Source organism: Salarias fasciatus, unplaced genomic scaffold (genome assembly GCF_902148845.1).
Source record: "Salarias fasciatus unplaced genomic scaffold, fSalaFa1.1, whole genome shotgun sequence".
In the NCBI taxonomy this organism is placed as follows: domain Eukaryota; kingdom Metazoa; phylum Chordata; class Actinopteri; order Blenniiformes; family Blenniidae; genus Salarias; species Salarias fasciatus.
In genome coordinates this window covers 36,123-107,766 of record NW_021941256.1, presented here as the reverse complement: position 1 = coordinate 107,766, position 71,644 = coordinate 36,123, and the positions used below count along the sequence as shown (strand labels likewise).

The 71,644-nt window shown below is 48.9% G+C and overlaps 1 protein-coding gene and 1 long non-coding RNA gene across 2 annotated transcripts; both read left to right on the top strand.

Annotated features, from left to right (window-relative positions):
- The first annotated feature begins 16,946 nt into the window (after window positions 1–16,946).
- On the top strand, window positions 16,947–45,376 carry LOC115384583 (uncharacterized). Its single transcript, XR_003930904.1, has 3 exons — window positions 16,947–16,960; window positions 18,871–18,879; window positions 45,253–45,376. It is a non-coding gene; the product is annotated as an uncharacterized LOC115384583 (long non-coding RNA).
- Window positions 45,377–59,990: 14,614 nt separating this feature from the next.
- LOC115384579 (forkhead box protein I1c-like) lies at window positions 59,991–62,144 on the top strand. Its single transcript, XM_030086833.1, has 3 exons — window positions 59,991–60,022; window positions 60,062–60,633; window positions 61,570–62,144. The coding sequence occupies exons 1-3, from the start codon at window positions 59,991–59,993 to the stop codon at window positions 62,142–62,144; spliced, it is 1,179 nt and encodes a 392-aa protein (XP_029942693.1).
- The last annotated feature ends 9,500 nt before the right edge of the window (window positions 62,145–71,644 follow it).

The window sequence follows — 71,644 nt, the reverse complement described above, 5'->3', positions numbered from 1 at the left end:
GATTCTCCTCATGCTGGCTGCTTGTTGGACAGATCTGCTCCCCTCAGTGACGGAGGAGGAGGAGGAGGAGGAGGAGGAGGAAGAGGAGGAGGAGGAGGAAGAGGAGGAGGAGGAGGAGGAAGAGGAGGAGGAGGAGGAGGAGGAGGAGGAGGAGGAGGAAGAGGAGGAGGAGGAAGAGAAAGAGGAAGAGGAGGAGGAGGAGGAGGAAGGAGGAGGAGGAGGAGGAGGAAGAGGAGGAGGAGGAGGAGGAGGAAGAGGAGGAGGAGGAGGAGGAGGAGGAGGAAGAGGAGGAGGAGGAAGAGGAGGAGGAGGAGGAAGAGGAGGAGGAGGAGGATGGAGGAGGAGGAAGAGGAGGAGGAGGAGGAGGATGGAGGAGGAGGAGGAGGAAGAGGAGGAGGAGGAGGAGGAGGAGCGGCATCTGGACGCCACATGGCTGGACGCGTTCTGTCGCCCTTTGTGTCTCCGGCTCGCGGAGGTTTGCGTTGGACGGAGCCGCTCTGATGACGAGCCAAAACAATCTTCCTCTCCGCTCTGGACATTAGTTATGAGGATCAGTTCCTTCCTGCCGCAGCGCCGCTCCATCAGACGCGCAGCAGAGCGGTGGCAGGGCTAATTTTAGCGCCGAGGCTCCCGGTCTGTCCTCCGGCTGGACGGATGCTCGGCAGCAACCCCAGAAATCCTCAATGTGGTTCTCATACAAATTGCGGGACGATAAAACAGACAGATGAAAGACGTGGCAGAGGAAACGCTGATGCTCAGACTTACAGGGATCGATGTGGAGGCAGTGGCAGTAACTGATGGTTGGGGAGCGAGTGTGACATTTGACGTGGTCGCTCACCGCTTCGGCCCAGAGGTCGCCATGGATCTGACCCAGAGCGGCTCAGAGAGGAGAATCCCATCGGTTCCGACTGTCCTGAAGAGACGCGAAGACTCTGAGCTGCTGGGGAAATGAAGTGGAGGGAAGCTGGTGGAGCACATTCAACTCCTGAAGTGTGAACATTAAAAAAAAAGAAGTGTAAACTCTTCTGGTCTCACAATCGCAGATAAAATAAGACTCGGGAATCTTTACACAGCAGTGTTTGTGAAAACGCAGCTTTTATGTGTTTTTGTCACATAAAAGTTTCCTGTTGATGCAGCAAGACTTTGATATGTAGCTAACATGATGAGCCACCAGTCGGATCTGTCGCTTGTTCCTGTCGTGAAAGTAAAAGACGATAAAGTGATAAGAATCTAGAAACTACCTTCACTCAAGTTTGACTGGAATGATTTATGTCTTGTGAGTCGTTAACTTTGCGTCAAACACTTGACAATATTTTCAAGTGATGAGCTTTAAGCCCATTTTACACTGGCTGCGTTCCGGATCTGGAACGTCACACAGCAGGAGCTACAAACATAGATATGTGACCACAGATGTGTATATGGCTACTAGCATTAGCTTCCATGGTATAAACGGCTGTATTTCCACTGGATACATTGTAATTGCGGCTTGACGCACTGCAGCTGCGACAGAGTCACAAATGATCCGACAGCGGCTCTATTTTTTCTGCATACGGCGGCCAACACACCAGGGATCGAAGCCAAAGATGGCAGACTTGTAATGCCATGGACGACCAGATGCCTGCCCGCCAAAATAAAAGTTCCCTTTTGCACTCAGCTGTGGGTCGGGTGGCAAACCTCCATTGTGGAGCTCGGGATCTGCTCTGGATCTGGTGGAAATACAGCTGTTAATTACAACGTGAGCTGATTCTAGTAGCCATAAGTCTATAGGGGTATCCCAGTTCATAGTGCTGCAAGGATAGCCCTAGCCCTCAGCCCTATTGTAAAAGGGGTAGGAGAATGATAGTGGTAGGGCTGAGGGGTAGGGGTAAGGGGTAGAATTGGGATTGGCCCTAAGTCTGTGGCTCCTGCTGCGTGGGGTAAAGTTCCGCCGGCCACATGTTCCACATCCGTAACGCAACCAGTGTAAAATGGGCCTAAAGCCTCGTTTCCATGATCAGGAGGCTCTGAAAACAGCAGCGAGGTGACACTTTTTGAAAATGCTCTGATTCTGTTGCCATGGAAACGAGCAACAAATGCAACTTTTCTGAAAGGAAAACTCAAAAAATGCTAAATTTTCATTTGAAACAGTGTTGTGTGAGGAAAGCCTTTGTTTCTGTTCTGGTTTTTTATGCATTTTCTGATTTGAGACTTTCTCGGGGAAAGGAACAGGTTTACAATTTTTGTCTTCAGGCTTCTTTCGCAAACATTTGTCCTTCGGTGGGATTGAAGATGTCCACGTCTGTCCGCTGCTTCAGCAGGATGGTTCCAGACGTGTCGGATGTTTCAGTCTTCCCTTCCCTCCTCCGACTCGCTGCTCCTGCTCTGAGTCTCCGCTATAAACTGCAATTACTCCACATTCCAGGTCACTCTGTGGTCGTCCAACACATTTATATTGCTTCAATTAGCTTCCCGGGCTTGAGACGACCGGGATAAACTGGTCCAAGCGGGCCTGTGAGCTGCGAGCGGTCGCACAGCTATTTCATTTATTTATCGTCTCAGCATTGTTTGTGGCTCTGTGGCCTGAACATTCCTGGACGTCTCGCTCGGACGGCCGGTAAAACGCTCTGCTGAGACGCTCTCGGCGGACCGGGAAGCTCCAGTCAGGCTTTTTCCAAGAAACATGAGTGCTATACTTAAGCTAATTGCCGTGTACTTTCTCTAATTACTGTCAACTCTTCCTTCATGTCCTCTTTGCAGGCTGAAGCTGTAGTTTCTCCATAATTTGTTGTAAGTTGTGTTTTGAAGACCTGATTATTCGAATGTTTGAGTAAATGATTAGCACAACAAATTAAACACACATACTGTGTTTTATTGATTAAACTCATCATTACTAGATGCAGTTCGTCTTTGGTATTTACGAGAGATGCATGAATTCCACTGTTCAGTATTGATACTGGTATCCCATATCAGAGCTTCCCCAGTATTTACAAATGTCTTTCGACACATTCAGAGGTTTCATAATGCCGGAGTGGAAAAGTTCATTCCTATGAAGAAAACTTGATCTGCTCTCAGTTAAACCACAGCTGGCGGTCTTTGATTTGCTTGATAGAATCACTCTGCTGTGGTTCTACTCAGTGGATCGTCCTCGTCAACAGACTGACCAGAGGAACAGAGACAGAGCCGGTCCGCCGTCAGGCTGCTGTGTGAATGTGGCTTGAAGGTGTGGAGCAGAACAGCAGAGTTAAATCGATAGAAGGAGCCGAAGTGATGCAGGCCAGCTGGATCCCATCGAGTTTACGAGGTGTCATTAATGTGACTGGACTCCACCTGACTTATATCACTCAGGGCCGCGCTTCACTGCTGCAGAGGAGGTTTCACGACTCAGGCTGCCTGTCAGGACCGACGTCTGAGGAACTCGCTTCAGACCTCAGCAATAAAACTGTGGTTAGAGCGCAGATCAGGAAACTGTGTCAAAGCGCCGGTGAAGCCCTGAGTGTTCCCAGGAGCGCCGTACGCTCCGGAGCTGTGAACCGTAGAACTACCAGGACTCAGGCAAGGCCAAGATAGATTAAAACACTCAGATTTACTGTTTTGAAGACAAGCCAAGCAAAGGCTTGTACTTTTATTCAGGCAAAGCTTGATGGCGACAGATCTTTACATGTCAGGACTTTTACGAATAAGAAGCATGGATCAGGGAAACTCTATAAGAATATTTGTAAAGTGTTCTTGGAAGCACAGCAGCCTCAGGAGTGCTATCTGACCAACACTGAAATGATAAGTGGTTCACGTGAGGCAGAATGGCTCTTTAAAAGACAACTTTTAACTTTCAAATGTGAGTCCAGCGAAGGCTAAATACTGTTCATGTGGTGGCGGCAGCATCACGCAGCGGCTGCTCAGCACGGTGGCGGCAGCATCATGCAGCGGCTGCTCAGCACGGTGGCGGCAGCATCATGCAGCGGCTGCTCAGCACGGTGGCGGCAGCATCATGCAGCGGCTGCTCAGCACGGTGGCGGCAGCATCATGCAGCGGCTGCTCAGCAGCAGGGAAGAACAGACTGAAGAAAGAAGAAGAGCTAAAATAGAAAAGATTCCTGAAATAAATGTTGCTCAGGGACTACAGATATAAATTAGATTAAATAAATAAATAAATAAATAAATAAATGTGAATATTTGTGATCCTGGAGTTACAGTAGAGCTTTCAGCTGGAGCCAAGGTTCCAGAGGATTTGGCGCAGTGAGAGGATGGCAGGACAGAAATATCTGTCCGATCTGACTGACTGGACAATGTTTTATTTTAAACAGGTTTTTTAAATCTGTTCCTGGTGAAATGTTTGAGTTCTTGAAATATTCTCGTGTCCAGATGACTCGACTCGTCACCCGAATCGGTGAGATGTCTCTTTTCACTGACGATTGTTTCCTTTTACAAAGTTCAACATTTCCAATATATTTCACCAGGAAGTAAAACCCAGTAAATCTGCTGAAGTTCTTCTTGCCGGGTTCCTTGATCCTCGTGCACGTGACCACCCGGCTGCTCATCAAAGGTGTCCTCTCTGTAATGGCCGGGCCTCTCCAGCCAGCCTAACAGCCTTTAAAATATGGTCCTTGATCCACTTGTTCTGGGGCTGGTTTACCTTGAAGGCCGGGCTTTCCTGGGCTCAGCCTCTCTGGACGGATCCTCCTCCTCTGAAGCTTCAGGAATGCCAGGCGTTCCGAGGGCGGGGATCAGCGACCTCGCACCCTCATATCTACGGATCGTCCTGATTTACTGGGGCAGCCTCAGCTCCTTCACCTTGGAGCTTTGGAAAAGTTCTGGACAGAGTTATCTGGAAGACCCCGGTTATCAGTCCCGCAGAGATAAAGTGCAGGATGATGAAGCTCCTGATTCGATCCATGCGCTGCTCAAAGCAATGATTCCTTTTCCAAAAGAAAAGAAAGTATCATGAGTCAATCAGAGGTCATTTCATTTTCCTAAGGCGGGAATATCAGAGACTCGTGGGTTTTCCACAATGAAACATTTTCTTTGTGAAAATACCAGTAATGCATTTTATCATTTCCATTTTTAGAATTTTTTTTAAAATGAATTTTATTGCTTTCATTGAAAATTCAAGGAGAAATCAAGCTACTTTGTTTATTACATGAAATGGAGAATTTTGACCACCAACCAAAACCATGGTTTGAATCCCTCCAAAAATTGGCCTGTTTGCCCAATAATTTATCTCCTCTATCCTTGAACCCTCAACCAGGACAGCAGAATGTCTCCTCTGAGTCTGGTTCTGCAGGTTTCTTCCTGTTTACGTCAGTTTTTCTGTTAAACCGTCTCGTCTGCTCGTGCTATGAAGTTGTCGGTGTTTCTCTGTAGAGTCTGTTGTTTTTGGCGCTATAGAAATAAAATTGAATGGAGGCATCATGACATGATCAAACCATCGCATCCCATTTTTCAACATATACTGTACATTTCACAGATTGCCTGCGGCTTTTCATGCATGTGCAAGTGCTATGTGTTCTTTATAAGCAAAAAGTATCAAATGACAAATTTAGCCTTCTTCCACCATCACTGCCCACTGGAAAGATGGAGCGGGTGCTTTGGATGCCTTGCCCGTGGGTGCTTTGGCCACAGCTGCTGGCATGGGGAGACTTTCTTTAATTTCCTAATCCTTATTTTCCCGTGCTCACACTCAACGAGGTATCATGTTAGTCCAGGGACAGGCTGCATCTGTGAAATTGCTACGCTGTCTCTCTCCATTTGCCCCACAATCACTGAGGACAGAACAATATCCAATTATCCGCAGAACAGCGCCGGTTCTCTGCCAGCTGTACATTAGGTCTCTGTTTCTGGGAACGAGTCCTGATATCTCGCTGGCAGCAGAGGGACTGATCCACAGCTGCTCGGCTCATCTGAGATGAAAACAGGAAGCGCGAGCGAGACTCTGACACATTATATCATGTATCAACCTGTACGTCCGACTATCTCCTGTCCTCAACGTTCACATGCTAAATGTATCATCACTCGGATACCTACTGGCAAAAACTACAAATACTTCATGTTGATATCAGAGAGGAAAGGAAAACTCCAAAGCAGTTTCCGTCTTGGAAATTCTTTCTTCACAGTTACAAGAAAATAGTAAAAGTGTGTCTAATCATGTATTAATGTGTGATGCTGGAGAAAATAGTTTTTTCTGTCTACATGGTCAGTTATTTCAGCTTTTCTGCAATTGCTGGTTTAAAATACACACAAACACTTTCATAACTATAAACAATTTAGAGTCTGTGGCCAGTCTCAAACACACAAATGTGTTTGCACAGCTGGAGGAACCTGTAGAACCAGATGGAACAACCCAGACTTACACAAGGAGAACATGCAAACTCCACACACACAGCTGGGACTCAAATCAGGCGTTTTCTTGAAGCGAGATGAGAGTGCAAACCACCACCCCACCAAATTCTTCAGAGTTCTATTATTGAAGTCTTCAAGTGGATTTGACTGAAATTAATAAACTGAGAACAACACAAACATCTGGACAAATATCTGAAGAACTAAAATAACATCATCAGCTAATCATAAATCTATGTCTGAATAACTGGACGGTCACAGAATCGGGTTCAGAACCGTATTTCTGGATTGTTTACATTTAAACAACCGACTGGTTTTTATAGAAGAAATACTTTACATCCAGACGGTAATGGTTTGATGTTAAAAAGGATGTAGTGTGCTTGCCGGGCCATGAGTTCTGTTTGTTTTCTTTCTTTACATGTGTGATCGGGCGCTTGGGAAAGGGCTTTGTTTCATTTGTGTGCTGTGTGTTGCTGTGTTTGCCTTTGTTTTTCTTTTTTCCTTGAATAAGCCCTTCCCATTCACCTTGATTGGAACCCCTGGTCACGTGAGCCTCTAGCCAAACCTGTATTCAATTAGCGCACCTGGGCTGTGGCAAATTGACAGGTGCATAAAAGGCAGTGTGGCTGTTGGCAGCGGCAGAGCAGACACAGGGCAGCAGACACGGAGGAGCAGACACAGGGGAAGCAGCGCACCGGGGAAGCAGCGCACCGGGAGGACGGCAGCCACACCGCCAAGGGAGCACACTCTGGGGCCGTGACGGAACCAGGACGGGACCAGCGGAGCGATCCAGTTCGAGCACCACACATTGTTGACACGCAGCGGCAGGGAGGAAACCCTGCCACGCCCGTGAGTATTATACTCGTCCAGTGTGGTGCTCACTACATGGACTAGAGCGTGGAGTCGCTTGGTCCCGCTTTGTGCTGGCCCGGTTTTGTACGTGGCAGGTGCCGTCCGGACGTCCCTCTGGTGACCGGAGCAACGCAGAAGGAGGAACTGCACCCCACCCCAGACGACGTTGGGATTGTCTTGGGGATCCAGCCTCCGTCCACGCAGGGTGGAGGAGCCCTGCCCCCAGAGCGGCACCCGGGAGCTGATATTGAAGTGCTTGGACCCCCCCGCAGTATTTAAGACCCGTTTAGAATAGTTTTGTATTGTTTTAACCCTTTTATTCTTCTTTTAACACTATTTATAATATTTTAGACCAAATAAACTGCATCTTGTATTTCATTACGTGGATTGCTCTTTGTTGGTCACACCCTGCTCTCACTCACCCAATTTCAATACTTTGCCGGCCACTAATATCCATTTACATCCCCCAGCGATAACTCTTTTGAATATCCCCCCTGTTACATTTGGCGTTGTCGGCAGGACCCATTTTGAGAGCTGGTGTCGCCAAATAAGAGCAAACATGATGATGCCTGTGTACCCTGGTGCACCTTGGCTACCAAAATTTATGGGGCCAGGTGGCGATTTAAAATACTCTGAATGGAAAGAGCAAATTAAAGGGCTTTTGAGTTCCCAGGATATAGCAGAGGCAAGGAAGGTTAGCATTGTATTGGGAGCATTAAGTGGTGAAGCCAAACGACAAATAACGGTTTTGAACGCAGCTGAAAAAGATACAACGGCTAAAATATTTGAGTACTTGGATTCTCTGTACGGTGACCAGACCCCCATACCAGTTGTGAGATCAAAATTTTTTAGCTGCTTACAGGGAGTGGATGAGCCTGTCCAATCATTTATTTTGAGGCTGCGTGAGTTGTACTGCAAATTGGACAGTCAGGATCCAGATAATGCTCCTTCTGAAACTGCTTTGCGGGATCAACTACTGCTTGGACTGTGTGATGGGCCTTTGGCTCAAGCCTTAAAGGTTTATGCTCGCCGCAACCCGGGCCTAGGGTTTGCTGATTTGCGGGAGGAAGCCTTGAAGTTGGACTCAGAATATAGCCACCAAAGGCCCGAGGTAACCTGCTCTATGATTACTAAACAGTCTGTTCCTTCCAGACCCCCACAGGATGCCGACTGGAAGGAACAGCTCAAGCGTGAAATTATGGATGACGTGAAGACCCATGTGAAGGGGCTGACACAGGATATCGTGGCAGAACTCAAACCACTCCTGCAGCCAGCCTCACCTCGGCCCCGCTCTTCTAACCCAACGTGGAACAAGCGCTACTCACCCAGACCCCACAACGACAGAGATGAACAGGGCAGGCCTATTTGCCACCGCTGCAGGGAGGCAGGCCACATAGCTCGCTATTGTAGAGGACCTGCTACACCTGAACCAGCTTTAAACTAGCTACCCCTGCTGCTGAGGTCCGAGTAGCAGGGCTTGTTGACACTCCACCACCACCACCCAGGGCCTCTGAAGCAGTTGTCGGCCAATGCCCTATAATTAAACTAACCATTGAGGGGGTTCAGCTCAGTGGGCTTTTAGACACAGGGTCTCAGGTCACATTAATGGCAGAAAGTGTGTTTAATGCACATTTCACACAAGCTAAGCTTGGAAAGACCCCTACCTTGTTCCAATTAAGGGCTGCTAATGGCTTAGAAATACCCTACGTCGGTTATGCCGTCTTAGACCTGGAGGTGGAGGGTATTCAAGTCCCGGGACGGGGGGTGGTAATTGTCGAAGACGAGAGGTGTACCCACCCTTTAATTGTGGGAATGAATGTCATTGTGGCTTGTTGGGATACCTTGTTCAGAAGCCCTCGGGAGTCAGCCGTCCCACAGGTCTTCAAAAAGCAGAAAGTTTGGAGGGATGCGTTTGCCACCTGTTGTCAAATTAACCTTTCCCCCAGCGAAGATGGACATTTGGGTTATGTGAGGTTAGCTTCCAAACGTAGTGTCACAGTACCCGCACAGAGTGAGATGCTAGTCTGGGGGCGGGCAAGGATGGGACCAGGTGGGACAAATTACTGCGCTCTTATAGAGGCCGTGCCGCGTGCTGGTGATGTGGGTGTCGCAAAGGCTCTGGTTGAGGTGAGGAGGGGTAAAGTTCCTGTACGTATTTGTAATCCACACCCATACAGTGTTTCCATTGGTCGATTTGAAAAATTAGGACAGCTCTATCACATTGAAGACGCGGATGTGCACGGTTCCAGTGACCTGGCCCTGTCTCTGGAGGAGGATGGCATTGTCCAGGTGGCCCTGACGAACGCTGCAGCCGCTGTCGAAATCCCAGAATGGCCGACTGAGGTGAGCCTGATGACGGAGCGATCCGATCTGTCCGAGCAACAGCAGGAGGAGCTGTGTGCTCTGTTGCAGAAGTGGGAGAAAGTCTTCGCACAGCACAAGGAGGATTTTGGGCGGACAAATCTAGTGCAGCACAGGATCCCTACAGGAGACGCGGCCCCTATCCGGGAGAGGTACCGGCCTATTCCACCTATGCTGTATAAAGAAATGAAAACCCTCCTCTCCAGTATGCTTGAAAAAGGGGTGATCAAAGAAAGTTGTAGTCCTTGGGCTGCCCCTATCGTCCTTGTGCGCAAAAAAGATGGCAGCTGGCGTTTTTGTGTGGATTACCGGAAGTTAAACGCTGTCACTCATAAAGACTCTTTCCCATTACCACGCATTGAAGAGACCTTAACCAACTTAAGTAAATCGGAGTGGTTTTCGACCCTGGACCTCGCCAGTGGTTACTGGCAGGTCGAGATGCATCCTGATGATCAAGAAAAGACTGCATTTGCGACCCCGCTTGGCCTATACGAATTTGAGCGTATGCCATTTGGACTATGTAATGCGCCAGCAACGTTCCAACGTTTAATGCAACAGTGTCTCAATGGACAAATAGCCGAGTCGTTATTGGTATACTTGGATGACATCATAGTATACTCTGCTGACTTCTCTTCCCATCTCCAGCATCTGGACCAGGTGTTTGAGCGGCTGTGGGGACATGGTCTGAAGCTACGCCCGGACAAGTGTAGGCTACTGCAGCGGGAGGTGACGTTCCTGGGACATGTAGTGGACCAGCATGGTGTGAGGCCAGACCCGGGGAAAGTTCAAGCGGTCCAAGGTTGGCCAGTCCCAACGACGATAAAGCAGGTTAGGGCATTCCTTGGCCTGGCTGGGTACTACAGACGCTTTGTAGCAGGTTTTGCTAAGATTGCACGTCCTTTGAATAGACTCTTAACTGGTATTCCAGCGGACAAGCGTTCCCAATCAAAGAGAGTAACTTGGACCCCTGAATGTCAGGCTTCTTTTGATCATTTAAAAACGGCACTGACTCAAGCTCCTGTACTCGCATACGCCCATTACGACAAACCATTTATTGTGTATACGGATGCTAGCCATCAAGGTCTTGGAGCCGTTCTGTCACAGGTTCAGGACGGTCATGAAAGTGTAATCGCGTATGCCAGTAGAAGCCTTCACCCAACTGAACAAAATGATGCCAATTACAGCTCCTTTAAGCTTGAACTGTTAGCCCTCAAATGGGCTGTGACGGAAAAATTTAAGGATTTTCTTACAGGAGCAGAGTTCACCATCTACACAGACAATAACCCTCTGGCCCACCTGCAAACAGCGCAACTCGGAGCAGTGGAACAACGCTGGGTGGCACAGCTTGCTTCCTTCAACTATACAGTGAAATACCGCTCAGGTAAAAGTAACGTCAATGCTGATGCGCTCTCCAGGTTTCCTGTCCATGTAGAACAGGTTGCAGTACAACCGAAGGAGCCCGCCGATGTATCAGCTGTCAACATCATGCCCGACGTTGGATGGAGGGAGGCACAGGATTCTGATCCGGACATCAGGATTGTCAAGGAATATGTCGCAAAGAACAGCTTCCCATCACGCGCTGTACGTTTGGCACTTCCAAATCGAGCTCAGAAGCTGCTTCAACAGTGGAAAAGGCTGACGGTGAGGGGTGACCTACTGTACCGGACGTTTGTTGATGGGGTGACCCATGAGGAGCACCATCAGGTTGTGTGTCCAAGTTGTAGGTGTGAAGAAGTCTGGAGGAGGACACACGAAGCTGGGGCCCACTGTGGTGTGGAAAAGACTCTTGCTCGGTTACGGCAGCAGTTCTATTGGCCGAATATGGAGGGAGAGGTACGAGCATTACATGAAAAATGTGATAGGTGCTGCCTTCAAAAAAGTCGCATTGAGCCTAGGGCTCCACTCCACCCTATCGAATCCACCTACCCACTTGAAATCATTGAGCTGGACTACCTAACTCTAGGCCGACCTACAGATACCTATCAAAATATCCTTGTCGCTACAGATAAATTCACTCGTTTCGCATGGGCTATGCCCACTACTGACCAAACAGCCCAAACCACCGTAAAAATGCTTTGGAATCACATCATACAACCGTTTGGCTGCCCGGCGCGTTTCCATTCTGATCGTGGCCCAAATTTTGAGTCGGCCCTAATGCAACAACTTTGTGATTTGTATGGCATAACGAAGAGTAGGACCACATCCTACCATCCCGCTGGGAATGGTGGTGTTGAGCGTTTTAACCAAACCTTGTTAAACATGCTCCGCTCCTTAGATGAGGAGAAGAAACGCTGTTGGCAAAGTTACTTACCTGAACTAGTCCACGCCTACAACAACACAGTCCACAGTGCCACGGGGTATGCCCCCTCCTTTTTGATGTTCGGTAGGCACCTGCGACTTCCTGTAGATGTACGTTTAGGTCTAAGCTCCCAGCAGCAGTCCTTTGATTTACCTGGATGGGTTCGAGATCATCAAAATAGACTCGCTTTCGCTTATGGCATTGCTCGAAAGAAAGCCGCTGACGCAGCCTCCCAAAACAAACAGCAATTTGATAAAAAAGCCAAAGCCTTGCCTCTGGTACCTGGTGAACGTGTGTGGTTGCGAAACAGACGCAGGGAGGGGAAGGGTAAGCTGAGCACATGGTGGGACCCTGAACCCTTTGTGATATTGGACTGTGTGGGGGACACTGGGGTTGTTTATAGGGTGCGCCGTGAGAAAGATGGCCATGAACAGACTGTGCATCGGAATGCTTTAAAATTATGTACTGTACCCCCAACTGTGACGGAGCCACCTACTGGAGAAGCATCCTCCCTGACACAGCAGGCTGGCCTCCCTGTTTTCTATGGGTTCATCCCAGCTGCATCAGAGCAAGATGAGCCTCAAGACTTGCCCCGTCGCTCAACCCGTGTGAACTTTGGCCAACAGCCAGCCCGCTATGGGGACTAGTTTGAGTGCAGGGACTGGCAACTAAAAAAGGTGGGGGGGTGTGATCGGGCGCTTGGGAAAGGGCTTTGTTTCATTTGTGTGCTGTGTGTTGCTGTGTTTGCCTTTGTTTTTCTTTTTTCCTTGAATAAGCCCTTCCCATTCACCTTGATTGGAACCCCTGGTCACGTGAGCCTCTAGCCAAACCTGTATTCAATTAGCGCACCTGGGCTGTGGCAAATTGACAGGTGCATAAAAGGCAGTGTGGCTGTTGGCAGCGGCAGAGCAGACACAGGGCAGCAGACACGGAGGAGCAGACACAGGGGAAGCAGCGCACCGGGGAAGCAGCGCACCGGGAGGACGGCAGCCACACCGCCAAGGGAGCACACTCTGGGGCCGTGACGGAACCAGGACGGGACCAGCGGAGCGATCCAGTTCGAGCACCACACATTGTTGACACGCAGCGGCAGGGAGGAAACCCTGCCACGCCCGTGAGTATTATACTCGTCCAGTGTGGTGCTCACTACATGGACTAGAGCGTGGAGTCGCTTGGTCCCGCTTTGTGCTGGCCCGGTTTTGTACGTGGCAGGTGCCGTCCGGACGTCCCTCTGGTGACCGGAGCAACGCAGAAGGAGGAACTGCACCCCACCCCAGACGACGTTGGGATTGTCTTGGGGATCCAGCCTCCGTCCACGCAGGGTGGAGGAGCCCTGCCCCCAGAGCGGCACCCGGGAGCTGATATTGAAGTGCTTGGACCCCCCCGCAGTATTTAAGACCCGTTTAGAATAGTTTTGTATTGTTTTAACCCTTTTATTCTTCTTTTAACACTATTTATAATATTTTAGACCAAATAAACTGCATCTTGTATTTCATTACGTGGATTGCTCTTTGTTGGTCACACCCTGCTCTCACTCACCCAATTTCAATACTTTGCCGGCCACTAATATCCATTTACATCCCCCAGCGATAACTCTTTTGAATATCCCCCCTGTTACACATGATTTTGCAGACATGTGCAGAGAGCAGCAAACATCTGAGCACCTTAAAGCTGTTTTTCTTCATGCTAGTGACCCTCAGTCTGTATGTGATATAAGAAATGTTCTCCTCGTATGCAGATGATGGTGTGGTCAACGTCAGTGGATGTTCATCTTGGTGGAGACGTGCTGCTGAATTCCAGAGAGTGAGCAGTTTAATAATTCTGCATCCTCCACTGTGTGCAGAACCACAACCATTTCGTAGTTTTGGAAAAGATGCATTTTCCCCGTTTACACAGAAAATGGTGATTTGAAGAAGAGCCAGTATTCTGTAAAGGAACAACTAAAACAGCTGAAGTATTCCGTTTAATTTGGAAGCCACAGTGGACTCAGCAGAGCCTCAGACTCCTCGTTCCAGTCTCCTCATTCTGAATCCAGGATCATGTGACAAGGCTCCAGAGTCACTTTAAATGAACTGCAGGTTCTTTGTACTTCATGTAATTTCCTTGACAAATGCTCTTAGGTAAATCTGCACCGCAGTAACACAGACGGAGTGAAACGTCTCGGCGCTCATTTCCAGCCGTGGAAGGAGAAGGAGGAGAAGAGAAATGGAAAGAGAATGAGGAAGAGATTAGAGTGTGGGCTTTTCTCCTGGAGATCACAGCGTCAGACAGAAGGAAGCCTGGGAGCATATATAATCTTGGTCTATAGTCTATCTGCTCCTATCATACATAATGTAACACTTTTTTATATTATTATTCTGCAGATGCAGAGTGACAAAAACACTGTAGCTGCTGTGATGTTAGAACAGTACAGAGAAATCCAGTTCCTCCTCTGGTTACTGCTTGAGATGTTTGCCATGGATGTGAGGAAGTGAGACCATCATTCATATTAAAACGCTGCATAGGGTTAAGCTTCTGACTGTCAAAAATCATCTAATGCTTACTGGGCAGAACATTTTTATGGGATTTTGAGATTTGGATGCACTGTGGACGGTTCAGCTCAGTGGATGAATCCGATCCAAAACATCAGCTTCAGCTGCTGCATGCAGTCAGTCAAGGGAGTCAAAGTCATCTTCGTTCAGGGCTGACAGCTCGATTTTATCTGGCTAATGGATGCTAGTGTGCTAAGAGAGGCTAGCATGCTAACGGTGCTGAAGCAGGAGTTGTAGCCTTAGACCTGAGGCTGGTCGCTCCTCAGCCTGGAGAACGATCGGGTTCTTAACCAGGAGCTTCCAGGTGAGAAGTTTTCTCACCGCAGTGAGCAGAATCTGCACCGTGTTTTGAAAAGAGGAGCTGTGATTTAAAGCGATACTTCAACATTTTGGCAAATTGGCCCATCTAGGGCAATTCGGTAGTCATTTAGAACAGCATACTTACTTTTTTTGTGAGGGCGAGCTGTTGTTTATTCAGCGGTGCGTCTGAGGAGAGCTTCACGGCGGACATAATGGAAGTGGATGGTACAGTTGCTTCCCTCGTCAAACTCATCAAATACACAATCCAACAACCCCAAAACACACTTTGGTGGACACGTTATAATCCGCACATTCACTACGCTGTGAAACACCAACAAATAATATTGTAGCATTACGACATTGAAGCAAATACTGGGAACTACTTTTTCTTTTGAGATCACTACGCCCAGACGCCATGTTTAGTAAGTAGTTCCGTCTTAGCAATCTTCGCGAAAAAACGCTCAGTCTCGTAATTTTGCATTAATATTTCACAGCGTAGTGAATGTGGGGATTATAACGTGTCCACCAAAGTGTGTTTTGGGGTTGTTGGATTGTGTTGGATTGATGAGTTTGACGAGGGAAGCAACTGTACCATCCACTTCCATTATGTCCGCCGTGAAGCTCTCCTCAGACTCACCGCTGAATAAACAACAGCTCGCCCTCACAAAAAAAGTAAGTACGCTGTTCTAAATGACTACCGAATTGCCCTGGATGGGCCAATTTGCCAAAATGTTGAAGTATCGCTTTAGAAAGTGTTCTAGTCACACTTGCTTTGTTGACTCGCTAGCTACTGACGTCATGATACTCTTGTGCGTGCAATGCTGCATTCGGGTCCTGCAGGGAGAATTTAGTCAGTACCAATACGAGTACTGGACCCATCCCTGGAGGTGTAGCAGAGTAAACGTAAGGAAATTGTTAAAATGACCACAAAAGCAATTACTACAGAAATAACTCCAAAGCTCAACATAAAGACAATTATATTGATTCAAAGCACCCCCCCCGCCCCGCTCTCGGCTAGCTTGATAGCAGCCAGGCAGCTAGCGTTCGTGTTATCCCGTATCTCAGCTCGCCTCTCAGTGACGTTTTGTCCACTACTCTTAAGAAAGTAGTTTTGAAAAACCCTGATTGATATGATCAGTAATGTACTGTGATATATGGATGCCAATTCCCAGACACTCCAAAAGCCGTTCGAGAAGAACAGAAGCTGTTATAGCAGCCAAAGATCAGTGGCCTCCAGATTAAATTGTACCTATTCAAATGCAACGTTGATTCATTGATATAATCATGAAGCATATGGATATATTTTTGGTCCATTTAGAAAATATTTGAATTTGAATTTGATATTATTTCACGTGAGCTTGTTCACAGTTAATCAGATGATTTTCTCTCTGACTTCGAGCGGAGTGACAGCTCTGCTGTACTTTCGAGATCTGAAAGCTCATGACACACATTTGATGAGCTGCAGCTCTTCATGTTTTTTGGTCACTCTGATGGTGAAGTCGCTTCAAGCACTGTGCAATCGGGGAAACACTTTTCTCCCCTCTGCTGTAGAAATAATTCGGCATGAGAAAGGAAGCATCCCCCAGCGTCGGGGGCCGGTCCTCCCCACCCCCACGCCCCAGCAAATCAATCGCAGCCAGTACAACAGCAGAGCAGCAGAATGCGTGAGAACGGAGCAAAACGCATTTTTAAATGAAGACACAGGGAGAATACCGCCTTCAATCAGGGCTGAATTTATTTTGGGTAAACTGAGCGGGTACAATATTTCATTGGGAGATATTTCATCATGCATCTTCCAGGCTGAGGCGCACACGAAGCCAGGGAACATTTTTTTTTTCCTCCGTGGCATCTCCATATAAAACTAATTCCAAGAAGGATTGTCTTTGTGCTCTCTTTCTCGCCTCTCCGCTGTCTCACATCCCACTTTTTTTTTCTATCTCTGCAGCTCACAGTCTCTCTCCTGAAGTGGAAAATCTGAAGTAATTGGTTTCTGAATTAAAGAAAGCAAGCAGGGATGAAAACAGGCTCTAATTCATTTTTCTCTCTCTGGGAGAAACGGGTGGCAGCAGACTTTGGGGAATTCTCGTAAAGGAGCATTCGCCCTCAATTTCCCAGCCAACAATCAGCGGCATCACTTAAACTGTAGGTGCTTCTTTTAATAGAGCTTTGGGTCAGCGTTGGCATGCAGAGGCTTATTTTGATTAACCTCACACCTCTGCAGCCGTGGCATGCTCTGTGGCTTAATGCACTCTCAGAGAAGGAGGGTTTCAGACGGGCTTGCCGAAAAGGGTTTAAAAAACTCGTAATTGGTCGGCTGTCAAGGGAACAGAGCAGCAGAGAAATCGTAATTGGGAGTAGACAGAAAGAGAGATTCCACTCAAACTAGAAGAATTAAAGGGGGTTCTAACTGGGAGTATTACCTGGAAATGAGGCATCAGAGCCGCTCTGACAGCTCAGCGTTACATCCACCCAGCATGACACTCCCACAGGGTTCAGGTAGCGGCGTCCTCTGCATGTTGAGGACTAATCCTCATCTGTAAGATGTTCAGAGGACTCACTGAGGCCACCGAACTTTAGAGTCAAGCCTGCATCAGGCACTCTCTGAATCCAAGGAGCACATTTTTAGTTGCTAACCGACGATGACTGTTGAGAAGCGACTTATGAATAGAATTATACGAACACAAACATGTGTTTACTAACCAACCAACCAACCAGTTCACCAACTAAACAACTAACCAGCCAACCAAACAACCAACCAAGTAACCAACCAATTCACCAAGCCAGCCAGCCAGCCAGCCACCGAGCTGCCTACCAGCCAACCTCCCAACCTAAAGACCAACTAACCAACTAACCAGTGGTGGGCACAGCTAACCAAAAAGTTAGCTTCGGTAACCGTTCTGCTGCTAACTGAAGTCGGAAACAGGAAAGGCAAGAGAATCCGGTCAATTTTCAGAATAAAATAAATTAAATGACGATTAGTTACGGTGTTGCTCGTCCGTCTATAATTTGTCACTTGGGTCTAATCACAAGAGAGATGGACACACACACACACACACACGCACACACACACAGACATATGCACGTACGCACCCAATCAAACACACACACACACACACACACACACACACACACACACACACACACACACACAGCGACAGAGATTCACGTGATGCAGAAATAAAGAGGACAGGAGGAGAAAACGGCGGAATCTTGAGTTCCGGGACTTTCTAACAGTTTTTGAATCGTTTCAATCGGACAAACGGATCGGGAGTTATATGCTTTACAAATTCCATGTTTTTTCGAAACAATTTTCGGCGTTTTTTTAACCGCAGAGAAGCGACTTTTCATTACTTTGCACAGTAACGGAAGCACGTATGAGGCGTTCAAGTACCCTCGGAAACCAGAATCAGCCTGCATTGGCTCCCAGAGCTACCACTACGCTAATGTGTAAATTTAGCGGAAGCTAATTAGTCCGCTAACGTTTTTCAAAGTTAGCTGAACAGCTAATCCGCTAATGACAATGTTAGCTTCGCTAATTAGCGATTAGCTGATTAGCGGACTGCGCCCACCACTGCAACTAACCAACAGTTAAATCACATTGTTACGCACCCTGCCCAGTCAGAGTGCTTCTAGGAAATGAGTTTGTCTACATTACACAATGATTTTGCACTAGATAATAATATCCCAGTTGAATCTGCCACAAAGTTTTGGATTTGAGGATTTGGGATTAAGTCCTCGCTCTGATGAAGGAGAAAAGGTTGATCAAGCCAAGAACAAAAGTGTAATTTCACATAACATCAGGTCCAAAACCAGAAGCGTTCACTGTCCATACGGCCCCGGTTCTCCTGGGTATGGCCGCGGCGAGTCGGGGCGGCGGGGGCTCTCGGGCTCCAGATGCCCTGGGCCCTCTGCTCTGCCCGCCCCGGGCGTCTGGTGCCCGGCGGGCTCGGTCTTGGTCCCCTGGGGCCCGGTTGGGGCCTTCCTCTTCCAGATCTGGGCTCTGGAATCGAAGCTGATTGTCTGGGCCTTTCTGGCCTGCTTGTGGTCTTCTCAGAGGTCAGAGGTCATTTTTGCATGATCACAGTCACATCTGATATTTAATCACCCTTCATAGTCTGCAAGTGGACTCAGTCCCCTTGCTGTCTTGTGGGCTGTTAGGCTGATGGCTGTCTGGATCAGGTCTCTCCTGACCTGCAGGTCAGCATGGAGCGCTGCAGAGATCCTGGTGGTCACAGTGAATCCTCACATTGTCTTGTAATTTGCTGCTTTCATAATGTTGTGTGACCCAAAGCAGAATTGTTGTCGGTCCACAAACGTCCCTCTTTTCTCTTGTTGCTCGTTCTTTCTCACCGCTCAGCCGCAGAGTGACGTCCTTCCTCATTCCTCATTTGTCCAGAGCTCCAGACTCTCTTCATGTCTCGCGTCCTTGATGTTCACATGAGAGTCTGCAGCAGCTTTTCTCTGTTGAAGCCAAATTGAAAGCTGGAAGTCACGACCGGAGCGCCCGCCGTCCCCCCACCGGTCCGTGCACAGGTAATGCGAGGCATTGTGTGGAGCGATCGGCGCCGGATCTCACGCTTCAGCCCGAGCTGTCAGACCAAACAGCTTCATCCCAGCTCAGCGGCGTCCAGAAAGCGTCTTGCTCCGGCGTGGAGGGCAGTTTCATGTCCCGCCTGTGGCTTTACGCTTGCATTTCTTCATACGGGATTACATTCTGTGTTGAGCAGAAGCCGACGGCCGAATCTTTTCAAATTCGTTTTCCCGGGTGACCGGCTCTGTCTGCCGACTTCTGTTAGTTGGTTTATTTATGGCAGCAGAGGTGACTCGCCCAGCATCAAAGCTTTAATGTAAATAGACGCTGATGCAACGGCCTGCAGCAACGCTGAACATCAAAACACAAACCGAGCTCTGACCTGCTGCTTTTCGCACATTTTACAGTAGAATTAAAACAAAGAGAAAAACAGCAGAAACCAGAACTCAGCCCGAAGCTCTTCAGCTGAAACGTCACCGTTCGGTCACAGAACGTTCATGTGACCAGTTTGTGCAACAGAAAATAACTTTTGGCAATTAATGGTTACAAGTATGAGGGCCACGATTTACACGATGGTTCAAGTGATCGCTTTGCATTTTCGTTCCAGAAATCCGTTGCATTCACGCGGCGTCATTTTGAACATGGGTCCATTTTGACGGAAACGGCGGAAACACTGAATATGATTTAGTTTTCATGTTGGTCCACTAGTTGGTGTTGTTGTTTGTTTTGTAATGAAACCACGGAGAACAACACACTCTAAACATTGACAGTGGAGAACACAGACATCCGTAAAGACAGACGAAGTGAGAATGAAGTAAGTGGCCGGTTTCATTCTGATTTTGAAGCTGTATTGAATAATTCCTCCTTCATGTTTACGTTCATTCTGCTTTACATTAATTCCGGCCGTTCTGCTCGTCCTCTTGTTCTGCCGCTGTGACTCACATAATCCAAGATGGCCGCCTGGAGCCAGCGTTGGACACAAGCTTCATTTAGAAGAAATGGATGTGAATAAAAGAGGGGATGGATGGAAGCATAAAACTGCAGAATTTAAAGCTGTAGCGTCAACGTTAATCGAGACAGCATGAAAGAAAAGAGGCACAATGTGAAGTTTGAGCAGAATGAAATAATGGTGATTTTTCCACGTAAACATGAAGAAAATGCTTGAATTGTGAATGAAAAACCATCATGTGAGCGTGCTCATTGAGACCTTCTTGAATCTCGGACCACCACAGGTCCTGTACTCGCCTGGTAAACAGATTCATTGTTCCTTACGTTGACTTTCTCTCTGTTTTCCCGCCTGTTTGTCTTCGCTGCGGTGACGGAGCGTCGGTTTGCAGATTCAGACGAGATGAAGCGTCTGATAAGGCATAAAAAATGGAACCAACTTATCTTTTATTGTTTGTTTCTTTAATCCATCTCGGGCCAAACAGATGCTGCGTGGCTGCACACACAAACAGGTTTCTGCTGGGGAGGTGGAGGGGAGCAACCCCCGCCCCCCCCCCCCCCCCCCCCCCGCCCCCGCCCCCGCCCGGTGTTTGATCTTGTGCAGAGTTCAGATCAATCAGAGTTATCAGTGGCATGGCGGCGCTCCGAGCAGCCGCTGATGGATGTGCTGCTGCGAGTTCACACACTGTAGGCCGGGAAACGTGCGCACCCGGGGTCGTTGGAGGAGTGTGTGTGTGTGTGTGTGTGTGTGTGTGTGTGTGTGTGTGTGTGTCTGGTATCATCATCCCGGCTCTTTGCTCTCAGCAGATAACCTCTGATTTGTATGCGGGGGTTAATCCCGGGATGACGGGGGGACGATCCTGGACGTGCCGCATCTGCAGCCCCTCGGCCTGCTGGGATTTATCTGCCCAACAGTTACAAACACAACGAGACAACTGTCCCTTTCGCGCCTGACCCCTGAAGCCCCCCAGCCCCACCCAGAGCACAGCGATCAGCCGACCCCATTCACTCCACCGCCGGATCACTGCACAACGGGATCAATGCTTTTGAAGAGCGAATCCCTTTCAGGGGATTGGACCGAGATCTGCTCATCAAGACTCCTTTCTCTCGCTGAAAGAAGGAACCTTCTCCCTGCAGCTATGCAGAACTCAAACACGTATGCAGAAAATACTTTTTTATGATTAATTGTGCCCTACAGAACAACGTGTAGGGAGGATATCAGACTTCGCCTTGAAGGGCTGCCTTGGTGTTAGCTCCATCTAATGAACCCCGCCCGGGTGTTTCTCATCATTAGGTTACTGTCATCACCCAAAACTGCACTCCTGGGGGTTTCTGGGTGTTCATCTACAGAGATTTAGAAAAAAGTAACGACACTGTTAAAAAAAAAAAAAGGCAGAAAACTTATTTATTCGACCAAAAGCATCAGAAACTGGTTTAAGACAAAAACATGCGGACGGATCTCCTGCAGCAAAAACAACAAAAAACTATTGCCACAACGTGTTAAAAAACCAAATAGCAACAAATCAAGCAACTTTTTTTTGTTGTTATTGGGCAAACCGGGACGTTTGGTAGAGAATCTACAAGCTGCAGCGACCTGTGACGGCAGCATCTGCGAACACAAGCAGCTTTTGCAGATTTTAAAAGACGCAGCATGTCTCGGTCGTCTCTGGCTCCATGCTTCACACTTCATTTACCCCCTGAGGAGACGGTTCAGAGTTCCACTGCAGTCCAAAATAGCACCAAACATTAAAAACTCCACCAGCCTGGAAATTGAGTTTACAAAGAACCAACATGGCCGCCTGCTGCAGTGAGACTTTACTGCTGCTGTCAGAGTCCAGAAAACAGACAAGCCAGCTGATCGTCATCAACATCACAGGACAAAGCGAAATAATGGATGCATGGATGGATGGATGGATGCATGGATGGATGGATGGACATTTGCTTGACAGTGAATTCTGCGCTGTCTGAAAAAGCAAATCGTTGTCGTCAAGGTGGTGGAAGGAATGGTGAGATGTCACGCCTCTGGATTTCAGCTGAGATGGAAATGATTTACAGTAATTCTGCACATGAAGTGATGTCAGTTTGTCTTCTTGAGGCTCTCTGAAACCTTTCTACTTTCCCAGTAGGAAGTTTCCCGTTTCCCAGCATTCATATGCTTTTCCCACTGCCGCTACCTACTGATAGATGTCCCATAATACCTTCTGTTTGGTCTCCTGGGTGACTGCAGCTTCGGGTTTGTGTCTGTGTGTGGTTCCCTAAGGCATGAGGCTTCTTTATAAAGACGGACTGCTGGAACCACCTTATTCTGTACACACACACACACACACACACACACACACACACACACACACACACACACACACACACACACACACACTTTCAAAACAATCGTTTCCTCTCTGACTTTTCCTTCAGACGATCATGATGATGGATGGAATTTAATTCTTGTGTCTCCTTTAAATAACAGCCGGGATGCTTTTACAAGCAGCTATGAGTTTATAAAAGAGGCATTTTTCATTCAAGCTAAAAAAAAAAAAAAAACAGCTCCAAGGTTATAAATGAAAGCACCTTTGTTCGGTATAAAAAAAACTGGAGAGGAAGTGACCTTGATGGACCCCCACGAATAAACATCCACACACCGAATCATCACCCAGAGTCTCCCAGAGTTTGTCTGGATCTAAACTCATATCTTACAGCGACGCACAAAACGATCTGAGGCTCGTTTCACAGCTGAGACTGACAGACGCTCTGTGACCGGAGGCGCCGTGCCGGTGTGGGCGGAGTCGTGGGTTCGGGCTCATGATTGATGGGACATGCTCTGTTTGGATACAGTGCTCCTGATAAAGCTCGCTCACAAGGCTCCACTTGTGTTTTCCTACACGTCTGCTGACATGTCGGGGATCGCCGGCCGGCCAAGGCTGGCTGGTGCCGCGCCGCGGACGTGTTATCACAGACAACATCGCCAGGCTGAAGGAGAACGCTGATTTATTTCACTGAGATCCAAACAGACGGTCTCCATGTGCTTCTACACTCTGTTTGTCGGTTCACTTCTGCTACAAGCGTTCTTATTTTGGAGTTTTTCCACAGTGAACGTTGTAATTTAACATCCTGGAATGTTTTTTTTTTTAAGATGTAATTTTATTCATCCATCTTTAACAGTGCTTTATAAAGAGTGAGCCTCATTTACACAGCAGTGACTCAAATACCCCTTTAATAATCGGCTCCTCATGGCAGTGGGAAAGGGTTTAATCGGCATTTCGACCCTGCAATCGACCCGGGAATTTACCAGATCAGCTTTCTACCGGCTTTTAGTGGGAGGGACACATCCGGGAACTTACATGATGACACTGACGCAGCGCGGCTACGTTAGCGCGCTAGTTGTAGCTTCTGGACACAGCGTGAGATTTCCTTCGTCAACATGACCCAGCAATGGCAAGATAGCGAGACCAGAGAGCTTCTCCTGATCCGCGGGGAAGAGGAGATTCGTCTACAGGTAACAGGGACTGTGCTCCGCTGCATTGTTTACTTTCGTTGTGCTCCGTCGTGCTGATGATGTCATCAACGTGGGACACCATCAGCTCGGGAAAACACAGCGACGCGGCTCGCCAGCAGGCGGCCAGATCCGGGTCTGCAGGCGGTGGGAAAAAAGGCCGATCGTTAGCGGGTCGAAGACACGGGTCGACCCGCTAGCCGCAGTGGGAAACGGGTAAAAGAGCAAACAGAAAAGTTTTGTTACTTTATGGAGTCTGTTTACCCAACAGAAACAGAACTTCTTGAACACACTCCAAATTTGTCATCGTGTAGATGAAGGAAACGCTGATCCTGATCCTGGTCCTGGTCCTGGTCCTGGTCCTGGTCCTGGTCCTGTGGTCCACAGCCATAGTATACAGTAGTTCTGCACATTGTACAGTAATTGATTGAAATGAACAAATACATACAAATACAAATACATTCTCAGTCGAGGGACGATAGTGTTTTCCTCCAGAGAGTCACGACTCCCAGTCCAGATTCTCCTGGTCCTGATCCTAGTTCTGGTCCTGGTTCTGGTCCTGGTCCTGGTCCTGGTTCTGGTCCTGGTCCTGGTTCCGGTCCTGGTTCTAATCCTGGTTCTGGTACAGATTCTCCTGGACTTGTTAGTTTGAGATGATGATCCACAGTTCATGACCAGAGCTGAGGGTGGAGGTGTAGATGGAGGTGTAGATGGAGGGGAGGGTGGAGGTGTAGATGGAGGTGTAGATGGAGGTGTAGATGGAGGGGAGGGTGGAGGTGTAGATGGAGGTGTAGATGGAGGTGTAGATGGAGGTGTAGATGGAGGGGAGGGTGGAGGTGTAGATGGAGGTGTAGATGGAGGTGTAGATGGAGGACTAGATGGATTCCAGTCTCTGCATTGCTGCTCCGTCTGTCTCAGTCTCATCCTCCCTCCTCCATCACAACACTCGAAGTTGCTCCATCCTTCCTGCAGACGATCCTTTCCGTGAGAGAACCAGGGACTCAGACTCCGAGGTTGATCCACGTCTAGAACTGTTCCAGGGTCCCCTGCAGGTCCTCCAGGTCCCCCTCCACCCTCCACCCCTTGACCTTGACTCCTCCATGAGGATCAGGAACAACAGCAGACGAGCCGAGTCAAGGTGAATGAATTCAAGCTTTTCTTCCTGCATGTGATCAGTGAGCAGGAAGCGGCGCCGCCATTAAACGGTAAATCAGATGTTTCTGCTGAGGCTGAGCATGAGAACCAGCCCTCACCAGCCTGGAACGCTGGAACGACACACGCGGCGAGCGGAGCGTGTGAATAAGACATCACGGCGCTGAGGATCCACAGGGGCGCCGGTGACGGCCCCCAGGCCTCGCCGCTCGCCCGTTCCCACAGAGAGCGAGTGACTGAAAGCATGAGAGAGCTGTCACACCCCCGGCCGTCCCCGAGGAGCCCGCCGCTCCGCCGCCGTCACCGGCGTGGAGGAGAAGTTAACTTTCGCTGCCTCTGGGAGGATGAAACAGGCCGAGTGACGAACTGCAGGAAGCGCTTCAGCGGGGAAACATTCATCCACAGACTCATGTTCCGTTTGCAGCAGACGCAGCGGAACAGAGCCGGCCACGAATAAATAACTGTCAATGATTAAAAGACCTAATGGCCGAAGGAGTGAAAGGCTTTTTGACAGCACTCAAATATTAACCTGTGTAGTGACGGATTTGCTCAGTCGTTGAACCAGGAATGTCAAACACGGCTCAGTTCAGCGACGGCCTGCAGCTTGAGTTCAGCTTTGATGATCGGACCGGTGAAATCCTGCAGGGAGACCCTGAAAGCAACATTTCAGGGTTTTCTGTGTTGTGGTGCAGAACATACATGCTGAAGATGTTGATATTTTAACAAAACCAAACCGTTACTCCAGAAAATGTCTCCAGTTTTAACATGAAGGCTTCTGGCTCAAAACAGAGAAACGTCCCTCTCCTGCTGCTGTTGCATGATGGGTGTTTTTATAAACCCCCCCTGACAACATGGCTCTCAGGCTGCTGTTAGTTTGCTCGTTTTCATCTCAGATATCTCAGCTCGGTTCTCGGGTTGTTTAGTCTGCTGCTATTAAGAAATCAGTTTTCTTGGTTTGTCGACCTGGACTGGAGCTTCTTGTGGGCTGGCTTTGCACCACGGGCCTTATATTTGACCCTCCTGGTGACTGAGAGTGTGTGAGTGTGGATGAATGGAGAAGTGTGTTGCAGCTGTTTTTCAGTGATGCAGTATTAAATATGGATGACATTAAAAATCATTTCTTTAAAACATTTTAACCGAGACTCTTCCTGTCAGTTCATCCAAATGAAAAACAAAATGACTGAACATTAAAAGAAATGGGCCTTTATGTCATCATCTCATTTGCATATCTAGGTCAAATTAAGTGATGATGTCATTTATAACTGATACATTGTTTCCAGTTCCTCAGTCAGGAAAGTTCTAAATGACGTCATCGTACAGAAAGAAGGAACCGCATCACATGACGTGAGAGAGACACAGACATCATTCAAAGGCAGCTTTTAAATAGAAGGACAGACGCTTATGGTGTTTTATTATGTTGTCTACAGTTAGAAATTACATTTGCTTGGTGTCTTTGCCTCATATTATCACACAGCAGCATCTGATTGATTTAGTGTCACGTTGCGTCCTCTGGCTGCAGTCGGGTCTGCGGTCCTGCGGTCCTGTGTTTGATTTTTCGGTCTTGGCTTCAGGTGGGCGGGGCCAGGCTGTGTGCCGAAGCAGGGAGCTGCTGCTGAGTGCAGATCAGTTTCACCAGCACTGCCCTGACCTGAGACTCCACGTCCACGCTGGACCCGAACCTCACCACTGCTAGTTGAAAGGCGGGACGCCTTCTGTCAGTTTTCTAACCTTAAAATTAAAGTAATTAAAGTATAAAATAAATCTTGTCGCTGTAGGATTTACTTTACTCTCTAAATGGATTGAAAAACGTCTTCCTGTAAAACTTCATACTTTCATTGTTCTACGTTTGATTTGATTGAAGTCTGTCAGTATAATGTGTTATTTTAAAGAAAAGCAGAATAATGTCGCTTTATGGACTCGCTTGTGGAAAACTGTATATTCTATTGCCGTTTCATTTAAATCCATTTTAATTCAATCTGTTTTATTGAGATTATTTCCTACAGACTTAAACATGTTTCCCTTTAAACTTTAGATTTCATTGGATACAACCACATTTAAAATATTAATTTACATGACAATTTATTTATTTTAGGGTTCATGGATATGATGACTCAGTCATTCACTCACATTGTACTTAAGTATAAAATCAGCAGGGATTAACAGTGTTAAGTTCGTGGTTTAAGCTGATCTTTAAAGATCAGCTTTGTGGATCAGATCACTGAGCGATCAGCAGGCACTGCAGCGTTTGAAGCCCCTGAACTGCCCTCTGATTGGACGAGAGCAGGCTGAGGAGCCGCTGATCGGGGTTGTTCCTCCGCGGGGGCCGGGGATGACGGCCAGCCGGGCCTGTTGATCCTGGAGAAAGTCCTTATCTGTCCTTTGTTGGCCCGGCGCTCATCCATCACGCCCATTGTTGCGCTCGTCCCTGCTGTGCCGCGGCTTTCTGCTCCAAATGAAGACGTTCCCACCAGAAAGAGAGCCGACACACACTCACACTCCGGCTCATTCAGCCACCGCCTGTCCCTGTGATCAGCTGGAACACCTCCACTCTCTGGGTATGGGCTGAGGAGACGTTCCTCTGCTGCCACCGACGTTTCTGTCTCCTTTTCATTTTCTAGAAGTTCTTCAAAGCATGATGGGAATCAGAGAACAGTCTTAAGATCAGAGAGAACTTTAGATGTATAGATGTAAATGAAGACGTCGAATGACTTCTGGGTTCCTCTGCACCTCATTTTAACTCAAACACAATATTCACGCTGATCTCACAGGAGTGTCCCTGGAAACGGACTCAAACCAAAGGCCCTGCTGCCGTGCGGTGAGAGTGCTTCCCACTATACCACGCTCGTCTCTACTCCTGTTCCTTTTTTCACTCCTACAGAGACGCCCTGAAGCCGAGTTGATCCTCATTGAGATGGATGAGCGAACGTGGCGGAAAGACGAGGTTCTGAGAGCGAAACTGCAGCCTCAGCCTGACGCTCCCCACATCCCTGCAGCTCCATGCCAGTCTGGGTGTGGCGGCTGTGTGTGTGTGTGTGGGCATCATGCTTCCTGGAGAAGCTGTGCCTGCAGCGCCCTCCGCTGGTGGAGGAGGAACCAGGGTTCTGCCCTCAGGCGTGTGCAGAAGCTGCTTTGTTTCTCAGGATCCTTCATGTTGCTGAACGTTAACATGAATTCTGCAGATTCAGCTTCACTGCATCGCAGAGCAAACGCTTTGGCTCCAGAGTGACATGAAGAAACAGCTGATTGATCAGCGTCTGTCTCGTCAATGAGCGGCTGGTGTCACAGTAAATCAGCAAGGAGGGATTTTTGGAACTCTCCTCCAAAGCCAGAAAAGTTAACTGAAGAAAAGACTTTTCGCCTCTGATGCTCCGGACACCAGATCTGTGGTTCAATATTGTTTCATGATTAAAAAAATCTTTTTCATTCATGAGACGTAAGACTCAACATGAATGCAGTATGGACACGGTTCACCTGATGCACAGAGCCTTTTCCGGCGTCGTTTCTGTTTTCGTTTCAGAAAAGTTTCATGTTTACACAGCAGCGTTTTGAAAACGATGCTCGTTTCCATGGAAACGGGTAGAAAAGCTTAAAATGTTCTGTAGAGCTCATCGGCAGAAGCGGCCTTTCAGAAAAGCTGCTTTGTTTTGACCGTTTCCATGGAGACAGAGTAGAAGTATTTTCAGGAGCCATTTCCAATAAGTTGCGTTTTCATTGGCTCCGAACACCGTCGTGGTGGAAACATCCGTCCAAAACGCCACCCAACGTTTCAGTTTCCTCCTAAACTCGCCGTGTGACCGAGGAACGAGTCGCTGTGATAAATAAATCTGTCCTGCATCCGGATCCAGCCGGTTCCACACACTGACTCACATCATTCACTCTGTCTGGCTGAGTTTAGTCCGACTTTCAGAAAACAACCACAGATCCAGACCCCGAGGGGCCGATGCGGCTTTTACTCTCTGCAGTTTCCACACCTGAAGCATCTGTTGTGCTGAAGCTCTTTATTTGTTTCTACTCTGGCGAAACGCCGCTTGCTTTGAGACGCCTCCTCTCCGGCTGGCACCAGATCCTCGCCGTGGAGTCTGCGGAGTGTGTGCGGCGTGCAGACGGTGTGGAGGAGGCCTCGTTGTGCCGGAGAGCGCCGCCGTCTGCGCCGTGTACGAGAGGCGGATCACCTCTCGGCCGCCTCTGCTTATCTTTCCCATGATACCCCGTCTCACGCTGTGTGGGCTGGACCCGGCCCTCCTCCTGGCCCCGAGCAGCCATTCTGCTCCCTCAATAGCTCAGTTTGACTCCTCAGTGGAGCCCCGGGTCTGTCTGAGGGCCCGGCCCCCCCGCCCGGCCCCCGCCCGGCCCCCCATCCCGGGCCGGGAGAAGCCCAGCGGAAGGAGAGAGGAAGACGCCGACCTGCGCCGCCGCCTGACAGGTCGATTTATGGCCGAGCCTGAAACTCTGCTGGAGCCAAGCTAACGTTTACTCAGAGACAAGTTCCCAAGAACGAGCCGTCAAAATAAAAGAAAAGCCGCCAGAGACGGCAGAAAATAACGAAGGGATAACAAAAGACAAGAGGGAGAAGAGGAGGAGGAAGGACAGAGACAGAGAGAACATGAGAAGGTAAACGAGACAATCAGACACCAACCGGCAGCTTCATCGCCTCTTTCAGTTAAAAAACAGTGAGATGTACGATAACGTGTATTTTTAGCTTATTTTCTAGACTGTAATAAGTCACTTATTAAATTAAAGTTTGGCTGCTCGTTCAACTTATATGACGAAGCGATTTTCCCACATCAGAATATCGCAGTAAGTACAGTTTATGACCACGAGATGTCACTGTTTGACCTCGGAGAGCAGCTACAGTACCACAGGAAACCCTCCAGCACCGCTTTACATTCTTCCACCTGCTTGTTATTCTTGCCTTTTAACCTGTTTTCATCCCTGTTTGTGTTCAAGCTGTTTGTCCTGTGAAGCATCTTTGAGTGTTTTGAAAAAGCACTACACAAAATAATAAATGTTGAAGAAATAAAAACCGTTTAAGAAAGCAAGGACAGACAGCAGAGGAGTAAATCCACAGAGATTTGACAGAAGAACAGCTGGACTATCAACACCAACATCTGGACATGGAGAATAAAAGAGACTTCAGTGTTTTGAACCTCTTCATGACGCATTACTGAACAGACGACTTTGGGAAGTACGGCAGTCACTTTACCGCAGCCTGGGCACTTTATACATTTTACCATATTCCTGATTTTCAGTTGGACTTCATTCAGTAGTTGGCCGGTTGTCCAGTCATGCTGAAGTTAATTCATCTCAGTTCATTTATTTGTGACCCACAGATTCTCCCATGACTGTTTGCTGCAGCACCTCTAACAGTGTGTGTTTCAGTGGGACTTTTCATTCCTCTATAAATCTGAATAAAACCTCATTTTGTTCCAAAATCTCCATGAAAACTTTATTCCGAATTAAGCTTAAATCCAAATACACCGGCGGGTTTATTCTCCTCTGGAAGCAGAGTTATCTGTTAGTGAGGCGACTTCATTCTGGTGACGCAGTATTCCAAGATGGCCGCCAGCAGTCCGCGGTTCGACTCGGGTGGAGACGATTTATTCAACGGCAGTTTTAGAAGAACTGGATAAAACGAGTGGATTGATGGGAGCAGAACAACGAGGACATTTTCAAAGCTGCAGCGTCAAAGTTAATCCAGAAAGAAAGACGAGAAAGACTCTGTTTACTTCCTGGAGACGTCACGACGTCACGACCGCTCCGTCCAATCGGAACGCTGCACAGACCCCGGCGTGGGAGAGGAGGTAATCCCTCATTTTTCCCATGAAAACACGAAGCTCAGGAATATAATTATGAATAAACTTAATTACTTAATTCACAATAAACCAATTCTGAATTAAAAACGCTCTGAGCCACACTCGGTGAGATTCCCTCCCTGAGCGACGCCACAAGAGCAAAACCCGGTAGAACTACGGAGGTGAGATTTCAGCGGAGAGACGCCATGTTTACTGAGAGACTGATCACAGCCTGCACAACTGTCAGTAACCATGGCGACTCCCCCACGTCAGGTACACGGTTCGAGCCCCTCTCACCTCCAGCCCCGCCTCGGGCTCCGCCCACAGCCACGTCTCCCGGCGTGGAATATTTCCGCCGTGCTCCTGGTCACTTCGCTCTCTGCACGCCGGGCTCTCCACTCCAGCCTCAAAGCGGCGGCTCTCGGCGGAGGAGAGTGTTTTAATCAGAGAGTCTCAAAGGGAGAAATGTGCAGAATTCTTGTGGGATGTAAAGACTGGGAAAACATCTCTCTCAGCATGGATAAATATTTGGATTAATCCTGGTTTTCTCATGCAAAGTGAGGCCTTTGCGATACCTTCAGCGGAGCGCCGGCTCCTGGATAAGTTAAGTAAGCCCCGACGGCTTAAAGAGATCAATTGGACCCCCCCCCCCCCCCCCCCCCCCCCCCCCCCCCCTCCCACCCACCTCCATTTTCCCCTCCTGCCATTGAAAGAGTGGCCAGCAGCATGAGATGGAGGCACACTCATGTGTGAAATAGACTCTTGTGGTTTTGGGACCCGGGTCTTAATCCCCTCCGGAGTCCAGGAGGGGGGACGGAGAGGACCGGGCCTCTCCTTTAGGAACAGAAGGGCGAGGGGCGGGGCCAGCGGGGGCTCATCACGCCGTTCACAACAGTTGCATAACTGTGAAGATTCAGGAGATGATTTCATAAGCAATGGTTGGACGAGCAGCAATGACCAGGAAGGACAAAGACGGCGGCCGCTCTGCAGCCTCTGATGCCAGATGTTCGTGAAGCTAACCGCTAAAGCTAACGCTAACCGGTGAAACTAACCGCTAAAAGCTAATGCTGACCGCTGGAGCGTCCCCGCTCTGTTTGACCTGCAGACGGGAGCGCTTTGAACGATGGATCATCAGGATGAGGCAGAATAATAAAGGAGAAAAAAATTCATTCCATTGACTTAAAGCTCGAAATGTGAGAACATGAGCAGCGGCTGTTCGGGAAACACAGATAAACCAGATATTCACAGTCGTTAACAGTTTAGAAAGCCCTTCGTCTTTTTCAGAAACAAAAGCGCGACTGTAAAAAGATCAATCTGTAAAGAAAACAGCCATGGAAATACATAGAAACATAGAAATGATGAGCTGAAACTGTCTGCACGGTGCTGCAGCGGTTCGCTCTCTCACCTCACATCGCTTTTTTCTATGTTTGATCATTTGATATCATTTGATTGATTGATTGATTGGAGTGTGTAACGAGTGTAGCGACACCGCCGTGTTTTCTCCTGTTATCCAGTAAATAAACCGTTTCCTGTCAGTGAAACGTCTCCGCTGTCAAAGACTTCAGTGATAGGAAGAGGAAAACACTGCTCTCATTGTCCATCTGAGCATCTGCAGAACTACTGGTTACTACAGCTGTGGAGCACAGGACCAGGACCAGGACCAGGACCAGGACCAGGACCAGGATCAGGAGCAGCAGTAGCATTTAAAAAAATTTTGCATTTCCCTCAATTTTCAGAATTACAGACAGAATCGAGGGTTTTCTAGAAGTTTTCAGGACTGAGTTTAGTGTTTTCTTGTGAAGACATTGTGCTGTGAACTGGACCTCCTACTTGGAAAGCGTCGGTGAATAAAGATTCTGCCGTTTGCTTCTTTAGACTCTTTACTATCTTTTCTCTCAGGAAGCTCTTGATTTTTTTTTTGTCTGACCTGTAAACACCGACCCCCCGGCGGACGAGGAGACGCTGGCCGGTGCGTAAACAGTCCCGCGGACCTTTCATCTGATAATGAAGACTTTCTGGGCTCCCGCTCTCCACAAAAGAACACGCCCAACAATGGATTAATGTGAGTGGCTGTGGTAACAGATGCCTCGGCAGCGCCGGGGCCCCTCCAGGATCCGGGATAATGAAGTCCTCTCTGACTGGCCCATACATCCAGCTCCCCGCCAAGTCATTATCCATGCACCGCCAAGTCCTCACAACTCAATCCCTGCTAATGTCCGAGGATTCATTATCCTATAAAACAGATAAAAATTCAATTATTTCCTCCGGGGTCCATGCATTAGTTGGGGCCGCTCCTCCTTTTGGAGGCCGTGGTATCAACGCCACATCACAGCCTGATGGATAATGCACTTTCTCCGCTTAAATACATGCAAATTAACTGGGAAATTTGAAATCATGTGAGGGAGGTTTATTTCCATCAGAAATGGGGAAAAGTTTCAGAAATGTTCTCTTTTTGAAACACAGTCAAACTGTTTCCGCCTGAGATGATAAAAGAGGAAAAAACTCCAGTTTTCACGTCAGACGCAGAGCGGCTGATACGACGGTTTCCGGCTTTACGTCTGTCCAGACGTTAATCTGCCCTGTTTCACACGGCGGAGAGCGTTCAGGTGTCAAAGCACTGACATGTTTCTTCGAACTGGTGTTTTCTTATTGCTTTAACTCATGAACTGACTGACAGTGTCTGTTCCTGCCGCCGCGCCGATCCGCACGGTTAGTGTTTTCACTTAAAATGGCTGCAGAGCGAACGCAGCCGAAGCTCTCAGCCTGAAAGCAGCTCTTCGAATGACGGCTGGAACGTCCTCTGTGTGGCGTTTTGTGGCTGATAAAACGGGTGAAGTGGAGGAATTGCAGCTGAACACACAAACTGGCGCGCTGTTCTCAACACGACGTCTTCCTGAAGTTCAGCCGATGGCGAGACGACGGCGAGCCGCTGCAAGAGGGATTCGGTCCAGGTGTCCTCAGCCGGTGCTGATGGTGCAGGCTTCACACTCACCCACTGGGCGTTGTGACTCCAGCCGGTCCTGCTCTTCAGCGGAGACATGACAGAATGAGGATTTACTTTCATTCTTGTTCTCTCAACATTTCTACACAGTGAAGCGTTTCTCAGGTTTTTCTGGACTGAAGTGAATCCAGATGATCGACGTCGTCCCGCTGAAGACAAACGGACGTTGTTTTCAGGGTTTAGCTGCAGCAGGCTGTATTTTCACCGAGCAGGATCGGGCTGATGGGAGATCCCATCCTGATGAGCCTCGCCGTAACGCTCCGGCTTTGTTTTCATGTATTCGGGCCCTCGAGGCCCTGCCGGGAGTTCCCGGCGCAGCGGCGCCGCCATTCACACTCGCTAATTTGTTTCCTCGTTTATCGCTTAATTAACTTCCAGCGTTTGAGTCGCAACTCCCGACGATCAATATAAATCACGGCCGCAGACTCGGAACGGCTAATGAGATGAGATGTAGGATCAGAATTACTCCGCCGCCGCCACCGCCGCCGCCGCCGCCCATGATTAGAAATCACTGAGTTCCCCTCTGTGCCGTTAAAAGGCCGTTAAACAGCCACAGACCCTGTTCCCGCCTGCCGCTGTTCCAGGGTCGGTCCGTCCCTCCCGCCTCTCTGCTGCTCTATTCTCCTTCACTGCAGCACAGAAAACCTCAAACCTTCACCAAACACTGCATCAGTGGCTGCTTAGTTGTTTCTGTTGAGATGAATGACGCCAGGTTTTTTCAGAGGTTGGTGCGGACCGTGTTGCAGTCAAAGGGAAACTTCTGGTGTTTTCTGAATCATTTTTCTGGAATATAAATGAAGTTTGATGTCTGAGACAGAAATCTGTTTGGAGTTGGACCGAGCTGCTGGACTCGCCGATGTCGGTGCAGTCAGAGGTGAAGAGAAGCGTCTCTGAGGCGACGTTTGAGTCCGAGCCGTGAAAACATCAACATGGTGCAAAAAGCTTCAAACTTTAAACTCGACTGATCGATCAGGACCAATCTAGAGCCGGATGGAATCAAGAGAGACGAGGAGTAAATGCGGGGGAGTGGTTGTCTGCAGCGCTCCTGGATTCCTCTTCATTAATGCCGCTTCTCCTCTGGATTCTCAGGTGGAAATGAATAAACGGAATACAAGTCACTATTTTTAATTCCCAGTATTGTGGAGCTTCAGCTTGCTCTGTTTGAAAGATAAAAGATGACAGAAGCAGAACAAAGCCCTCAGAAGATGATTTGTTGTCAGTCCTTGAGTGGGAGAAGAGCCGATAAGTAATCTGCAGAGCAGGAAAGCCGGCGGTGCTAAACGCCCCGACCCCCCCTCATTAGAGCCGCCTCTGTCTCGCTCGCCGTCGCTTTCAGATCGCTCTGACCTTGTGTCTCAGTCGCCCTCCTGTTCCGGCCCGGAGCGAACGGAGTCCTGAAAACAGGAGGGAGCGTTCCCACAAAGATAACACAACTGACTCTGAGGTGTTTTCATTCAAAGGAAGTCTCCGGGACGGAGCTTCGGGCAGGACCGAGGAGCGCTCGCACTCTTAAAACAAGTCCAGTCAGCGGAGGGGAGGCCGGGGAGGCCGGGGAGGCCACCGCTAGCATCCGCTCCTCCGTTCAGTCAGAGCATCATGGAAACACGGTTTGACTCACCTGCCTGGATTATTCAACGTCTGCTCTCAGCACAGATTAGAAACTTCACATCTGTCGCTCTTGGGGATGCTCTAACCTTTTTTAGAGGACAGGCACAAAAAGGACGAACCTTTAGCTGCTTATTAACGCCATGAGGCTAATGTTTCCTCCGAATGCTAACCAGATGTGAAGATTCCACATTACAGTCAGATGCCATATTTAGCATGTAGCATCACTGCTGCAGGAGCCCTGAAACCCTTTAGCATGTAGCATGTAGCATGTAGCATCGCTCTGAGTTACATACTGAGCAGTGAAATTACCCAGTGACTTCATTCTGACTCTGCTGATCTAAATGTCCCTGATGGTCACATTGCCGATTAACTAGCTGGTTAGGTTGCTGGTTGAGTTGCTGGTTGAGTTGCTGGTTGAGTTGCTGGTTGAGTTGCTGAGTTGCACCAACTATGTTTCTCCTCCTTTTCATATTTTGTCAGAACATGATTTTCAGTCTGTCTTCTTCATCAATATTCAAGGTTTCACTCGTCTCTCCTGCGTATCTGTGGACGACGTCGCTGATGGACGGCGTCACATGATGCTCGCAGGGTTGCATTGTGGATCTTTAACGAGTTCTCCGTGCAGTAATCAGGCCCGATAGTATCCCGACTCACTGTGTCCATCGCCTCTGGAAATCAGAGGATGGTGAGAGCGACCGGATGCAACTCAACCCAAAAACACACGACTGAACTGATGAGTTCTGAGTTTGGTCTCAGTCACAAAATCCCCACAAAAGAATGAATAAGAATCAAACTTTTAATCTTCATCAGCAACGAAGGAGCATCGTTCCACTGCAGAGCCCCACTCTGCTTTGTCACTCGTCAGCCGGGTTCAGACAGTTTTCAGGAGTCAGTCGAGTTAAATTGGATTTCTGGATCGTCCCTGTGACGAGGAGAAGCCTCAGCGAGGCTCTGCCGATGAGCGCCGATCCATCACAGAGCCTCCTGTCAGGGTGTTAAAGGCTACAGGCACACGAGCGACGCTGCCCAGAGACAGCTCGCTCCGTCCCTGGCATCCGGACGCCGTACCTGGCTTTATAAGGCGCTGAGCCCAGCCAGAACCGGCTATTCCTGGAGACGCAGCTCACTCCGTGCCCAGGAGAGCTTTGTTTGGACTGAGGCAGGAGGAGATGTACGAGCAGCGCTGCCACGCTGGGAGCCCTCCGGCGCCCCCATAACCCCCCGCTCCCCACCTCACACATTAAATCTTTATTATCTACACAGTCCGGCGCAGGGAGCAGGAGGACGGCGCTCTCACCACTTCTTATTTCTTTTTCCTGTGTGATGGAGACAGAGGGAGCAGAGGAGACGTCCTCAGGCTCTGGATGAACAGTAGCTGGAGCTGAGGCTCCGTTTACCTGTTTTCAGGTGAAAACGGAACATTGTTGTTGCATCTTGACGTCTGTTTACACAGCAGCAGTGCTCAGAGCCACTGAAATCACAGCTTTTAAAGCAGCTTGACTCAATCTCCAAAACCTTTCTGAAACTCTGCTCCTGCTCCTGGTCCTGGTCCTGGTCCTGCTCCTGGTCCTGGTCCTGGTCCTGGTCCTGGTCCTGGTCCTGGTCCTGGTCCTGGTGTCTCCTAGTTGCAGCACAGCTGCTCTAAATGAAGACTCGTTACTGGGCTTCTTTACAAGCATGATGAAGAATCCACTCCAGACCGAGCGGCGCTGAAGCAGGGCGAGAGCCTGCAGGACGCTGGGCCTCGGGGATCAGGCTGGAGAAGATCTAGACTACTGGACCAACATGCTAACTACATCGTTTTTAGTGGTACAGACGTTTCCATGGAAAGGAGAATCAGAATGTTGGCGTGAAAACATAAAACTTTTATGAAACAAAAACAGAGTCTTCACCTGAAACGTTGTCATGTAAACGGGTCTGACGTTTAAAAGCTTCTTGGTCACCGGGAGTCAGATGGGAGACGGCCCCTGGTCCGGCCCCTGGTCCGGCCCCTGGTCTGGCCCCTGGAGACCCCCCCCCCCAGCGGGTCCCGCCTCTGCTCTGCCTCAGCTGCCTGCTGGCTGCCGGCCAAACCTAATGTTTACTCTCACATGCTCAACTGTTCCGCCGCGCTCACGGTGAATTAGCCAGACTCACGGCTCTCATGCACTGCCGAGACAGGTGCTCGGGGCTGCAGTGGGAAACGGGGGACGGGGTGGGGGGTGGGGGGGGGGGGGCGCGCAGGGGGCAGCAGGGGGCATTTAGCTGGCATCTAGAACATCTTGAAGTTCATCTGTTATCGCGTCAGAACCAGTTTACACGACAACGATGAGCAGAGTCACTGAAAACACAACTTATTGAAAACAGGCTCCTGCTTCTGGTCCTGGCCCTGGTCCTGGTCCTGGCCCTGGTCCTGGTCCTGGTCCTTGTTGTACTCCTGCTCCTGCTCCTGGTCCTGCTCCTGGTCCTGGTCCTGGTCCTGGTCCTTGTCGTACTCCTGGTCCTGCTCCTGCTCCTGGTCCTGCTCCTGGTCCTGGTCCTGGTCCTTGTCGTACTCCTGGTCCTGGTCCTTGTCCTGGTCCTTGTCGTACTCCTGGTCCTGGTCCTGCTCCTGGCCCTGGTCCTGGTCCTGGTCCTCCATGTTGAACACTGCCGTCCTCATGTTGCAGGCAGCCTGTGTTCACTGTGTGATGCTGATGAGGCCCAGCAGCAGGTCTGCCGGTCTGACTGGGTTCTCCTGCCGTCCTGGATCCTCTTCAGGTCCAGCTCAGCGTCTCTCGTGTCTGTCCAGCTGAACAGCTGTGAAGGCGAGATAGGATTCACTTCACAGTGAACGAACATCACTGAGTGGCGGAGGTGGCAGCAGGTTCTGGGTTTTTTTCCCATGGTGCAGTGGGGGAAGCTGGCTCTGGGTGACGGGTCTGAGCCGACTCCACTTTCTTCCATGCTTTCACTTTTTCCTCACGTCACGGTTCAGGACAGTGGAGGACGTCTGATAACTGGAGGGTCCAGCAGGGTCCAGCAGGGTTCAGATCCCAGGAGGGCCGGAGGGTCCAGCAGGGTCCAGCGGGGTTCCGATCCCAGGAGGGCCACAGCATTTCACCTGACTGTTAACCTTCACCCACTTCATCAGACTTCCAGAGGTCGAAATGGAAAAACGTCCCCCCAGAGTCTCCCGCTGGGGGGTTTCAGGCTGGAGGAGGCTTTAAGGGGAACCGGTTCAGAGTCGGTGCTTCAGGACTGATCCGTTTTCGACCTCTGCTCAGGAGCAAGTGTTCGGAGAAGTCCAGCATCCGGTTGAAGTCCTGTCCTGTCTCCCGCTCGGTGGCGGAGCTCAGCAGTAAAGTCGTGTCGGCAGATCAATCGATCAATCGGCGCTTCGCCCCCTGCTGGGCGGATCCATGTAGATCAGGACTGTCGGACACGTTTCAGTTCAGGGGCCACTGAAGAGAATTTCATTGTGAGTGGGTCGAACACACCAACCTTTACATGGAAACTTTAGAGCGTTTGTTTGTTGTGGTTCAGAGTTTTCATGACAAAAATGATATTTTCAAAAAACTAAACATTTACTGCAGAAAATGACTCCAGTCTCAACACAAAACCAGGTTTAAAGAAACCTTTAGAGTAAAATCCAGTAAAACATCCTGGAAACTTCTGTTGTATTCTGGGCAATTTTCCAACACTATATATTTTATTTACTGAGAGGAGAACCGAAAACCATCAGTGGAGTTTGGAAACAAATTAAAAATGGAAAACCTGACACCGTAAAACAGAAGTTTTCATTTCTTTTGTCTCTTTTGAGTTCGTTATTTACATTCTGAAAATACTGAATTGTCTCCAACTTTATGAAAAAAACCTCTAAACCTTTAAAACCTCATTCGATTCTGGTTTTCTGCTGAAGTTGGAGCAGAAACTAAGTTGAGGCTGCTGGTTTAGTAAAAACGTTCATCCGGGCCGCCGAGCCGATAAGCTTCAGACAGGAAATACAAAGATGGAGCTAGTGAGAGGTTCTGTAATCTCTCCAGAAAAAAAACAAATGATATCTGAGCCCTGCGTTTGACCTTCAGCGGCGGGAGGAGCGAACGTTGGCTCTTCTCGCCCCGGCTTCGGGAAGGTGAACTGCGGCTCTTCCACAGATAAACTTTAATTGTGTCGAAAACAAGGAGCCAATTAAAACGGAGCCGCGGCCCTTTTCCTCACATTTCCTCCGTCCAGGTGAGCTCAGCGCCAAAACCACAGAAACACCAGCCGCCGCCGTCCCCAGGCCTCCCTGCTCACATGGACAGGGTGTGTGCTGGGGTGTGTGTTGGAGTGTGAGATGGAGTGTGTGTTGCTAACATGGACTTGCCACAGAGTCAGGTTAAGACTCAAGCGTCTCCCTTCATCCCAGTGAATGTTGAGTTTGTGACGCTTTCACGGGTTGAACTTATTGTAACTGGAGTGTGTGTGTGTGTGTGTGTGTGTGTGTGTGTGTGTGTGTGTGTGTGTGTGTGTGTGTGCTTGTAGGTCCGTTTACACGACAACGGCGCTCAGAGCCTCTGAAAATGCAGCTTCTCTGTCTCCATGGAAACAAGGAAACGCTCAGTTTTTCTTGTTCTCTGCATCCTGTGTGTTTTCATTCCAAAATTCACCAGCAGCGCCACCTGGTGGCCCGACGCTGTCACTGCAGCCTTCTCAGTGTTTCTGCCATCGTTGTGTAAAACGTGAATTTTTTTACTGAAACAAAAATGGAGAAATGATGAGTTGTCCTGTGAAGCACTGCGGTGTGAACGAGGTGAAGCTTCTCTCCCGCTGACTCCCCCAAACGCTGAACCGCCGGACGCCGCCTGACCGGCCGTGGAGGCCTCCCGGTGAAACCGCGTCAGGCTGAGCGGCGGCTCTCCGGCCGTGAAGCCCTGCTGGCGGCGCTGGTGGCGCCCCACGGCGCTCCGCCTGTCCCGCCGCTGTCAGATCAAGTCAGTAACGACCTCCTGGACGCCGTCCAGCAACTCAGGACCGTCAGTCAGCCGGACAAAGGCCCGCCCACAGCACGGCCTGGCTCCCAACGCTGCCAGGAGAACCCGGAGCGCCGGCCAAGCCTTTCAAAGGGGTCGGTAACCAAACCGGGCTCAATCAAGGCGCTGATTCGCCGGGGGAGATACGGGGGAATCAATCTTCCAGCTGCTGCTTGTTCAAACAGCGTCAGGGCGTCTCAGGGCAGCGGCGCCCCGCCAACGGTGCGAGGTTCAGCGCCGTCAAACGCTTCCAGCAGAGCCGCCGGTCAGGAAGCAGGTCTGCGGCGTCCAGAGGCAACCGGCGCTGCGTCGGTCGGGTCAGCCGGCGGGGTGCCAGGTCCTGGAGGAACAGGAAGTCCTGGGGGAACAGGAAGTCACTGAGAGCAGAATCAGCTCAGAAACAACCAGCAGCTTTGCCACCAGTAACACAACAGCTTCCAGCTCAAACTGAGTCCGACTGACCAGAACAGTCTGAAACGTCTCCTCAGCTGTTTGGTTTCAGACAGTTCACATTCAGCTCACTGCGAAAGAAAAGACAAGAAAAGAAAAGAAAAGTCGACGAAATCTGCAGGAAAACAACAGAAGATGCTGAGATGAGACTGAGAAGGAATGAACTTTACTGAGAGAAAAGACAGACCGGTCCTGGAAATCAGTAAACGTTACTTCAGTCAGTCTGTTACTGAATCCTGCAGGACGTCCGTCTCTGATGACCTCCGTCCTGCAGGACGTCCGTCTCTGATGACCTCCGTCCTGCAGGACGTCCGTCCTGGATGTTCTTCATGTCTCCCTGAGGGGTCTGGTCTTGTCCCCTCAGAGCTCAGATAATCCAGATCAAACCCACTGCACTCGGTCCTGCTGCTGCAGACGTTTCAGCTCCCGGTCTCAGTAATCTCAGTCCGTCCGTTGGACCTGCTGGATGGAGGGAGCGTCGATGTGTCGATCAGCTGTGAGGCTCAGCGGAGTTCAGCTCAGTCTCATCATCTAGAGTCTGTTCTTCAGTCTGAATGCTGGAAGTTTCTTCAGCTGGTGGAAACAAACGGTGAAGAGCAGGAAGAGTGACCTGCTTCATCAGACCTGATCCACCGCAGACGTCAGAGAAAACACATTTCCCATCGCCTTCATCATCATCACCTTCATCGCCTTCATCATCATCACCTTCATCGCCTTCATCATCATCACCTTCATCACCTTCATCATCATCACCTTCATCCTCGTCATCTCGTTACCAGCAGTCCGTCTCTACTGGGACGATGCGCTTTGCTCTTCTTCCCTCTGATATTCTGGGTTTACATCTTTTCTTCAGGTATTCACTGAGTCATTTATTTCCCAGCAGCCCCGGTTTTCCTGTTGAGGCCTGCGTGCGTCACCGGCAGCTGCTCACCTTTCCTCTCCAGGCGCCATTTTTAGCCTGGAACATGAATAAGACCTGAGCGGCTGAATCATCGTCCTCCTTCTGTCGGCTCCTCCGATCCGACCGAAACCTTTTCCTCTCCGGCTCTCCTGCAGTCACAGAAACATGAGGCCACGCCCCCACGGCGCCATTAGCGCCAAACGCTCAGACGTTTTAATGACCTTTGGGGGCAGAGCAGGACTCTTCTGGACTTTCTGAGCTGCTTTGACGTGTAAAGTCACATCATCCAGGTGGAGAGAAGGAAGCGAAACGTTCATTCATGAACAGGATGAAGGGAACGGCTGGTTTTACAAACTGGTCTTGAGGCTAGCGCTAGTTTGCTAGCTTTTCCCTGAGATCTCAGCTCAGTGTTGTGAAACTAGTTTAAAAAAAAAATCTGTTCTTTCCTCCACATGTTCAACATTAGCCTGGTGGTTTCAGGTTGGAGCCTCCGACAGGCCTCTTTTGGTCCACGGGCCTTATGTCTGACTCCTCTGGTTTACCGTGCGGCCAGGCGGCGTCAGGGTGCTTCCTGTGCCTCCGGCTCTTTCTGCTTCCCGCTGCAGCTTCTGTTCTGAAGCCAGAGTGCTGAGAACCCGGACGCTTCGGCGTTCCTCTGGGAACACCGCTGTGCCTCCAGCGTCGATCCTCCTCAGCTCTGTGACAGCGATCGGGAACCCGGAGGTCATCAGATGACCCCGCCCACCCTCAGGCCGCCGCCAGGTTACCATGGCAACTGGCTCAAAAGTCATTTTGCTGAAATTTGGCCGTGGCTTTCAAAGTTAAAAAAAAGAGGGAAGAGTTGTATTTGCTGTGAAAACACGTCTTTCATCTGAGCGGCAGAGAGAAGCTGAAGCTTTGTCCTCTCAACAAATACGAGGGACGGCGACTCCTCCAGACCCGAGCGAACATCTCACACCTCCTGCTGCGCCTCCTCCTCGTCCTCCTCCTCTCCTCCAGTCTGCAGTGACCCTTGTTCCCAGCGCCCGGTGAGATTTCGGCTCCGTCTGGTTTGAGGTTCTGGTTCAGGACTCTGTGGATTCGGTTCTGCAGAAGAAACAATAAAGCATCTCACCTCCCTGGAGGATTTCAGCGCACCTCTTGAAATGTACACTTTTTAAAAATCAAGTCTCTCAGAAGGCCGGTCAGGATCTGATGAGACCGGATCGATCGCAGAGCGGATCGGGACCGCTACACTTCATCCAGTACAGTCTGATCCGACCGCTGTAGCTGGGTGAACGTCCACTGGGGGGGGGCATGACGGGGTGGAGGGGGTGGAGGGGTAAGTGGTGAGAGCTCTGTTTTCTGCCCCCGGCTCTGGTTTAACCTGACGAACTCACACCGGAGGGCTTCAGTGAAAGGTCAGAGGTCAAACGTGAACGGTGAGAAAGGAGTTGGGGAGAACGACACAACATGCAGAATACTGGAGAACCTCAGGAGGTGACGCAAAACTTTTCTGGAATAAAAATGCAAGCGTGAAGGGAAAATATTCCACTTCCAATCAGTTCGAACATGAAGTGGAAAAAAAAACAGTGTAGCTGCTTTATTCCTGGAGCTCAGAGATGTAACGTGTTCATCTAAATCCATCATGTGAGTTTTCACACAGGAAATCCATGTCGATCCGCCGAGCCGTTGGTATTGATCACTCTGGTGGAGGCGGATCATTATCTGACCGAAGACACCTGGAGGACAGAGGACTGAGCAGGTCTGTCTTCTCTCCACACTCAGTTCAATTCAACTTTATTTCTACAGCATCAAACAACACAGTTATTCCAAAATAACCTTTACATTAAAAACCAGCAATTCTCCATGAACAAGAAGAGCAGACAAGGAATGGAAACAAATGAAAAAAACAAACATTTCAATTGAAAAAGCTGAGCTGAACAGCTGAGACTCGTCACCTCGTCACACGCTGTGAAGAGCCGGCTCGTCCCGCCGCCCCGGATCCTCCCTCCACCTCAGGGAGTGAACTCAGGACTCAGACGTGTTCGGCTGGTTTCTTCACGCTGCTTTCAGCTGAATTAAAGCCCCAACCAGCGTCTCTGGATCGTAGAAGGAGGCTGAGGTGAATCCACATGAGCGCGGGGAGAAGGTGCAAACTGCACTCAGTGGGTTTGAACCAGGGACCCTCCTGCTGTGCCTCAACAGTGCTGACCACTGCAACACTGAAATCCAAGATGGGAATTGTCACTGATAATCTGTACTGCACTAGATCATCATGGAAAAACACTAAATATTAAACACTCATTCAAACGGGAGGTAAAGGAAACCATGAGGCAGTTTCTCAATGTTTTTTTTTTTAATTGTTTTTGAGAAAATAACAGAAAACTAGAACAGACAGCAAAAGATGGCTCCATGTCAGTTCTGTCCTTTTGGGGTAAAGTGTGAAGCTCTGCCCCCCAGGGGGCCGCGTTGGCCTGATCCTGAACCGTTTAGACCTCAGTCCAGCACAGAATTCAGGTTCTCCTCCAGTCTCCAGTCTGATGTGGAGATGTGGATGTGGAGACGACCGTCTGGTCAGTGTCTCCTCCGCTGGTCTGCTCGCTACTCGCAGCAATCTCAGGAAACGTCCATCTCTCTTTCTTCTGCATCGCTGATTTATGGTTTTTAAAACTTAGAAACTGCCTCCTGGACGCCAAGATCAGACCACGTCTCCCAAACTGAGGGACACACTGCACCTCTGAATGATCCATTAAGAACGCAATAAGCAGAGAAAATTGTAAAAACTGCAGATCATGTGACGTTTTCGTTGTGTGTTCACACGGAAACGGCGCTCAGAGCCACTGAAAAATGCGCTTTTTGAAAACACTCCAGCTCCGTGGAAAATACAGCTTCACCTAAATGAAATGCTGGCGCTGCTGCTGCGCACCGCGGGCCTGGTACGAACGCTTCTGCACATGCTCAGTTTGCCTCAAGCGCCAACCTCCGCTGGCGAAACATGCAGCCAATTAGAGGTGTGCTGATACATCGATTATTAGATTAATCGCGATGTGAAACGTAATGATTCGATTACGATTCATAAATATTCAAAATCGATGATTTTTCATAATAACTAGACGCCAGGAGCACGGACGCCACTTGCGGAACCAAAGTATTGTTCCTACACACCACCCGGACATCTGTAGTGGCGGACCAGTTAATATGGCGACAGCTAGCTCTTTAGCCACAGTCACAGAGCGCGAGATTCATTCTTCTGGATTCAAAGCTAGTGCTAAATGCTAGTGCTGCTTTTGCTAAAGAGAAAATCATTCAAAGTTCTCGTCCACAACATCTTCATCCGACACATATTCGTCCATTTTACACTACACTGGAACAAAAAGCACCGTGTGTCGCCTCAGGTTGCCCCGCAAACAATGAGCCGTACTGCGCATGGCGCGGCGCCGTAAACAAAGCTTTCAGTTCAGAGGTAAACAAAACAACCAAAACATTTATCTCTGTAATCTGCTTGAAAGAAGTCCAGAGGCGTTTGGCAGCGTGAGGATGTTTATTCCAAGAGCAGGTTTCAGAAACATGCGTTAGCATCAGCAGTCGAACAAACACACACACACACACAACAACACTGCGGCTTCCGTAGCTCCCGCTTACGTCACACTACCGCCTAGACATGTAGACATAGATATCTAGATGTAGGTGTCTAGATACGTGTGGACGCCAAGCTGTACATTCAAATCGAACATGTATCTGCATATATGACATATCTGCTGTTGTTTGCACTTAAGGGAGGTAACTGCTGATCTGCTGTCAGTAGGGCCAGCCTTTTGTTGTATTGGCTCTTTAGGCCACAGCTGCAGGCACAAAGTTTATGCCATGGTTGCTGATGGACCACTTGACATCAATAAAAAAAAAACTTTTTTTGGATTTGAATCTGTTTGATTACTTTGATTTATGAGTACTGAGAAATAGCTGTATGTTGTTTCAAAGTATGAAGTGGGCACTAAGTGAGGGGAAAAAAAAGATGCAAAAAAAATCGTGATCATCGTTTTTATCATTAATATCGAGATAATCGTTGAATAATCGAATCGTAGCACCCTGAATTGTAATCGAATCGTGAGGTGCCTTAGATGGCACGCCCCTATAGCCAATGCGGAAGTGCAGAAAAGCTGTAACACCAGGTAAATTCCAGCAGGGGGCGATGATGTTGGTTTCCAAAAGAGCCCGGGTCTTTCCGAGTGTAAATAATCGTAAAGCTCCCGGTTTCAGAACAGGTTGTGGTCTCTGTGAAGTGGAGGCACAGGCTGGCCCACTGTGGAGGTTTACACTGGCTGAGCACGGAATGATGGTCCAGAGGAACATCTTTAAGGAGCTTTAATGACGTGCTGATTGAGCATGGCAATTCCTTGCATATGAATTACAGACATGAGTGTGTAAGTGTAAGTGTGTGTGTGTGTGGTCTGAAATAAATAGAAAAATATACAATCAGTGTCTAATGTACTCTACAGAATTAGCATTACACATGCAGGCAGTACATAGCAGCTGAGTCACAGTTACAGAAAATAAAGTGGTGTAAAATCTACACATTCATCAGTAAACAGCCATAATGCAACATAAATCGACATTTGTACAAGGAAAAGAGATAAAACTTACTTTTAAGTCACTGACTCACGGTGAAAACAAAGAAAGGTGAAAGCTCAGTCAGCAAACAGCACTCCTCCTCCTGCTCATGCAGCGATCCTGCACTGAACACATGCAACACTTTAATTAGGAACAATACTGAAACTTAACACTAGGGGGAGCTTTCTGCTTGGCTTTCATACACTCTCTCTAGTTTCTACAAACAAGTCGTCTTGACCAGACTCTGATTCTCACATAAATCATCTGTTGATTTCATTTTATGAGTTTGGAATAAATCAGCCAATCACAGCTCCTCCTCTGTCTGTGTGATGCGGTCATGTGACAGACTGGACCAATCACATTTACATCCTGTTTACGGCGTTCGCTATGGAGGCGATCTGCTCAAATCAACAACGCGGGATTTCAGAACACTGTGGGGGACGCCGCATAAGCTCCGCCCATCTTTATATACAGCCAGTGAGAACGCGATGGGGGACGCCACGCTAGTTTTGTCATCTTTAATACAATCGCTGGTTTACCTTGGGATTTAAACTTCATTCTGAATAAAGTTTTCAGGCGTTTCCATGGTGATTTTAGAGCAGAATCAGACTTTATTCAGATTTCTAGAGGAATAAAAAGTCGCGTGGAAACACCGGAGAGATCGGTATTTTCAGGTGTGGGTCGACAGCGCCCACTGGTGGCCCGGCATGCTCACTGCGTCGCCTCTGCCGGTTCCGTGTGACGTCCTCTCGGAATACAAATGCGACGGCGAGAGCATCGCAGGTGAGCGGCGGCGGAGTGTGTGGCGTGAAGCCAGCGGTCTGGTGTGTGTCTGCTGTCGGCCGGGAGCCGAAGGAAACACGGAGCGTCAGGGAGAAGAGAGTCTTGGCAGCGCCGCGCCGCCGAACAGCTGGACTTAATAAAAAGCACAGTAGCGTCAATCTGAGCGCGGGGAATTCCTCCACACATCCTGCAGAGCCGAGCGCCGCCGAGCTCTGATGGAAGGTTTCCTGTTCGAAGCACTTCATGAGGACCTGGAGGGATTCAGCCCAGCTCGCCACGAAGGAACCAGGACCAGGTGGTTTTTCTTTATGGCTGAGATTCAGAGTCACCTGGAGGAATACGCCGACGTGTCTGAGGGGTTTATTTCCCTTTTAGAAGATGCTCCATCACAAGCACCATGCATTTGTGGGATGAGTGTTAAAAGCCGAACGGTATCAGTAACGCTGGAAAACCATCAATTAAACACCGATAATGTGAAACTCCGGTGGAAGAAAGAGATGAAAAAGAAGACGAGGCGAGGCTCTGGACAGCAGAGCCCACGCCTCGCCTGCTGGAAGCTCTAATGAACCGAGGTGTGAAAGCAGGGGGGGTGCGGCGGGGAAGTGGATCGGCCTGCATGGCTCCTGTCCAGGTCCCCTAAGCTGCTGGCAGGTGGGGGCAGCTGGGCCGGCCGGCCCCCGGACTCCGCACAGCGCCCCACTTTGTTCCCCGGGTCGGAGTCTGAGAGCTCCATGAAATCCAGGGTGGGCTGCTGGGAGGGAGGGGGGGCAGGGCCAGGGGGGGCTCAGGGGGGGCCTGGGGGGGCTCGGGCCGTGGGACTGACTCCAAACACAATAAAGGCCGGTCGGGGAACGGCTCGTCCGGGCGGACCGCTCGGCTCAGGAATAATCGGCGTGCAGGAGGAAGGTTCCAGACAGACGGGATTAAACACTGAACACACTCCAGACAGACGCCGGCAATTAACACTCATCCTGCCTCGGAGTGGAAGGAGCAGCGAGACGCAGACTCAGTCACTCCGATCGATCAGTTACACCGCGTCCAGGCAAACTCGAACCCTCTTCAGCGTTTTAACTCATTTCTCTCTTTGAGATTTAATGCAGCTCAGATCAGAGGTGGAGGGAGAGGGAACCCTTCTGTCTGTCGTAGAGACGACGGCGCAGCTCAGTTTGAACGTCAGCGGTCCGGAAAAGGACTCAGTTCAGGATTGATGAGGAAATCCTCCTCAGTGAATTTCTTTCTCCTGAACAGGACCTTCCGTCGTGTTTCCACCATCTGGGCCGAACATCTGTGAGTTGATACCAGTTATTAAAGTGAAAAAAAGAAAGCCTTTCCTCCCTCACGAGCAGCGAGTGGATATTTTTAACTCTTTTCTCTGAACAGTGTTTTTTCTTTCCAGCCAGACGAGAGGTTCAGGAAATCAGTTCTGCTGTTTTTAGGTTCAAACTGAGGCGACGAAGAGGAAGAAGTTTCCTGAACAGTCACTGCTGCAACACGTTGAGAAGCAGAGTGGACATTTCTGGAAGCTGTGAGCTGAAATCTGAGCCGATCTGTCAGAATCGTCTCATCTGATCCCAACATGAGAGAAGAAGTGGAAGCAGAACCCTGGAACGGGTTCCCCAGCGGAGAACAGGTCCCGGTTCGGCTGCCGGGCGGCTGAGGGAAGTTTCCAGCGTCGCTCTGCAGGTTTTACAGACGGACGGAGACTTTTCCCTGGAGCGGAACTCGCCAAAGAAAGGCCCGAGTGCCGCGGCCGCCCAGGCCACAAACCCTCCGCCGCCTCAGCCGGGATGGACGGCTCCACCCGACAGCGCCGCCCGTCCCACGGCTGATGAAGAGGAGGATGATGGAGAGGAGGGCGGAGCTTTAAAACCCCCCAGACGTCTTCCAGAGGGGACAGAGCTGTCTTTGAGTGTTGTCTTCTGCACCTGCTGGAGGACGAGGAGGAGGAGGAGGAGGAGGAGGACGAGGAGGAGAAGGACGAGGAGGCAGCGGCTCTCCCTGCGTGTCCGAGTGGGTGACAACAGGCCGCCGCCGCCTCCCCGCTCCGAACAGGCCAAACAAAGCTTTTTTATGAAGGCAAACTGCGGCCGTGCCAGGTCGGTCAACCGACCGGGCCAGGGAGACTGTGGACGGTGTGTGAGGACGGGGACGGCAGTGTGTGTGAGGACGGGGACGGCGGTGTGTGTGAGGACGGGGACGGCGGTGTGTGTGAGGACGGGGACGGCGGTGTGTGTGAGGACGGGGACGGCGGTGTGTGTGAGGACGGGGACAGCGGTGTGTGTGAGGACGGGGACGGCGGTGTGTGTGAGGACGGGGACGGCGGTGTGTGTGAGGACGGGGACGGCGGCCAGGAGACGTGGTCGGCGATGCAGGCCGGACCACCCTCCACGTGAGGCGTTCAGGTGTCTGAAACACCTCCGTCCTCCCGGGCGTCTCACAATGGGGGGACTGTTTGAGACCAGCTGACGGAGACGCATTAGAATAACAAGAGGCCGCCTAATGGTGTTTGGGCCGTTAAGACACTGAGTCATTAGCAGAGGAGCCATTAAGTCCCCGAGTCAGAAGAAAAGGAGCTTTTATTACTCCGATCGCTCGCCGTGAATCTTAAACAGAACAGAAAACACCAGCAGCTCCTTTTTACAAACCTGGAATCGAACTCTGCTTCCAGCTGTGAGGAGCACAGACGTCACCAGCTGCTGACGAGCAAAACAAACTTCATGTCTCTGTAACTAATTTAGTTATCATGTGGTTTTCTTTCTGGACAAAGATGGATTCAAAACTGACGAAAAGAACAAGAATAAAAACAAATATGAAGCAAAGTCAGCATGACGGCCTGTAGGGGGCAGCGTTTAATACCCTGACGACCTGCAGGGGTGAGTTTTGTGCTGAGAAGAGGAAACATGGTGGAAACTCTCAGACAGCCTGGATGTGTTCAGCAGCTCCACAGCTCACCGCTGCCTCCTACTGTCAGTCCTCCAGAGCAACGCCCCTGCAGAGTCCGTCTTCTCTCCTCTGAGCGTTTTCACCGTTCATATGCTGAACGACTCTCTCCGTCTCCGTGACAGGACGGCGGCAGCGAGGTTCCAGACCCGGTCCTGGTCCAGATGTGTGTTTCAGGCTGCAGCTCTGCAGATTATTATGATCAGTCAGTAACAGTGATCAGGTACCGGCGTGTTGCTGTATCGACGATGGCTGCTTGTTCTGTGAATCAGCTGCAGCTCTGCAGGAGGAGGAGGAGGAGGAGGAAGGCTTTGAAGGAGAGCAGCTCTCAAAGCTGTGTTTTAAAGTTGGATGGAACATCAGAGGCAGGAGCCGCCGCCGTTCTGCATTTTTCAGGGCCGACGTGCGCCGCAGCATCCAGAGAGAGCGTCGTGCTGAAGGCCGAGCCTCCAGCAGCCTGCGGAACCACAGAAGAAGAGCTGGAGCTGCCGCTGACCGTCTGTCCTCCAGCCAGAGACGGCAGACAGGAAGGACGCCTGTTCGTCGTGGACCCAGAATCTGAAGCATCGTTTAAAGACTGATCTGCAGATGAGTCCAACGGCAGCGCTCCGGCCGCCGCCGCAGGTATTTCACTGGATCAACAGTCCTGACAGGAGTTTCTTTGAAAGTTCTGCCGTTAGCTGGATGGCTGGGTGGCCGGATTGCAGAATCTTGAGGACTGGTTTTGGCCCACAGGCCTTATGTTTGACACCCCTGGTTGAGAACATAACACAGATAAACTGAAAATAACGTGTCAGAAGGGAAACTGACACATTTCATCCTTATTCTCACTTTTTACGTCGTATATGTTTGCTATTTTTTTTACAATCAAGTATGAATCTTAATGTTTTTGTCGACAGTAACTGAATTTCACTTTCACCGCAGAAGCTTCAAGAGTCTGTTCCACAAAGCCCTTCATCCTAACAATTCAAAATCAAACACATGTAGCACCTTCTGTTTCCAACAGAAGCTTCCAATCTCCCTTCCTCACGTGGTGTTCTTCTTCTTCTTCTTCTTCTTCTCCGGGACACATTTTCCGACGGTTGTGACTTATAGTCCAGAAAATGCAGGATCTGTGCGAAAACAAATGAGGACTGATTGTAAGAATTAGCTGGAGCAGATCCCCAGACACAACATTTCCATTTGGGATCATAACAATGCAGAGGAGCAGTAAATAGCTGGTGGGCTGCAGTGAAAGCAGCCAGCGTGAAGCGGCTGCCGGGGCGAAGCCCACAGAGCCTGCCCCGAGTCCCACATTTCTAATATTACACTGAATCAACATGTTGGGTAAATAAGACAATTAACGTCGGTCAGAACTGCAGAATCCAGACAATAGAAGTTTGAAATGTTTGAAGGAACCGGAGCCGCGGTCTGCGATGGAGATCCAGAGGAATCGGGACGCCCGCTCGGCGGCGGAGGAAATGCCTGTGGCCCGCCGCTCGCTCCTCCACGGCAGCATCAGAAACAGAGCAACAGCGGCCCTCTGTTCTGTGTGTGTGTGTGTGTGTGTGTGTGTGAGAGAGAGAGAGAGATCTGTGCGTTCGCTCCCCGGTGAGATGCAACGTATACATATCAAGAGCAAATGTTTATTTCCAGAGGCTTCCTGTGTAAATGACGGCGGCGGCGGACGGAGCCGTAAATAGTCCCAGAAATAGAGCGGAGGTAAAAGTGGAGGTGAAAGGTGGAGACTGTGCGTCAGCTGAATGGACGACTGTCCCTGGAACCGGGATCAATGCCTCCTTTGGTCCGCAGCTTCGCTCCCGAACCGGCAGGAGCATAAATCCCTCCAGTTTATCTGTTTATGGTCACACCAGGGGATTTTTCAGAATCTCTCACATACGATACAAACTCGCCCACGTTAGCATCATTCCCAGAGTGTTACTGTTAAAACCACCGATACTAAAAAGACAAAACTGCAGTTTAAGTGCATTTCTGGCGGGACCACCCACTGCCTTTCCCCAGGACGCTGGTTCATATCCAGTTTCCAGAGTTTACCTCGCCGAAGCGTTTCTGTTTCTGCTCATCCTCAGGGAGCTGCTTCCATTTTCTGACGGTTTCTGCTCTTATTTGCCATTTTTTATGAAAATATCGGTAAACTAAGACCTCGTTTTGGAAATAAACCTCCTTTCAGGGATACTCTAGTGTTCAGACTCTCGGTTTTCATGCGGTTTCCACAGAATAATGGAATAAAACAGGTTTCATTCATCGGCGAGGTTTTTCTTCTGTGGTGTTTTGGAGGCAGTGCCTCCTCGGGGTGGAGGTGAGGAGATGGAGGCATCATGGAATAAAACTCCATACATGTTGGCATGTGATGGCAGAAAACAACAACAACAACAAAAACCTGAACTTTATAAAAAAAAAAAAAGCTTCATTACAAGATGATTGCAGAGAAAAAGAAAAATACAGAAAACATCTGGGAATAAAATCTACAAACAAAAGTCGAGGCGGGCCAGAAGAGTGAACGACTGAAGCAGAAACTCCTCCCAGTGCTTTACAGCAGCAGGTCACAAACTTCGACTGAAGCACCGAACAGCTTGAAGCTGCATCGTTCTTCCACAGACCTGCAGGACGGCGTGTGAAAACACACCGCCGCCAGCCGGGACAGAGGCAATGCGCAGCTTCTGTTGTCCACCGGAGGGCGCTGCCGAGTCAGCGGTCTGGCTTCCAGCCCAGAGGGATAAACGAGCCTGGGCTGCTGTTTGAACCTTCCGGATTCCCCAGAGCGTGTTTTGAACTGCCTGAGGAAACCTCCGCTCAGGTAGAACATGCAGACTTCAACGTCTGCTGCTGCTGTGAGATGAGAGTCCGAACTCCACCGTGTCTGACACAGGGCTCTGCAACCTTTATGACCAAAAGAGCCATTTTAGTGACTTTCTGTCAAGTCCAGTAGTTCCGGAGCATAAAGGACATTTAAGCTTTAAAACGAGGCGACTGCAGCTCAGAACGCTTCACAAACAAAAACTAGATCTTATGATGCATTTATGAAGTTTAACTACAGTTCAGAACAGAGAACATTTTATTACATTGAGCCTATTTTTGTACCTGATTTCCTTTCAAGCTTTTATTGTGACAGTTTTGAAATTTTAGCTATTTTATTCACTAAATAGTTTTTTAAATAATTTAAATAGTTTTCTATGTTTTTTTCGAGCCATGTTTCATTTTCTTATGTTAGAAATTGGAGACATTTCAGGTTTCTAAAGCTCTTCTATCATTTTTTTTCCCCCATTTCTTGTGGTTTCGCTATTTTTCCCAGTTTTATTTGAATCTTTTTTGAATCCCTTTTGAACCAAGAGTCACGAATCATAAAATAATATAAAAATAAGTTGAATGTTTGTTCAGGTGTCAGGCCTCATGTTGAACACCCCCGGTCTAAAGTCACAGGAAAATGACAACAGTCGAAGAGGTTTGCTGGTTTGAAGCCGTCCGCCGGTCCTTCAGGCCGTCTGGGGGAAAAGTGTGAGGCTGAGGCTCCTCCTGCTTTCTCCGCTCATTCCCAGGCAGACGCTGGACTTTTTCAGGGAGTTTGCTGCGACGCGTGACGAGCTGCAGGATCACTGCCGCGACGGCCAACCTCGGCATCACCGAGTTCCAGTCAGACAGAGACTCGGGCCTGGAGGAGCTGCCCGGTCCCGCCTCGCTCCGCCACATCCGGCAGGGAGCTGCCTCCACCTGCTGGAGGCTGCTGTCCAGCACAGACCCGGGACCAGACCCGGGACCAGACCCGAGGCCGTCTGAAGGAGGCAGTGTGGCTCCACCAATCAGGAGGAGCGGAGCGTCTCCGCCACGTTCACCAGCAGCTCCGTGGGAAGGAGAAGAGTTTTCCACTCTGTGTCACTCCTTTCTGAATATATAAAGACTTTCCTAGTGCACGTGTTCCTGAACCGGACTACACCAAGAACAATCCAGCCAGTGGACCCATGCCGCTCTGGGTCAAAGGTCACACTAAACCCTGTCCAGCCAGGCCTCGACTCACAGTGTTGTGCATGTGGGACATGTGGTGCAGTGGTTCGCTCTGCCAGGTGTCTCCCCATGAGATACAGAAGGAATGAAGGGTTTGTTTCAGGTCAGAGTCAAACTCAGAAACCCAGACAGGAGAAGGAGCCAGAGGACAACGGTCCTCGAAATAAATAATTACATTTAATTGAATAAATTAATTAAATATAATAAGTTAATAGGTAGGGCCACACGGTGGTGCGGTGGTTAGCGCTCCTGCCTCACAGCAAGAAGGTCCTGGGTTCAAATACCGGCCGGGGCTCGGGGCCTTTCTGTGTGGAGTTTGCATGTTCTCCCCGTGTGTGCGTGGGTTCCCTCCGGGTACTCCGGCTTCCTCCCACAGTCCAAAAACATGCATGGTAGGTTAATTGATCACCCTAAATTGCCCCTAGGTATGAATGTGTGAGTGAATGGTTGTCTGTCTCTACATGTCAGCCCTGCGACAGACTGGCGACCTGTCCAGGGTGTACCCCGCCTTCGCCCACAGCAGCTGGGATTGGCTCCAGCCACCCGCGACCCCGAAAGGGAAGAAGCGGTAGATAATGAATGAATGAATGAATGAAAAAAAGTTAATAGGTAGGGATGTGCGAGTACCGATACCAGGTATCGGTATCGGGCCGATACTGGCCTTATTTCAAGGTATCGGGTACTCGTGAAGGCTACCGATGCCAGCCGCCGATACTCACGGCAAGAAAACCCCACGTGTAGTAAGCCCTCCTCACCAGCAGTTGGCGGTAGTGCAACCGAATGGGATGCAAGCTGCCGACAAACATGAAAGAGGAAGAAGCTCCTCTCTGGAGTCGCTGACAGGGCAGGGCTACACTGCAGCGGACTGACTTCTCCGTGAGTCTCATCCAGAGCAGAGACAACAGGAATGAATCCAGAACGGCTGCTCGTCTCACCAGAACCGCCGGTGTGGAAATTCTGTTATATAAGTGAAAACGAGCCGAGCTTTGCAGAATGCTAACTCTGCAATGCTAAAATTGCTAAAGGAGGTGCGCGATGTTGTTCATTTACCACTAGTAATTTGTTGAAACACCTCAGGGCGAAGCTTGTGGACGAGAGTCTGACGCTGTTGTGCTGGAAAAAAAGAAAACTCCGGCAGCAACTCGACGGCAAACTCTGCAGAAGACCGAGAAACTGAAGAGCAGAGATCCGAGAGCAGCACAAATAACACGAGCAACTCTTTAAACTCAGGGGTTTTTCTATCTTTGACTTTAGTTCATAAAAAAATCATTCAAATTAGTACATTTAAAAACCTTAGTTTATGTAAAGTGTAAAACTCAGAGGAATTGTTTTGTCTTGCACTTAATTTCATTTAAATAAGTGCAAACTCAGTTGCTTGTTTTATTTTTCAGACTATTATTTTGGACTTAAACGTAGTGGCTGGGCTGCCTTTTTATTGGAAATAAAATTCATTTTCAAAAATAATCTCATTGCATTATTTTAAATTTTATGTGTATAAAGTATCGGTATGCAAGTATCGGTATCGGTGAGTACTGAAGATGAAGTACTCGTACTTGGTATCGGTCTGAAAAAAAGTGGTATCGCACATCCCTATTAATAGGTAAATTTATTTAAATAATTTAGAAAATGAGCAACATACTGAAACTCAAAACAACGAAACCAACAACAAATCAACAGGATTTAACAAGAGAATATCTGTATCAATCACATTTCACAGGTTTTTGTTTCTTTGTGTTAACAGTGAGTTACTTTAGTAACCGGAAGGAAAAACTAATTAAAGAACAAACAGCAGACAAGAAACTATTTTAATTTAATACATTTATTTATTTTTGGAGTAACAGTAAAATTACAACAAGCCTGAAGAAATGATGTGAAAGACATGAAAACAACCCCACAGCTACAAATCCTGAAATCCTGTGAGTGGGTCTGACGGCTGGAGGCTCAGCAGGTTCACCCTGGACAGTCCGCTCTGGAAACGTCTCCATCTTTAGAACTGAGCGTTTTTTTAAGAGTCTGTCTTAAAAAAGAAGCACAAAAAAACCACAGAACTGAATAAAATGTGGAAAGTGTACCGTAAATTAAAAATAAAGTGTATGTTTGGATTTTTAACCTCTAAATAAACAGAGCGTCTTTCCATCTCCTACCTTCATTTCTGTGGAACTCGGTTGTTTTACAGAAACACCGGTGAAGAACAGCGGTGAGAACTGTGAGGAGACAAGCTTCGCAGTGAAGTTAGATAGATAGACAGATAGATAGATAGATAGATAGATAGATAGATAGATAGATAGATAGATAGATAAAAACTGTATTAATCTCCCAAGGTGTCCAGCAGCAAACATAAATCATTCGCACACAAATAAATAACAGCAGTAGAATAAAGCAGTATTAAAGCGCTCATTGTGCTCCTCCTGTACTCGGTCCGGCTCAGGCTCATCTGCTGAACAGCCTGACTGCTGAGGGGATGAACGACCTCTGGAAGCCTCAGTTCTGCGGCGCAGCGACAGCAGCCTGTTACTCCGGTCACTCTTCTGAGCTGCGACTGTCCTGCAGTGGATGTTTGGTTCCTCCAGATACCCTGCAGTAGAGCCTCATCCTCCTCTCCAGGACTGATCCAGCAGAGTCCACCTTCCTCCCGTCACAGACACACACCTCCTGATCAGTCTGTCCAGCCGACTGCTGTCTCTTTTTGTCATGCTGCCGCCCCAACAGACAACCCCAAAGAGAACAGCACCTGCAACAACAGCCTGGTAGAAGATGTTCAGCATGTCACCACACAGGTCAGAGGACTTAAGTCTCCTCAGGAGAAACAGCCGGCTCTGTCCTTTCTTATCCAGAACCCGGGCCTGACCAGTCCAGTCTGTGGTCAAGATGCACGCCCAGGTATTTATAGGTGTGAACAACCTCAATACTCTCTCCGTTGATGATGACAGGTTGATGAGAGACTTCCTGCCAAAGTCAATGATCATCTCCTTCGTCTTAGAGGAGTTCAGAATGAGACCACTGTCCCTGCTCCAGGTGGTGAATCCCGCCATGAGCTCCCGGTACTCCCTCTCACCCCGACCCTTCACACATGCCACAGCTGCAGTGTAATCTGAATACTTCTGCACTCGACACGCAGCAGATCTGTGAGCAGAGTCAGCAGTGTGCAGTGTGAAGAGAAAGGGAGACAGTACAGTTCCCTGCGGTGCACCGGTGCTGCTCAACAGGGTCCCAGATACCCCCCCCCCCCCCCCCCCCCCCCCCCCGAGCTGGACGTATTGTGACCTCAGAGTCAGATGGTTGAGGATCCACTCCCACACTCATCCCTCCACCTCTGAAATCTACTGTTTGTCCTTTTACAGGTGCTCAAACCATTTTCACCAAAAACAAACCCTCCTTAACTCGGAGGCATAGATTCACTACAGGGCCTCCGGCGCCCCCTGGTGGACACAGGAAGTACAGTCAAACACAACATGAAGAATTCAGACCGAGGTGAAGTTCCTCCCTCAGGACTCATTTCAGGGCCACGACTTCCTTCTCTTATTGGTTTTATTGTGAATAAAAAGTGGATTAATATGAGTTTTAAATCATCACATCCTGTTTTTCTTCACTGCACATCCTGAAAACCTCTCAGTCCTCAAGTTTGTTCCACAGAAAGGAGAGCAGCGCAGCTGAAAGCAAACCTGAAAGACTCGAATGACAGAGGATCCAGGTCATTTCCAGAAGTGGTTTTCTTTCTCTTTCTCCTCCCCGATTCGCTGGAGTCTGGTTAATCTGAGGATCTGTGTTTGAGGCGCTGATGATCATGAGGATCAGCCGGCTGGGCGGCGGACGGCGGCGCTGGATCGGCTCCTTTTCACGTTGTTTAATGATCCAGAACCTCGACCTCCGTTCTTCCTGCGCTGGCATCAAACAGCAGCTGAAGTGGACAGATGAACACGTTAGAGGAGCTTCTGGAAGAAAAACCAGCCTTCAGCCTCACTAGCTGCTGTCCTTCCCCTTCATGAATTCCTGGATTATCAATCAAATCAAAACAATCCCGGATCAAACTCCTCAGTCAGCTCTCGTCACACAGCTCAGCTTCTCCAGTTTCTTTTACAGGACAAACACTTCAGTTATGGAAACTCAGACAAACTGGAGGAACACCGACAAAAAGAGAACAACGTCATTTACTCACACATCCTTCACCTGATTTCAGGACAACAGATTTTAATAATCTGTTACACATTTTACAAAAAATGAAAGCATTAAGAACCTTTTAAAACATACAGTTTCCTTTCTGCAAGTCTGGTTTCTCTTAATTTAATATATTCTACATGACAGTGGGCCTGTCCGCAGGCATCTCTGGATCCTTCAGTTATTATCGTTGTACAGTTATAATGAATCCAGCAACAGTAACACAAATAAATACTATATCCAACAATGTAAACTGATTAATAGGTAATGATAGATCAATTTCAGGAAAGTGCATTAAAAGCAAACTGTCACTGAAACTCCAGAGAGGAAAAAGAAGAAGAGAAGAGTCGTTTGGTTTTTATTTCTAGAGGATTTTGATCAATTCTCAGAAATCTGAGCGTCGTTTCCTTCTAGCAGTGATCAGAAACACTGTCAACAGCAGGAAGCTGCAGAAAAGAGAATATCCTGGAAAAGTTCAGCATTTTGCCAGTTTTGTGTCGCTCATTAAAAGTTTGAAGAGTTTCTCTTTTTTTATAGTGATTATCGAGAATCGGGTTAAAAAAAGGGGAAAAACATCCAATCTGATGAAATATTCTCATATTTTAAGTTCATGTTTTCTATATTTTAAATGTACAAAGGATAAATTAAAAAGTAAACATCATTTCAGTTTGGATTTGATTAAAATGATGTTTTCCACTGTAGAATATTGTTTTTAAAGCACCAGTGATTCCTGCAATAAAATAAAATGAATTAAAAACAAGAAAATGCAGATGATGTGTATTTGTCTTTTTTTGTGAGTGAGTGAGTGAGTGAGTGAGTGAGTGAGTGAGTAGATGGATGGATGGATGGATGGATGGATGGATGGATGGATGGATGGATGGATGAATGAAGGCTGAGAAAAGCTCCAGAGAACTTGGTGTTGTGAAAATACTCTGTGTTTCCAGCAGGAGGCATCATTAAAAATGGCCCATTTTTAAAAATGTTTGTGAATTTGAACAAGATTTTAAATTAAAAGTTAACTTAAAAAAAATCCTCGAATCTCTTTGTACAAAACAAATAAAACCGTCGGGAGTCTTTCAGTTACCCAGCAGTCACCTCTGACGGTTCCTCCTCCACTAAAATCAGTTTAATGCCAGTTTATTTATTCATGTATGCTGGAAACACTAGTGTCTTTATCAAATTCAAATTCTTATTGTCCATATCAGGAGTGTCAAATATAAGGCCTGTGGGCCAAAACTGGTCGACAAGAGGCTCCAATCTGGACAGAACGCCAAAAAACTTCAAATAAAAGACTGATTACTTTCAAAAACTCATTTCTTCACAGTACTGACACTGAGATCTCAGTGCTGCTGCCATTAAAGCTTCCTGGATGCTCTAACTGGCCTCAAAGCCAGGGGATCTGGAAAATACCCACAATGCAACAGCTCCAGGAGAGGTTAGAGGTTTCATTAAGATTCTCTTCATGTTGAGGCTGGAGTCCTTTTCTGTAGTAACTGTTTGTTTTTTGTGAAAATGTCAATATTATTGTCGGTACATCCTAAAACAACACTTTAAAGGTTTGTGTCTGAAGGTGATTAAAGCTCTGGTTCCCCGCCGCGGCGGCGGCCGTCAGGAGGTCCAGGAGTCTGAGGGACTAAACCGTGCTCGACTCTCCGGGTCTGGTTTCTTATCAATAACGCTTCTTCCTCACATGATCGTAACATTCACCCATCCTGATGCCACATTGCTCCAGGCAGGATGGATTGTGGGTAATCGGCTCCTCTCCTCCAGGCTCTGCAGGTCTGAGGAGGTTCAGGGATGAGGTGGGGCTGAACACTCCCCCCTCACCCCCTCCCTCCCGGAGCGTGTCTATTGGCTGTGGAGGGTGTGTGTGTGTGTGTGTGTGTGTGTGTGTGTGTGTGTGTGTGTGTGTGTGTGTGTGTGTGTGTGTGTGTCAGAGGTTTATACTGTTAAAACTCGGAGCGGCTCCATCCTCCTGACACTTGTTGCTCCGCCAGCTGATCCGCTCCGGGCTTCTCCTGTGGGAGTGATGAACTCCATCGACCCTCAGCACCAGAACCAGCACCAGCACCAGAACCAGAACCAGAACCAGCACCAGAGCCAGCTCCACAGCCAGCACCAGCTCCACGGCTCCCCGGCCAAAGGCGCCCCGGAGGCCCCGGACATGGCCGCGGTCTACTGCGACAACCTGAGCAGCATGTACCACCAGCAGAGCCTGCCGGGCCCGCAGAGACCCTCCGGGTACGGCCTCGGGGACTACGCGTCGTCCCCGAACCCGTACCTGTGGCTCAACGGGCCGGCCGTCAACTCCTCCGCGTCCTACCTGCACGGGAACGGCCCCGCGTCCTTCATCCCGCCGTCCTACGGCTCCCAGCGGCAGTTCCTGTCCGGCTCGCCCGGGTTCGGCGGCCCGGACCTGGGCTGGCTCTCCATCGCGAGCCAGGAGGACCTGCTGAAGCTCGTGCGCCCGCCGTACTCCTACTCCGCGCTCATCGCCATGGCCATCCAGAACGCGCACGAGAAGAAGCTGACGCTGAGCCAGATCTACCAGTACGTGGCCGACAACTTCCCCTTCTACAAGAAGAGCAAGGCGGGCTGGCAGAACTCCATCCGCCACAACCTGTCGCTCAACGACTGCTTCAAGAAGGTGCCGCGCGACGAGGACGACCCAGGTACCGTGAACGCACCACCGCCCCGAACCCGCGGGGCTCAGAGCCGCGAGGCGTTCAGGTGCAGCGCAGCCACCTGGGAATCTTTCTCCGGAGGAAATACATCGAAAAGAAATAATAATAATAATAATGATAATAATAATAACAATAATAATAATAATAATCTGGTTTTATTGCTAACAATAATAATAATAATAATAATCTGGTTTTATTGCTAAAAAAAAAAAAATCTAACAGAAATCTAACACTTCCGTTTAAAAAAAATCACATTAACCCATTATAGCTTTCATGAACTGATTTAGTTTAATATATTGTTTTATAACTGTTTATTTCTCTGAGTAATGTTATTTAAAAGTTCTATATAAATATATAAAATATACTTTTAATTACTTAATAATTAATGCTTATATTTCCAAATATATTAAATGCTATATACTCTATCAAACAGGTCTACAATTTAGTAATTAATGTTTTGTTATCACATAGAATAGAATTGACATTCTTGAAGCACAAAAGAAAAGAAACTATTTAAAAATACAGATTTTTTCTTCATAAAAATGCCACTTTACTATATTTTTGTTCATTGATTTCTCTAAAATGACTAAAATGTAGCTCCTTATCGACTTCAAACTGAAGACAGAACTAATCCAGATCATGATGCTAAATATGAGGACAGCAGAAAATTATTTCCATGTTTAAAAGCACTTCCTTTTTTTTTCTTCTTTTTTTCAAGTAAATGCGTGGGATTGTGGGATTGAAATTCAAACGTCTGTAAATGTTTTCCCCACCATTTCGGTTCACAGTTTTTTTTGGGGGTTTTTTGCAGAAGTAGCAAGAAAAAAAAGCCCAGCTTTCCTTCAGAAAATTAAACAGTGAAACATGTTTAAAGGTTAGATGTTCATCAGTTTTTAAAAAGCTACTTTTCTTTTCCATCTGCAGGAAAAGGAAATTACTGGACGTTGGACCCAAACTGTGAGAAGATGTTCGATAACGGTAATTTCCGGAGGAAAAGGAAACGGCGCTCGGACCCCAGCAGTGCCGGAGGCGCGGCGGCGGGGGCCACGAAGGCGGAGGACGGCCGGCCGGCGGCGGGCGCCCCGCTGAAGCCCTCGGACAGCCCCCACCTGCTGGGGCCGGCCTCCCCGGACATGGACGCCATGGCGGAGAGCCACAAGAGCCCGTCGTCCTCGTCGCCGCCCGGCCTGGCCCCGACCGCCGCCTGTTTCAACAACTTCTACGGCAACATGTCGGCGCTGGGCGCCGGGGGCCCCGGCCGCCAGGGCTCCCTGGGACTGGTCAACGAGCTGGCCAACAGGAACATAACGGCCCTCGGGCCCTACCACGGCGGCCAGGACTCGGCGGCGCCGGAGCACGGCGACGGGCTGCACTTCAACCGGGGAGTGTACTACAACGCGTTCGGCGGCGGCGGGCAGGGCGGACAGTTCAACGGCCACTTCTACAACAGCTTCAGCGTCAACAGCCTGATCTACCCCCGGGAGGGGGCCGAGCTATAGGGGGGGGCGCCGGGGGACGCCGTCAGACGCCGGCCGCAACGCTTCACACACACTCCGGCGGCGGAATGAGCCAGAAACCCTGACGGAGCTCCCGGACCCTCGGCTCGCTCCCCTCGTGTTCACCGTCTTCCTGTTTCACCGTCGAACTCACTGCTTTCTGGTTCTTTTTGTTTCGTTTTGTTTTGTTTTGTTTTTTTCTTATTTCTTTGCCAAATCCGACCCACATTTCTATGAAGCGGCCAAATTCTTTCACTCGATGACAGAGATCGACCAAAGTTGCCTTGGTGAGACCGCCGCTACCTCAGAGCCACAGACGACCCAGTTCGCCTGTATCTTCAGACAAATGCAGTAATAATCACTGATTACACACACACACTCACACACACACACTCACACACACACACACACTCACAGGAAGTCGCCTTATCTTTGAAACGCTCCGACTGAAGCGCAGCTCCGGCTGCTGCTGTAAATACATGTGGACTGAAAAATGTGTATTTTTGTAAATTATAAGGAAAAAAAAGAATAGTTGGTGACTATTTATGCTATTTATGCAAAACAGGCATTTTTCTACTGTTGTCTGACGATAGTTCGATTGAGGCAGAAGTGAACATTAGCACCGGAAACAGTATCAGTCCAACCCAGATGTCATAAATTTATATGAATATACAAATATATATCTTTATTTACATATATTGAAAGCTATATCTTATATCATGGTTTCTCTCAGGATTCAGTGTGACAATCATTGAATGGCTGTTGTATCTACTGCTGTCTCTTTTTTACCTTTTTACCGGGCACACAGCTTCCAGGCGCTTTCGACTGTGATTCAAATAAACATGTTTTGTTTTTCCACTTTAGTGTCACGCATCCTTTTCCAGTAAATAGCATCAATTCACGCATTTCAGTGGAGGTATTCCTCCCTTTTCTCCTTTAAACAGGCCCTTCTTCATGTTTCGGTGACTTTTTGGGCATTTTAACACTTTTTAGATGCATTTTCATCTTTTCCGTCCAGTATTTACATCTTAACTTTATCTGTCGTGAAACGATCAACTTGTGCTTCATTTAACAAAAATGCACAGAATTCTGTTTGTTTGTTTGTTTGTTTAATATGATTGCTAATGAATGATGGCAGTGAGGAGTTAACGAAACACTCTTTAAATCCCTCTGGGATTAATTGAAGTATTTCTTTTCTTTGTTGAATATCACTGTCCTAAAACTCTGAAAATACAAAATCCTTCTCCTTTCATTTGATGCTTCAAAAAAATCTAGAAAATTTGAATTTATTAAGAAAATTGAAAAGCTTGAACTTGTTTTGAAATTGTTCCAAAATGTGTTTAAAATTGGAACCTGGAGGAAAAAGTGCTCTGACAGTGAAATGTACTTTATTACAAGTAAAAGTACTGCTGTTTAAAAATACCTGAGCACTTTTCTGAGAGACTGTTTAGAATATCAGTGGCTTCATAACCTCTGTTATTTCATTGCATTGTTAATATTTGACTCAATTAAAGCCACAGTATCCACCCAATTAAAGTAAAAACATTTACTCTGTATTTATTGTACTTTATGTAGATGTCAGTAAAAAACATCTTTTTCAAATTGTTTTCAAATTACAAACATGACTAAAACTACTTGTTGAAAGAATTCAAGTATAACTTTGGTCTGAAGGAAGCATTGGATTTAATTTAATTTAATTAGACTTTAAAGTCCATCAGTATAAAATGACTCCATGTTTAATGGTTTTGTGGGAATCAACTCAAAGACTTTAAAATACACATTAAAATGTTTGACATGACTTGAGACTGACAAATAATTAAAAGGAGGTAAAATGTGTATAATGAAAACTGCTTTCTTGGAATTACATTTTTGTTTTGTTTTTTATGAAAACAACTTACAAAAAATACAATTATTAATGTGAGTATTTCTAGTTATTTGCAGAAAAGTGAGACACAGAATGTGCAGTTTGGGTTCTGTTTTGTCGTGTGCAGAGGTTTGTGATCACTTGAGGTCTGAGTTAGCGGTGGTGTGTGGAGCGGAGTTCAGGGCGGAGCGAAGACGGCGGCTGACAGACGTCTTGATTCAGAAACAATGGCTCCATTGTGCCGCGGCCGTCACGCCGATCCCCGGGCTTCAATCAGAGGAGAGGTGAAGACGTCCCTGCCGACCAATGGCAGCCCGGCGTCTCCTTTGTCTCCTTTATCCAGCCGGCGTTTGTCCTAAATTGAGCGGAGGCCATCTTGCTCTGCCTCCCGCTGAGCAGCCCAGGAGGCGCCCCGCCACCCATGGCGCTCGCCGGCGGCGGGATTCACGCCTCTGTTTGTTTTCCCGTCAGGTTTTCACACTGTGCGTGTTTACAGGTGGTTTGGCGTCACGGAGCGATACTGATATCATCCTCCGCTGCCATTATCCTGGATTTGGGTCTGTTTTGGCCTCGACTGTGGAAAGAACTGCGAACTGAAGAGCAGCAGGAGCAGCTTTATGTTGGAGGAGGGGGTGGGAGGAGGAGGAAATCCAGGTCCTAGTACTGGTTCTGGTCCCAGTCTTGGTTCTGCTTTCACGCCTGGTCCCGGTCCTGGTCCTGGTCCATATGCTCCTGGGGCAGTACACTGTAAACATTAACAATGTGAGAACACGGCTCTTGTTGTCACGTTGTTGACGTTTACAGTGTTTTGTTCTCCGTGTTCTCTGCAGTGTGTGTGGTTCCACTACTAAAACAACCCACAGCACCCACTAGTGGACCGACGTGAAAACTACACGGTTCTCAAAATGTTTCTGCGAAACGCGAAACTTCCCTGAACCGACGCTGAACGCTGAGATGATGCATTTTATTTTGAAAGGTCTGAGTCATAAACGGGGCTTCAGGTTGGATTCCAGCTCGTCTTCAAGGAAAAGCATTTAAAGTTATTAGATTCTTTATCACCACGTAAAAACTGACCTTCACAAAAGCTGTCAGAGGTAATCAAATCAATTGTGATTAATTAATGTAAGGATGACTAAAGATTATGTTTTTTAATCGTGATTAATCACATAAATTAGGCTTTCAGTTTGAAAACTGTATCTTTAACTTGAAGAATGTATTAAGTTGGGCTACATGGTGCTTTATTTTGAAAGAAAATTAAACCAGGTGAAAAAGGAAGTTCTTTCTATGTTCGATTCCCGATGAAGACGCTCTGGTCAGAAATCAGCTGCTGCAGGAAGAAACGCCAACAGTGACTTTAAATTCAGCTTTTGGACTGAAGAATGTTTTTTGTTCTGAGCTGAAAACTGCCTTCAAATGCAAAACATCACAGTTTTAAAAATAGAATTCAAACCGTGAATAATCGTGACTAACTACGGAAATAATGCAATTAATCACGATTTTAAAAATTGATCTTTTGACAGCCTTTAAAAGCTGAAATTCCAAATGCAGGTTCTGAAATGTACTGAAGTAAATAAATGAAGAAAAAAAACTACAGTTTAGTTTATTGAAAGTCCTGAATGCTCATCCACTCACATCCTGATGTCGTCCTTTTCTAACATGAGAATCTGTCTGGACTTGACGTTAAAACAGGAAGTTTGGGGCTTTAACCGTCTTTGCTGCAGCTCCATCTCTTCTGAATTCATCTCTTCTGTTCATTTCCGTCGATCAAAGAGACAAATCGATGAGAATCTGAACACCTGAGACATGAATTCTGTCCCTTCACTGCATCAGGACGTCTTTTTTCTGAACAATAAAGAAGCTTTAAAGCTTTCTGCCTCCCTTCACGATGAACCCTGATCATAATAAAACATTGTTAAAAGTATCTCACCTCTTGTTCTGCACTAATGTGACCCTGGTTTAATTATGCTGTGACCCACTAATTAAGCCCTATGAATTTAGTTCTTCATAAACACGGCTCCGCAGCCAAAGACTAATACAGCACTGATCTAATTTGTGGAAGCGTCCAAATCCTGGGAGTTTGAATCAGCGGCTGGATGTTTCTGGCTCCCTAATGACTCCTCGGTGGCGATCGGACGACCCAGATCTGACTGTCGACGTCAAGCAGACGCTTCCCGGGCCTTTTCCGCCCTGGCAGGCCGTGAATACCGGCTGCTGAGTGTGAACCTCTCAATTAGAGAGGGTCCACCGGCCCAGGCGGGGCTCCATCGCCTTCTTCTCTGCGGCCGAAACGCCGGCCGCCTCGTCCTAATTTGGCATCGGCGCAGCTCCATTTTGAAAAGCTCCATTGTGGCGGCGGCGGCTGGGAAGCGGGCTGTACGTGGGACCGTCGGGGGCTATTTCGATCGGTGACTGTATACTGTACGCTGATGCCCCGGCGTGAACCCTTCCCCAGAACCCAGGGTGTTCTCCGGTGATGGGAGAGGGAAGAGGCGACGCCTCGCTAATGAGAAGCACCTCGGACGGAGCACAGAAGGCGACTGTTCCACACGGAGCGATCGGCATCGCCGGCTGTGGTGTGAACTCAGGACAGCGCGCCGGCGCCGTGTCCTCAGACGACCCCGGAACAGGAACCACACGTCAGTCGCACCTGGAACCGGCGGGCTGCTCGACTCTTCCGGCCGGATCGTCACATCTGAACTCCGACGGGCCACAGAGCTGAGGTCCTCTGCTCTCTGGAACTTCTGAACTTCAGACATGGTCACGGACAAAAACGTGTCATCGTTTAACGCTCCAATAATCACCCAAATCACAGGAAACACTGTGACGACGTATCAGAGGATAATGGGAAAAAAATATTCTCAGGTCGCAAAGTTTTCCCAGTCTGCTTATTTAGTCTTGCAACACCAGTTTGCACCACCAGGTGGTGTCGTGGGTCACCTGATGCAGCTGGTTGACAATCTGAATCTGAAATATCACCACAGCCAACCAAGAAGAAGAGAAGAAATGCTCTATAATCTGGACGTTAGAGGAGGAAGATGCTCTATAATCTGGACGTTAGAGGAGGAAGATGCTCTATAATCTGGACGTTAGAGGAGGAAGATGCTCTATAATCTGGACGTTAGAGGAGGAGATGCTCTATAATCTGGACGTTAGAGGAGGAAGATGCTCTATAATCTGGACGTTAGAGGAGGAAGATGCTCTATAACCACCAATCCTTGATCAGGATGTAGCAGGAGACTCCGATCGAGTCCGAAACCACAAGATCAGCCCTGATTTCCGATCATGTGATCGGATCAGGAAAAGGTCGCTTTCACACAACAATTTGTCTCTTTGACAAAATTCTGGCTCATGAAGAAGAACACAGAGAAAGTTTGTACCTAAAAGTAATGGAGTGACTGAAATCTGCTGGTTTATTCTGCGTTTTCAGGACTTTAAACTGACCTGGTTATTAGTTTGACTGATCATGAGATTATGAGGCGACTGATATGAGAAGAGAACACAGAGAGCTGTTCCTGTGGTGTAACCGCTGAGGAACGATCTGACAGAAGGTTCTGGAACCGCAGCTGATGGACCTGGACTGACTATCCTGGACTCATCTGGACATGGAGAATGAATGAGACCCGTTTGTTTTGTTTCCTGTTTGTGATGCATTTCCTGCAACTTGTGAGTTTTGGTCAGCTAAACCTGGTCATCCCAGCCCCTCCGATCAGCTGGACCTGGCTGATCCCGATGATCACCTGGACCTGGCTGATCCCGATGATCAGCTGGATCTGGCTGATCCCGATGATCAGCTGGATCCGGCCCGTCCGGAGGCGATCGTGGATCCACTGGTCTTCACATGTCCGGCGGTGAAAGAGTCCAGACTGAGCCTCCGTTCCTCTGCTCGGTCAAGCCGCTCGTCTCTGAACAAAGCTGTCCAGGAGGAATGGGTTGGGGGGGGAGGGGTGGGGGGGGGGGGGGGGGGCGTTGTAGGAAAACATCTTGATGGGTTGTGTCCGGGACGGAGGCTGAGCAGGGAGGCCTGATAGCGGGCCGGCCCGGGGGGGGTCCCCAGCCCGATTTGATCCTGGAAGGCTCAATTAAGTGGTTGGTTTACCCGTCGTGTGGAGCCGGCGAATCGGAGCCAGGTCAGCCCCGGGTTGAGGTGTTGTTCATTATTTTTCCGCCTGTCGGATCCCATGAGCGGCCGCTGGAGACGGCGGCTGCTCGGCGGCCGGGGAGCAAAGGGCCTGCCGGTGGGGTACGTCAAACACACTCAAAGCCTCTCCCCTTGCCGGGGGGATTATGATCAACAAAGCATGTCCCACACCTGCACCAGCCAGCACAATGGAAACTCCGCGGGCCAATGGAGGCGCGGGGAGAGAGCAGTTATTAGAGGCCCCCGCTAATGTAATGGATTACATTAACCCCTTCTGTTGTTCTTCCTCCTGGAGCTTAAACATCAAACTGACAGACTCCACATCCCATCGAGAGAAATCCCAGTAACACAACGTTACAATAGCTTTATTCCGCTTTATCCACCGGCGGGGAAGTCCGGCGTCTCCCCGCGAGAAACCAGATCCAACCTCAGACGCCAAGCACCGATCACCGGGAAAAAGTCACATTTCTCCCCGTTTCAGGGTTTCTTTCTGTAAACTGATGAACCCTGAGGAGATGTTTTAGACGCTGCTCTTAACTCTGCTGCTTCAGTCCCGACTGATCCGTTTGAAACCGTTCAGGGAGAAAAGGATCAGTCTAAAACTGAAGGAACCAACGCAGCTCAATCATACAATATTTATTCTCTGGTTAAAAGTATCAATCAGACGAACTTTCTGGACGGAGAAAGATGCTCCACCAGCCAGAAACACAGGCTTAATCATCAACATCGCCAATGATTGTGATAATGAAATCATTATTAGTTGCAAATAAACATGAAGAATTGCAGACCTTGGGAGAGATAATCAGTTTCCTGATGCAGCTGTTAAGAATGAAACAAAAACTGGTTGAAATGCATGTTTTCTGAGGATACTGTACTTGTACGATCACGATAATGATGAAAAATAATCATTAAAAATAACCATCATCAAAAGTCATCTGTTTGATTCACCGCTGAAGATCACAAAATATTCATTACACACAATTTATCTGTCATCAAAACTTGCTGCGTTTCTCCTGTTTATGTTAGATTCACACAAACAGTCGATACAGTTATTATTTCAATTTAATTCTGTCAATGGAGAGCCGACAGCACTCAATCATTATTATTATTATTATTGTTGTTGTTGTTGTTTTTGTTGTTTTTCAGTGCAAAGTGTGAGTAAAACTAGTGTAACGTGATTCTTCCTTCTGCAGAGCTTCAATAAAGTTACTGAGGTGCAGAACTGAAGCGTCAATAGGAGCCATCGATCATAATGAGAGTCAGAACGACGAGCTGCAGGCGGCTCCCTCCGTCAGGTGTGTGTGTGTGTGTGTGTGTGTGTGTGTGTGTGTGTGTGTGTGTGTGTGTGTGTGTGTGTGTGTGTGTGTGCGGATCGGACGCTGCTGTAATCTCATCGAGCTTCATCACTCAGTGTTAATCTGTCTTAAGAGCGCCGGCTTACAGTGAAAAGTCGTTGAGTGTTTTCGGAGTGTGTGACGGCGTCGGTACGAATCCCGGCTCCCGTCCTCCATATTCTCCATGTCTGCTCCCCCCCAAAACTGTATCAACAAGTAAACAGGGCTGTTTACCCGTGGCGGCGCGGCGCTAGCGCGGCGCTGGGGGTTTGTTTCCGAGGTGTTTGGCAACAACAGAGCAGGAGGACACTCAAATATTTTCAAAGAAGGAGGGTGTCGGTCCCCAGGGAGCCCGTCATGGGCGAATTAGACCAGAGCTGGGAGGAATGTACATGGCTGCCCTCGTCCTCACCCCCTCCCCGACACTCCCACCTCTCCCGAAGCGCACACACACACACACACACACACACACACACACACTCCCGCCTCCGCTCTTTTCCCCTTTAATTGGGCCTGTTCTGCTGGCACCTCTCCAGATCACACTGTCACTTTACACGGCGTAATAAGCTATTAGCCGCGGCCGCCCGGCCCCGCCGCCACCCCGCGCTAATCGACATGGACGTGGTCATTGTGTGGGACCGGACTCAGGACGGCACAGTGCCGCTTTGTTAGGGCCCGGACATCAGAGCCCGGGACGCCCACACCCCGAGGAGGGGGGGCGGGGGGGCCGGAGGAGGAGGAGGAGGAGGAGGAGGAGGTGAAGAGTTGGAGGGGTGGGGTCAAGCAGAGGTGAACTCACTCTCTCTGCCCTCCAGGACTCAGCAAAACAAACTGTAACACTTCGGCTCGGCCGTCCTGCTCTAGAGGAAATCTGACTTTCTGCCTCGTCCTCAAACAATCAAACACCTGAGAGGAAAAACGCTCCGGGTTACTGCTGCCGAGTCCGTCCAGGCCTCCATCACTGACACTGAAACACTGGCGTGCCGTGACCTTTGACATTTTCACAACGGTGCAAACATTTACTTTTTTTTGTTTACACTGCTGGAGTTGAATAAAACTCAGTTTAATCATGGAGGGTCTGACCTGCCAGAAACCTGCTGGAGTCTGCTGAAATAACATCAGAGGGGGGAGATGCTCTATAATCTGGACGTTAGAGGAGGAAGATGCTCTATAATCTGGACGTTAGAGGAGGAAGATGCTCTATAATCTGGACGTTAGAGGAGGAAGATGCTCTCTAGTCTGGATTTCAGATCGAGTGGAGCCGTGACGAAGCAGACAAGACTTCTAAATATAAACCAATGCTCCTTTCCTCTGCCGGAGGTTCTGGTTCTTCCTCTGGAGGTGAATCCAGGTTCTTCCCTGGCCGCGGACTCGGTGAGGACTGGTTCCGGTCAGACTCTGACGTCTGGACTCCTGGTGGAGCTGCAGGTGAGCCGGACCGGGGCGTGCAGGTTTGATTCCCTGACCATTAGCCCCTCCCCCCCGTGTCTCCATGGTGAGAATACCTGTGCTGTACCAGTCCGGTAAGTCCCGGCTCGGGACGTATGCCGTGAGGCGCTGCGTGGCGAAGGCGCCGTTCACGAAGCGCGGAACAGGAAGTACGAGTCCCGACGCCTCCGGGCAGAGCGGCAGGGTGAGACCAGGCCTTGGCTCAGCGGCACGTCTGGCGTTGGCAGGAGGGGAGGCATGGTGGGGATGTACAGAGTCTGGCTCACACACACACACACACACACACACACACGGAAGGAACAGGGCGTCACCGGCGTGTGTGTGTGTGTGTGTGTGTGTGTGTGTGTGTGTGTGTGTGTGTGTGTGTGTGTGTGTGTGGGAATGCTGGAGGGCAGGCTGGGACAGAGCTGTGAACAGGTGCATGATGGAGGAGGAGTCCTGGTGGATCTGGACCCGAGGTCGGCGGGTGTGTTGGTCGGGGGATTTTGGGGGGTGGGGAGGGGGGGGGGGGGGGAGGGGGGGGTGGGGGGGGGGGGGGGGGTCTGGAGCCAGTTTTTGAAAACTGCTCCCGTGGCGGCACTCTAAAGATGCTGAGGAGCCGGCGCCGGAAACGAGCCGGTGTGAGAACCGATGGCGGTGGAAACTGTGATCCAGGCCTCTTCTGCACATGCTCAGTAGGAAAACCGCCAGAACGGCGTCTTCCTCCAGAGTCACGAGT

Coding starts and splice junctions, on each gene's coding strand:
- LOC115384579 (XM_030086833.1), top strand. CDS start 59,991: ATGAACTCCATCGACCCTCAGCACCAGAACCA. Junction 60,023..60,061: donor GACCCTCAGCACCAGAACCA/GCACCAGCACCA, acceptor CCAGCACCAGAG/CCAGCTCCACAGCCAGCACC. Junction 60,634..61,569: donor GCGCGACGAGGACGACCCAG/GTACCGTGAACG, acceptor TTCCATCTGCAG/GAAAAGGAAATTACTGGACG.